The sequence below is a fragment of the Apodemus sylvaticus genome, chromosome 20, assembly GCF_947179515.1.
Source record: "Apodemus sylvaticus chromosome 20, mApoSyl1.1, whole genome shotgun sequence".
Lineage (NCBI taxonomy): Eukaryota > Metazoa > Chordata > Mammalia > Rodentia > Muridae > Apodemus > Apodemus sylvaticus.
In genome coordinates, this window is record NC_067491.1 from 16,885,839 (window position 1) to 16,957,748 (window position 71,910).

Below are 71,910 nucleotides of genomic sequence, written 5' to 3' on the forward strand. Positions count from 1 at the left end.
GCGATTTTTGGTTGATTTTATAGAGCCTTAAACACTGAGAGGCTAAATGGAAGACCTAGGACCTGGGTAGGTCACATCAGAGGCAAATGAGCAGAGCTGGCTATTGACAGTTGCAAGTATTAGCATCAGTGGTCTTTTCTCCTCCTTGAGACAAGAGAACTGAATCCCACTTGGAGGTAGTTATGTCACGCAGAAATTAAGCTGCCCCAAAGAGACAGGTTGGAAAGAGTCCCCAGGCTCAGAGCTCAGAATGCAGGGTTTTATTTTATCTCCCTGTTTGGATTATGACACTGTAACTATGATTTCAGCCTCCCTGTCTCTCTGTACTGATGTTTCTTTAACTTTGTATGGGGGAATGTAAACGAAGGTCTACTCATCCATATAGGGCACCAACAATAGACCAAAGTAACAATTCATTCACACTAAGCTCAGTGATCCAATGAGAATATTGAGCTTACATACAGAACATAAATAAGAGAAAGAACATTTACAGAATCATGAATAACCTAAAACATCTAGCTTCATCCCTGCAAAGACCCACCCCATTGTGAAGGACCACATCATAGAAGTTGTGGTATGCAATTTCCCCTTTCATCAAACATACATTATACTCAAGCATCACCCAAGATCACTAGCAGTTGGAAGAGAGCAGAAGGAAATGGTGGCTAGAATCCATTATGAGGTTCCCAGCCTCTCCCTATCTCGGTCTTCTAAGACATATTGACAATTCTATTACCGTTGCTTAGCTGTCCTGTACTGTTCCATTCTGCCCATTGTCTGTTCTGCCATTGCCTACCATGTGTACAGCAAGATGATGATCATTTTCTGCTTGGAGGAGAAATCCACACTACAGCAGCCTGGTATCTACATGTGTTAGAGTGCGCTCTACCAACTGAGCTACATCCCAGCTCCTCAGCTGTGCCTCGAGTCTCAGATACAGAGTGTCCACTTCATTCTCTCCAAAGAATGATTGTCCCATTCTTCCTCTGAGACTCAGAAAGGGTAGCAGCCTCTTCTTCCTCCTGGAAAAGAAGATGGTGGCATGTAAATGACTTCACAGACTGACTTCTAACTTGTCCTGCTGTCCACAGGCTGCCTCCAGATTCTCTTAGTGTTCTCCAGGTTATAGGACAAGATCCATACTGCTCTGTCTTGATTTCTCCTTCTGTGAGCACTTGGGGATATGTTTCTCCACATCCGGTATTCCTGTTCTTCCTTTATGGCTTACATCTCTTGTGATTTTTTTCATTGTTATTGCTTTTCCTGAGTATTTTTAGGTGACTTGGAAGGGTTAGACTGCTATGTCCAGTGTACTACTTCTAACAAAGTTCCAAGTACATTCAGTAGACTCAGAAGTTGTGGCAAAACTTTGACCTTTAAAGTTGGTTTCCAGTGTGGGGACACAGTCAAATACTGGACAGATTCGTAGTCAGCTCCCAACTTCCTGGCCTAAAGCCCACAATGCTCAACATAATTAATTCCTTTATCTTTGGAAACTAGATGAATTATTAATTATGAACACATTTGTGCATTTATTTTCCATTGTAATACAGCAGAATTGTCTGGGACCTATAAATATCCTTTTTTAAAAAAGGCAAAAGGCATATATTCTACAAAAGATGAGTGAGCGCTCTGCCCACAGTTGTGTGTGCTTGCTGTTTTATTAAGTCATTTACTCACTATTTCAAATAAAGCAGAAATTATAATTGAATAGTGTCACTGCCTACACCAGGAGAAATAACTTTTGAGATCAGATTCACTCCTGGTCTCTGAAGTAGTCCCAGTAAATGGTTGATAGCATCTTGGCTCTAGATGATAAGCAAATCTTTGCTTATCCCATCCCCAAAAGGTCAAGTTCATACTTGTTCAAATGTTTGTAATAAAAAAAGCAAAACAGTTTTGTCAACAGAATGAACAAAGCCGTACAGATAACAGTGATATGACCTTGCCCACTGGGTTAGGAAGGGCACAAGGCGGTTAGCCAGTGACCTTTATGTGGTTTCTGTCATTTTGAATCCCATAAACCCATCTCGGTATTTATTTTCAAAATTAATCTGGAAAAAAAGTGGCATTGGTCTTGATTATGATGTGCAAATAGACTTGGAGCCAAAACTGGCATTCTTTTATATTTTTGGTTGTGATCCTAGCCTTTAACCGCTGAGCCATCTGTCTAACTTCCAAATTGGTATTCTCTAGAGCCAAACAGGAGGCAACTCCCATTGTTGGAGAATAGAATTAATTATAAAATTGGCATTTTGTATGGCTCTGGAGGTTTCTTCCAAGGAAAATCCTGGGCATTCTTACTTGGGGGTGTCTGGGTGTCTCTTTAACAAAGAATGTGCCAAACTTCCCAAGTTGGTGTCTTCTGAAGGCAATGCTTAGCTGCTTATGTCTGTTTGGGTCACTTGAACTTTAAAAATTCTGAACAACCCTTGCTTCCTAACAACCCTTTTATGTTCTAACGTGGAAATGCATTTGGGGAGAGGGAGACAAGTCTCTGCATGGAAGACATTTGGAAAATTGTTCACATGAGCTTTATTTATACTTACAGATGCTGTTTTATGGGTCCAGGTCCACAATGGCGGTGATAGTACCTGGATTTCTTGACTTTCTGGTATGTCTTGAACCATCAAGGAGGCCTCCACTCTGATGTGGAAGGGCCCTCACTCTTATTCCCTCTCACTGCCCTGAGCGGTGAGCATGCTGAGAGTCTTCCTCAAGTCACACTGTTGAGAACACAAGGGATCCAAGGTCACCATTCTTTCCATCTCTGCATCAGGACCAGGCTCTTTCTCAGGGGAGATAACTATTCTCTTCTCTCTTCTTCTTCTTCTCCTCCTCCTCCTCCTCCTCCTCCTCCTCCTCCTCCTCCTCCTCCTCCTCTTTCTCCTCCTCCTCCTCTTCCTCCTCCTCCTCCTCCTCCTCTTCCTTCTCCTCCTCCTCTTCTTCCTCCTCCTCCTCCTCTTCTTCCTCTCTCTCTCTCTCTCTCTCTCTCTCTCTCTCTCTCTCTCTCATAACTTTCATGTAACTCATCTTCATCCAGCTACAAAGATGAATAAAATGAACCCCAACACAGTCCACAACACTGACTTGCACTATTATTACTCTTGGTGTGAGCCAGAAATCATACAGGGCTTTACCCCCACCTTTTCTTATACCAAACGACAACCAGTATACTCATCTTCTGTACTGTTTCTTTGTTTATGCTGGCAGATGACATAAATAATCAACGTAAAAAAAACTATTTGCTGGGCATGGGGGCACATGTCTTTAATACCGGCTCCCAGGAGGTGGAGAGTTCAAGGACACCCTGATCCACATAGCAATTTCCAGACCAGCCAGTTGCACAGTGACACCCTGTCTCAGAAACAAAAACAAAAACAAAACAACCAAAGTGCTGAGTCACAACAATTCAAAATTCATGATACAATCAAGAAAGTCTAGAAAAGGAAACTGACTAAGCAAAGTCATAGCATGCTAAATACTACGAGATTCTTGTCATGGGAGGGTCTGTGTAAGATAGTGTTAAGTGAAAAAGACAATGAAAAAAGCAAATGCACACAGAATGATTTGATTCTCAAAGACTGCTGATTTGTAGTCACAGTGTATTTCAAGCAGTGAAACGTAACTGATTTATTTCTCTTTATATTGCTGACATTCAAGATGAAACAGAGCGAGCTTCTTTCTCTGGAAGCAGGGCTAGCTCACGGTGCTTTGCGAGCCAAGTCTTTGAACGATATCATTTCATCGTTCTCTCTAGACCAGGATGTCTCAGTTCAAACGCTGGGGGGAAATGCTTTTAAAGTCTGTGGATCAATAAGAACTTCCTGCTTTGCATGAAGTTCTTATTCAAAAGATAGAGTCCCCAAACCCGGAAAGGATGAAGGGAGTTAAGAGATACTTAAATACTGGGGCCTGATTGCTCTGGGAGTTGCTGAGGTGGTTCCCAGGCAACATGAAGGCTCTCCTAACTCTCCTGACTCTAGGGCTCCTCCTGCTCACCATCACTGTCCAGGGCAAGGTCTATGAGCGATGTGCTATTGTCAGAAATCTAAAAAGACTTGGTCTAGCTGGCTTCCAAGGAATCAGCCTGGCAAACTGTGAGTGTCCTCCGCTTTATACCTTCTGAGAAATGCCACTCCAGAGCATGCACGGGGAGGAATGATCCATCAGGAGGGGGGACAAAGCATAAAGGCAATGGAAGAGACTCTCTTAGTAATCTCAGAAGCACCTTACCTTGATTACTATCACAAAAACTACTTACATTACAAAAACATTCTCCCAGGGCCCCTTAAAGCTCAGGCTTTGACCCACAAATGGTGACCCTCAACTGTAGTCCCAACTACTCAAGTGGCCAAGGCGGGAAGTTAATTGGAGCCCAGAAAACACAGAGAGCAAAAGAGAGGACAGCTCGATGGTTCAGCTGACAAACGCGCTGGTTACCAGACATTAGCCTGGTAACCTGAGTGTGAACTCCCAGGACCCAGGTAATGGTAGAGGGAGAGAGCTGACTCCAAAGCTGTCCTCTAGCCTCTATGTATCACACATACACACACACACACACACACACACACACACTTGAAAACCTAGCAAAAGACACTAAAGTATTAAGATATTTTATAAGCTAATATATCTCTATACTTACAAAGCAAGTTATTAATAAAAGTACAATCAGCTACCTAAAGGAAAAGCAGTGTGATTCATTTAATCTTACTACTTACTAATAAAATAACTTCTTTTCAGGGGTCTGTTTGATCAAATTCGAGAGTGGTTATGACACGCAGGCTATAAAATTCAACCGAGAAGACCAAAGCACCAGCTATGGGATATTTCAGATCAACAGCCGATACTGGTGTAATGATGGCAAAACCCCAGGATCAAAGAATTTTTGTCGGACATCCTGCAAAGGTAAGACAAGATGATACTATACAATTTTGCCAGACTCTTCTGGTGGGACTTACAAGAAAGACATTCAGTACCAATGGTGACATAACTTTGGGTTCATCACAGACCTAGGAGCATACCATCTTAACCTCTAAGTAGTAAGTATTGTCCCCCCCAAAAGATTCCCCTGGAAACACTCACATAGAGCCTCTACTTGTTTCCATGAAATCCTGGGTGCTGTCCTCAGTCAAGGAAAAACACTTGATATCATAAAAAGATGGCGTTTTAATATACAAATGTTTCTGGAATGATCTATGAATGTCTTTTAATGGCCTAATTGCTCCTATTATACCTTGGTTGATAACACATCAATAAAGAAATTCTCCTATTCCCTTAGGGTAGTTCAGGTATAAATTGACTCTATGTCCTTTATGTCAAATTCTCTTAAAACACAGAAAATTAGATGTTGCTATAATAAACATCCATGTGACTATGAATTTTAAATAATTCTTAGTATTTTGCCTAGTGCAGTTTTACAGTGAATTCAAAACATTATGATAATTTATTTCTAAGTTCTTTAGTTTGTATCTCAAAAAAAAAATCACTGTACTTAATAATGGCTGTCACTCCTGGAAAATTAGATTATGGGTTTATGGATTTAAGAAACTGACCTTTTTCATAAGAAAAAGCCCAGGAATGTTAACCCTGATGCATATTAGAAAGGAGGAACAAAGAATGTGAACTTGTTAGCTCCTGAAATACACTCCAGCACTGACATCGTTAAATATTTAAATGATAAAATCAAGCAAGCATTAAATGGTTAAAAGTTAAAATTACCAGAAAAGAATATTCATTTTTAAATCTTGTTAATTTCCTTTTAAAATGTGGCATTATATCATATTCTATGACTAAAGGATCAAGTTTCTAACAAAAGTAAGAAAATGTAGGGGCTAGAGAGATGGCTCAGCGGGTAAGAGCACTGACTGCTCTTCCAGAGGTCCTGAGTTCAATTCCCAGCACCCACATTACAGATGGCTCACAATCATCTGTAATGGGATCCGATGCCCTCTTCTGGTGTGTCTGAAGACAGTGTAGTCATATACATACAATAAATAAATAATTTTAAAAAAAGAAAAAAAGAAAATGTAGCAGCTACAATATAAGTTTCAAGTGGCTTACAAACACTACTGGCTTTTGGTGATATGCATTCTTCCAGAATGCATATCAATTATGTGTGTATAAATAAAATCATATTGTACACTTACAAATGCTTGATGTGTGCTTGACAAAATTCAATTCTATTATGTGTGTATGTGTGTGTATATATATATATATATACATATATATATACATGCACACACACATATATAATATGTATATATTTATAATCTGATTCTCACCACTAAAAATTATTGACACATCAGCAAATACAAATTCTGTATCATCATTTTTAACCCGTGAATAAAATTCCACTGTACATTTACTCTGTGGTCTACCAGCCTGGCTATTCAAGTTAAGCATTAATTAACATTACTTCCATTATTCCCTTTTATAAATTGCTGCGGACAGTGTCATGCATATATATTCAAGCACTTTTCATATTATTTCCTTTTTAAATTTAGACTTATTTGTTTTGGGTGTACAAATGTTTTCTCTGCACACAGGTGTATGCACTGCATGCATGTCTGGTGTCCAAGGAATCCAGAAGAGGGCTGCGGATGCCCTGAAACTATAGCTATGGATGGGCATGGGTCGTGAGTCACTATGTGGGCCTTGGAGTGAGTCCCCATCCTCTGCTAGGGCAACAAGTGCTCTTAACCATGCCCCGTCTCACTATTACCTCTCTAAGACAAACTTTCATTGCAGAAATTCCAAGTGGAAAGATCTAAGCATGTTTTACTTTAGGGCGCAGTACAAAGAGACTGCTTCCATATTGGTTAGAAATTCCAGAACTTCCAGCGGCTTTATTAAGTGACAGAGTATTTGTGTCCTGATAAAAAGGGACAGAGTAAAGAAAAGCGTGCCTCCAACAGTCACAGGTATATGAACTATGGTGTCTTGGTGTGCTTGCTCGGGGAGCAAAGCCAACTAAATCTAAATTGAAAAGGGCATTCTCTGTGCTGACTTTCATTCCCCATCCTCCTCCAGCTTTGCAGAATAACATCAGGAGGGCCGTAGCTTGTGCAAAGAGGATCGTGCGGGATCCACGGGGAATTACTACATGGTATGTTTTCATTGTAATGTTTTACAGTGGCGAAAATGGTGCCAGGTGAGGGTAGCACACGCCTTTAACCCAGCACTCCAGAGGCAGATGCAGGCATGTCTCTGCGAGTCTGAGGTCAAGCCTGCTCTAGTGAGTTCCAGAATAGCCATGGCTACACAGAGAAACCCTATTTGGGGGGTGTGGGGTTAGGTGGGATGGACTGCTTTAAACTCCCCTCTCACTGACACCTTTTCTAAGAGCAGACACTGGAAGGCCAGTGTCAATCTACAAACAAAAGAATGGCAGCTCATGGGGTCAATGAAACCAAGAACTTCTTCTATCATGTAAGAAACTCAGAATCTCACACTTCTGTTCCTGGAGTTATTTTAGGATGCTCTGAGAGTTCCCACATCCAAGGACTGAGGAGATAACTCAGATGGTAAACATGTTGGCTTCACGAGCATGAAAACCTGAGATTGCTTTCCAAATCTCATTATAAAACAGCCAGGCCTGGAGGTGTGTGCTTGCAGTCCCAGGGGAGGGGCTGGCCAGGCAGAGTGGCCAACTGGGTGAGCTCCAGGCCCAAGCAGGACACCCTGCCTCAAAAAACTGACATGCTCCTCTGTCCTCTGCGCACATGGTGGGCATGCACAACCACACACACACACACACACACACACATCCCCACTCTCTACTATGTCTTTGCCATATCTCAAAACAATTTGTCCGTCAGTAAATGTCATGCACGATGCAACACTATTCCCTCTGCCACCCTGTGCTCTGCTGAGGGTATCGGGAGCAGCAACCCCCTTGCGCACGCACCAAGCTTTCTGCATGTACCTGTAGCTCGTGTTTTAGTGTTTATATATTACTTTGGCTCTTGAGGGTTTTGAAGTGTGCATGTCACGAAGAAGCTCAATTTGAACCATTCCCTGTTTACTTTTCTTTACAGGGCAGCATGGAGGAAAAACTGTCAAAACAGAAACCTCGCTCAGTATGTTCAAGGCTGTGGCGTACAGTAACTGCTTCTTTGATCAGATCTTGAGGTTCTTTTTCAGAGCGTGGTAAACAGCTAAGTAAAAGGTCACCCTGCTGTAGCTCCCTTTCAAAGTGGAGGTGCCCAGGAGCAAGAGCTGGAACAAATGAGAGTCTTTATCCTGAAATGCTTCCTGCTAACTGGTTTCTCTGTGTAGCCCTGGCTGTCCTTGAACTCACTCTGTAGCCCAGGCTGGCCTCAAACTCAGAGATCTGCCGGCCTCTGCCTCCTGACTGCAGGCCCTAAAGACATGCACCACCACCATCCAGCTAACTAGTATGATTATCATTTCATGTTAAACCTAGAATTTTCAGCTTGTGAATGAAACTGAAGTAGGAGAGTATTTCTCTAACTCCTTGATTTTCAAATGCTTCTCTAACATTGCATTCTTCTTCGACAAAGGAACTCAGGCTTTGATTACACACACACACACACACAATCATCCCAGGCAAAAATCATAGCTGTGGTTGTATCTGGTCCCTTCATCTGTCCAAACTACTCCTAAAACCTTAAATATACCCACTCTGTTGGGCAAGGCAAAGATTGCAAAGGTGACTTCTAAATGGCTAAAATCAGGAGACTTACACTAGACATTTGTTTTCCTGTACTGACCTTTGGCTTCAGTATTTTCCCCGAAGTGCTTCATTTGTATGGTTTCACAAATAAATGCACTCTAAATAAATGTGACAGTCTGTTCTACCCTTGAGTGAATGTTCCTGTGCATCTTACTGATCATGAGGGGATTCAAGAAGGAGCAGTGAGCTGTTTGTCCTCAATTTTCTTAAACTTACATTCAGTCATTTTGTCCAAATCTGAGACAGACAAGTTTGTGTTGGTACTTAACAATGACAGTAAAATTATTCATATGTTAAAAGTACACATATTACCGTTAGTGGATTTACAATGCATGTACTGTCTGTCACCATTACACACCTCTAGTGTCCATGGAGAAATAATGACATATCATATGTGCATGTACGTGTGTGTGTGTGTGTGTGTGTGTGTGTGTGTGTGTGTGTGTGTATGATATTTTCAATTTCTTCTGGATCCTCACCAAATGTCAACAGCTAGATCCTGCTGTGGGAAAAGCCGATGGTGGGTGTGTGATAGTGCTTGTGCTCCTGTTGCTGTGATAAACAGCATAGCCAAAGCAAACTAGGGAGGAGAGGGCTTCTCGGATAACAGTTCATCACTGAGAAAAGTTGGGAGTGGGGAGGAACTAACACAGAAGCAGAGGGAGGCTCCACACAGGACTGGGTCCTCCTACACAAATTATCAATCAGGGAAATGTGCCCACTGACATGAAGAAGGCCAATCTGGTGACGGCAATTCTTCACTCGAAGGACTATCACGGTTAGCCATCACACACAGTAATGGATCTGGCAATAAAGATAGAGATGCAAGCTGGGCAGTGGTGGCATACATATGTCTTTAATTCCAGCACTTGGGTGGCAGAGGCAGAGCTCTGTGAATTCTGGGGCAGCCTGGACTATATAGAGTGAGTTCCAGGACACACAGAGAAACCCTTTTAGAAAAGCAAAACAGGGCTTGGTGAGATGGCTCAACGGTTAAGAGCACTGACTGCTCTTCCCAAGGTCCTGAGTTCAAATCCCAGCAACCACATGGTGGCTCACAACCATCCGTAATGAGATCTGACACCCTCTTCTGGTGTGTCTGAAGACAGCTACAGTGGACTTACATATAACAATAAATAAATCTTACAAAAGAAAAACAAAAACAAAACAAATATGCAACAGTTAATCAGCAAATAAATACACAAAAACAGAACATTGAAAAATTATAATTTGTTACTTGATTAGATTTGTACAAACATTTAATACACAAAAACTGTGCTAGATTCTTATAAACATTTGATATATAAAAACTGTCATTATTTCCTTTTCCTTTGTCTCTGAATATTCTAGCCAGCAAGAACTCACCTTTTAACTTTAGAGATGGCTCCTGATCTCTCTCTAATTCTCCCCAGCACCCAGTGCAATTAGCCACCCAAAGTATTTGTTAGCTTTCTAGTTCTCCCAGAGTCCATTCTACAGTGTTTATTAAATTTTTGTTACATTTATTTTCTGGGGAGGCACGCGTGGATCACAGTGTGTGTGTGTGTGTGTGTGTGTGTGTGTGTGTGTGTGTGTGTAGGTGAGAACAGCTTTTTAGAGTCTGTTCTCTCTGCCCACCATGTGAGCCTCAGGACCAAACTCAGGTCACCAGATTTGGCAGCAAATGCCTCTACCCACAGAGGCATGTGAGCAGCTCTGAAGCAGCTTCTAAGAAAGATTGTGATCCTGTTATCCCTAATTTAAATTTTGTGGGCCTGAAGAGATGGTTAAGAGCACTGGCTGCTCTTCCAAAGGTCCTGAGTTCAATTCCCAGCAACCACATGGCAGGAATGTCTTAGTCAGGGTTTCTATTCCTGCACAAACATCATGACCAAGAAGCAAGTTGGGGAGGAAAGGGTTTATTCAGCTTACATTTCCACATTGCTATTCATCCCCAAAAGAAGTCAGGACTGGAACTCAAGCAGGTCAGGAAGCAAGAGCTGATGCAGAGGCCATGGAGGGATGCTGCTTACTGGTTTGCTTCCCCTGGCTTGCTCAGCTTGCTTTCTTATAAAACCCAGGACTACCAGCCCAGGGATGGCACCACCCACAAGGGGCCCTCCCAACCTTGATCGCTAATTGAAAAATTGCCTTACAGCTGGATCTCATGAAGGCACTTCCTCAAGGGAGGCTACTTTCTCTGTGATAACTCCAGCCTGTGTCAAGTTGACACACAAAACCAGCCAGCACAGTGGCTCACAACCATCTGTAATGGGATCTGATGTCCTCTTCTGGTGTGTCTCATCATATATATACATACAATAAATAAAATCTTTAAAAAAAAAATTGTGGCTAGTTTCCCATTATCTCTAGGACTAAGTTCTAGATCCCAGCGGCACTGCGGTTAGCGGCCTGCACCTTCCAGTCTTGTTTCTTCCTGTTTGTCAGCAGATACCTCAGCTCTTGGTTGAATGTCTTGCCGCTGGCCTTCGCAGGCTGGAGAGCCTCCCATCCCACATGGTCTCAGATCTCTGTGGCTCCCACAGCTCTCTCATCATCGGGCCACAGGTGTAACCTCTCATGCAGGAATGTCACCTCTGTCCCTCTCACACTTTTGCTCCTGTTCTGTATGACTCGTGACAATAAAAGTCGCTCAGAGCCGAGACATGCTTTCCATAAAGGCTCTGAGTGGGACAGTCAGTGCCATCCCGGAGCAGTCTAGCAGGTAGTAGCTGCTAGATAAACACCCTGACAAGGGTTTCCAACCAGAACACGGGTCCATGACCCACAAGGAAGACAAGTGACTCGAAGAAGGCTGTTAAAAACTGTTATGGGGCTGGACAGATGACCAGTGGATAAGAGCACTTGCTGCTCACGAGAGGACTTGGGGGTCAGTTGCCGCCACCCACATGACGGCTCACAAGTGTCTGTGACTCCTGTTACCCGGGATCTCAGGCCATCTTTTGACATCTAAGGTACTGTGCATGAAAATGGTACCCATAATACATGCAGGCAGTACACACACACACACACTAAAAGTAAATACTTAAAAAAAGAGAGACTGAGCAGATATGTTTAGGGATATATGTGCATGTATGCATATACTAACAATTAAGCCATATAATAACAATTACTGGTGAAAAAAGAGGCCATAAATTTGAAAAAGAGCTAGGAGAGGCATATGACAGGGTTGGTTCAGACAAAGGAAAGAGAAGGGGGAAATTTGTAATGATGTTATGATCTCAAAAAATAAACGTATAATATTTTAAATGCCTAACAAAAAAAAATCTACCTAAGAGTGCCAGATGGAGTGTTGTGCCACTTTAATCCCAGCACCTGGGGAGCAAAGACAGACAGATCTCTGAGTTCAAGGCCAGCCTCATCTTCAGAGTAAGTTCCAGAACAACCAAGACAGAGAAACACTGTCTTAGAAAACAAAACAAAATCTAGTTAACAGAGTAAAACCCAGGATGCCCTTCACAAAAATATTTTACACTTAAATATAGCAGTAGACATGTCTCATCATTCTTATGCAGAGATGCTCCAACCTTTGAACCTAGTACTGGCAAGCACCCAGAGGCACCCTCCCTCTCCTTCCTGCCTCTGTTCATACCGTCTCCTCGCCTGTGATGTTCATGTTCCACCCTCACCCCTCCAGCCATCTCCTGGTTGGTTATTTTTAAAACCTGAGGTGGTCCCGACCCTCTCTCCTTACTATTCTCCCTTTCCCACTTATTCCACTACAGAGCATGGTCCATTGGGGGTGGGGGAACAGTAGCTGGGTTTATTTTCTTTTGAAAGCAAATGAATACAGGACTGTGGAAACTCTGGGGGGTTTCTTGTTAAGAAATTAGTGCTCTGATAATCAGAGAAGGCCCTATTGTCCAAGTCCAGCTTTGACATCCAGGGTAAACTGAGGCAGGGCATAGAGTCAGCGATTGAGGTTCCCTGGGGGTGCTGACAAAGAACTTCTTGGGGGCCACAAAAGGAAGGTTAAAAAAAAGAGGAAAAGATTCATTCTCACACACATACACATATACTCTGAATAGGTAGATGGATGGATGGATGGACAGATGGATGGATGGATGGATGGATGGATGGATGGATGGACAGATGGATGGATGGATGGAAGGAAGGATTGATGAATGGATGAAGCAAACTTCAACAAGCTTTAACGAATAAGTTCCAATGAGCAAGGTCCAACAACTTCACACATACATACACATAGACAGACAGACAGACAGACATGTATACATTCACACACTGCGTGGACGGCACAAAGCTCCAACCACTTCCGGCATATACACATACACATATCTTTGGTGGGTGGAGCAAACTCCAGCAAGCAGGCTCCGACAACTTTTTTTTCTCCCATGGTTTACATATCCCAGCAAAATCTTTCAAGCAATGTAGAATTTCAATGTGGTTACATTTTAGTTTTCTTCTAGTAAATGGTTATGGAAAAAACGGTGTGTTCCCCAGGACCTTTGCAAGAAAAACATTTTACATAGTAAGGTAAACAACAATAACCACAAAAACAAGGAATTATTCTCAAGAACACACACACACTTGTACCTAAGCAACTTGTTACAGATTAACAAAGCAGGAGCAAGCAAGGTAACTTTCTCAGCTGGTTTTTCTTACCGGCAGGCTACAACGTGTGCTTACCAAGGAAGAATCAGTTATTTTATTACTTAACCTCAAAAGTAATCTTACGAAAAGATTTTTTTTTTTTTTTTTTTTGGTTTTTTTCGAGTCAGGATTTCTCTGTGTAGCCCTGGCTGTCCTGGAACTCACTCTGTAGACCAGGCTGGCCTCAAACTCAGAAATCCACCTGCCTCTGCCTCCCAGAGTGCTGGGATTACAGGCGTGCGCCACCACCACCCAGCCGAAAATCTTAAAAGTATCACAAATCTAAACTTTAATATAAAAACAATCAGTCATTTCTATTTTAAATCCTCAGAATCTACTCATCAGCAAACTTTTATTAAACCATATCAGGAAGCTGAGAACCAAATGGATATAAGAAGTTAGTCATCACCTAAATTGATATTTTAGGCTCAGTAAGCGTTACATCAGCCAATGCTAGTTAGACTGCCTTTGTTCTTGTTCCCTGACCTTAAAAAGTCCCTAGTTCATCTCTTAAAAATGTGCCTTTCTGAACTTGGCATTGTTTCCTAAGATTTCCTACATCAGAGCCACTAACAAAAACATCTTAACCTTACCTCACTGACAATTTTATTGCTTCCAAATCCTTTTTAAGTGTGGTGGCCATTTCTAACAATCTACACCTCTCGGTTCTTTCCTGGGGTGGTGATTACATCATTAATCTGCTCTAGCAGCAATGCTTGAGAAAGATCAAGCACTATGATTGTGAATACCACTGATGCTGCCTAGTGAGGAGCTGGAAACCCAGTTAGAGTTTTTATACAATTCTTAGAGTAAGAGGGATGTGAAGGCACCAAGTGCACAAACTCCACAACAGCATGAAGCCATCAGGACTAGCAAAACATAGTCCTCAGGGCTATGCCTCTCTCCAGGCACACCCCTCATGGCTGTGCTAACTGGAGGCTAGAATTCAGGAAGTTCTAAAGCAGTTTGTTGTTCCTCCTGCATTGCTCTTGGCATACTATTGTAAGCTAAGTCTAAAGTGAAAAGCGAAATTCCCATGATGGCCTTTCCACTCCTGCCACCTCCTCCTGTCTTTATCTGCGCCAAGGTCGCAGTTCTGAAGGCACATTGTGCAGAGAGGATTGTCTGTGAAGTCACAGAACCATGGTATGCTTTTAGGTTTTCAAGGGGAAACGATTTTACATTTCTATTACATAGGCAGGCTTTCAAAGACCCAAGTGGTACTCTGAGAACTCAAAATGTTTGTGGCTAGTGAAAAAAAAGTGTTCACTTGGAGCCCTTGTTAAGATGTCAGCAAACCGTCTCCACGTCTCCACTGTACAGTGTTTTGTGGAGGAGACTTTTTTTGTTTTGTATTTTGTTGTTTTGGATTTGGTTTTTTTCAAGACAGGGTTTCTCTGTATAGCCCTGGATGTCCTGGAACTCACTCTGTAGACCAGGCTGGCCTTGAACTCAGAAATCCGCCTGCCTCTGCCTCCCAGAGTGCTGGGATTAAAGGTGTGCACCGCCACACCGCCCCCCCCTCCCCCCCCCCCCCCCCCCGGCTAGGAGGAGACTTTTGAAAATGATTGCTCTTCAAAAATTTGATCTATGCATTTATTCATTCATTCATTCATTCATTTATTTCAGTATGGTGGCCCATACCTTTTGTTTTATTCAATTACAAATTCTAACCATGACGATCGTTCGATGGTCACATCATCCAGGGTTTGTTCAGTGAGACCCTGGAAACCACCTTCCCTGGAACTTTTGATAGAAGCTCCATCCTCTAAGCACTTTCCCACTTCTGGCTCTCTGACTCATCTCATGCTTTAGATTGGGAACAGACATTTCTCCAACGAGTCCTGATTTCTTATAATGATATTTTATAAATAAGCCGGGGCGGGGCATCAAGGTGGTATAATGGGTAAAGGCATTTGCAATGACGTTTGATGTTTGACTTGGCTTCCCCTGAACCCACGTGGAAGGAAAGACTCTCAGAAGTTGTTCTTTGACCTCCACCATGGCATGCTCCCCACTTGTACTCCAAGATAAATGAAAAAAATACCCGGGCACTCAGATGTCATTACTTTCAGGCCTTATTGGTGGAGAAACCTAGAGGACACATTCATTTACACTACACTTATCCCTATATCTTTTGAATTGAAATTTTATTTATACCAATACCTCCATCACAGAGTCCATTCTAATTTTTTCCTTTTCCATCACTTAAGTCTCTTCTCTGACAATTACAGATGTGGTGCAATCGATGTCCCAACATTGCCGTGCTGTATAATAGGTGCCCTGCCCTCAGGTTCCTCTCTTCAGTGGGTAAGGGGCTGCTGTTTCCTCCATTACCTGGATCTGCCTTTAACATGTCACTTTTCTGAGGCACTATGCCAGTGATTCTCAACTCGAAGGCCCAGTGACCCTTTCACAGGGGTTGTATATCAGATATTCTGCATTTCAAATATGTTTATATCACTATACATAATAGTAATAAAATTACAATTATGATGTAGCAACAAAAATAATGTAATGGCTGGGGTCACCACAGCATGAGGAACCGTTAAGAGGCTGCAGCATTAGGAAGGCTGAAAAGCACTGCACTATACCAAACCACTGTCCTGAGAGGAAGGAGGGCTCGTTTTTGGTTGGTTCGTTGTGTTTCTCTCCTTTCTGAGAAAGGGTCTCCCTGTGCTGCTCAGGCTGGCTAAAACTTTCTTTTTATTGTTTTGCTTTTTGAGCCCACGCTGTAAACCAGTCTGGTCTTGAACTCTCAGCAAACCTGCTGCCTCAGCCTGTTGAGTCCTGAGGATACAGTGCTAGTCCACCATGCCCAGCTTGGCTTGTGACTTTCTATTTAGCTCAGGCTGGCCTTGAACACTGAGTGCTGGGGTTATGAGCATTCACCATAACCTGGAACATTTCTGTTGTTCATGTCCACATTCCAAATAGGACATGGTAGACTCTCATTCTAACACGTTTTTCTTACTCTTCAGTCTCCCATGATTCCAGTACAACAGCTTGAAGAAAACTAGGTCACGTCTGTGTGAATAAAGAGCAGAGACCAGCAGAGGAAATGCCATGTGACCTTTCCTGAGGAGGAAAACACGGAAAGACCAAAGCACCAACTGGACCGGAGTCCACCTTGGCAAACCAGAGAATCTAGTGTGGTTACTCACAAGTGTATGGGGTGAGGGTAACTCACGGAAACCCTCACGGAAGCAAGGTTGCCTCAATGAAAAGCCCAGGCCCTGGTAGGCGATAACTCAAAATTCCTCAACCCTGAGCTTGGTGCGTGACTCTCAGGAAGCTCAGCAGGACAGAGTCTCTCCCAGCCAACCCCTCAGGATGAGTGTGGGCTCTGTCCAGAAGAGAGAGACTGCCTCCTCTCTTCCCCCAACCATCCCTTACTGCTTCTTTAACCTTGGGGGTGGGGGGTGGGGGGAGCTGTGCATCCTGATAGCTTCAGAACTTCTTGAACCTGTGAGCTGTTTACTTCCCTGAGGCCCAGGAGCCTCCTGCCTCCTTCCTGGAGGGAATGTTTCCCTCAGAAGCTCTAAGCTAACTTATATCAGGTGATCAAGGAAGGGGAATGACATTTAGATAACAGTTAAGAAACACACAGGACATACCCAAGAACTGCCAAGACAACCCCAAAATACAGGTTGACTATAGAGACAGCCAAGATTATCAAAAACAGAGGCTGGCAAAAGTAAAGGCACTTCTTATCAAGCCTGATGACTTGAACCAGATTCCTAGGACCACGTTGTAGATGACTGCCACAAGGTATACTCTGAAGTCCAAACTCAGTGGTGTGCTTAACACTGTATGGGACCGTTGTATCACTCCTTCCAAGGCTGGGGAATATTTCAGGGCATAAAGAATGTAAGAGCCAGAGAGTGGGGGAAGACATGTAGCAAAAACGACACCTTCTGGCCATAGCGTGGTCATTGCACTCATGAACTTACTGCAGCTGAGGTTATCTGCATAAGACCTGCGATTGGCAAGTTAACATTTCATCATGGATGGTGGAAGGGGTCCATGCACCTCACTCTTCCCCGAGGGACTACTGACAACTCATGACTGTTTGGGAAAGAGGTACCGTTTTCTTTAGTAAGGTAGGATAAGTTACTCTTGCTTCAGTAAAGAAACCCACATCCATGGTAGGGCAGGAAACGCCAATTAAACCCAATAGGTCAGGAACTAAAGGGACATGAAAGTAGGAGGGGGGAGGGCTTGTAGGAAAGAAGGGTTCCAACTGCGGAAGGGGAATGAAAGACACGAATGATGAGTGGAAATGAGAACATGAACCCTCTTAAGTATGGTTTAGGAGAATGTTCTTACTGTAGATATGAAGGAGAAAACAGACCGAGGTATCTGGAAGAGTCAAACTGAACAAGGCCAACAGAACAGATGGAGCCACGAGGACTGGGGAGGGGAGGGCAGTCATTTCTCAAGTTCCCTCATATTGGCCTTGGGAATCGAACTCAGGTCACCCACCAGGATCGGCAGCAAATTCTTTACCAACCTCACCCCGTTATCTGGCCTGCCCAACCAGAAGCTTTAATTCCAGAGGCTATGATCTTGAAGTACATGGGATTATCTCAATCCTAAAGCTATAAACTTTCACCATTTTGGTGCTGGATGCGTCCCTGCCCTTAAGTACTAGAGCTCTTCCTAAAGTCGTTCCCTTCTCTCTTCATCCGTTAGATCGGCTCTCGCCCTACGGTAAGGCGGCAGTCTCGCGCGTGCGCGGTGCCTGCCTGAGACCGTTGCGCATGCGCTGCCGCCCTCCCCCACCCCCCCTCCCCCGCCCTTCCGCTCGGCTCTCCCTCCGCGGGGCTGAATGGCCGACCCCGACGCGGCGGGTGTGGAGGAGGTGGCTGTTCGGCTCCGCGAGCCCAGGTGACTCGCCCTCCTCCGGCCTGAACTCCTCGGCACGGGCTCGCGCGGGAGGAGCGGGCCTGTGAGGGGAGCAGCAACCCCGCCGGCCTGAGCTCTTTCCCTGGCAGCCGCGGCTCCTTCCCTGGGACAATATGTTCAAGAGAATGGCGGAATTTGGACCTGACTCCGGCGGGAGAGTGAAGGTAAGTGCGCAGCCGCGGCGCGCAGAGCGGAAGCTCGGCGCTCCTCCGGAATTCTCCGTCACCACCTCGGTCCCGCCAAGAACAAAGGTTCCGGGGTGGCTAAGGCACCGAAACTCCTGAATAGGCTCGCCCGCCTTGTCGTTCCCGAAACCCGGTGCTAAAGTCATCAAAGAGCGCTTAGCTTCTTTCGTGTTTAGTGAAGGCTGTCATAGAGTCCCAGCTTAATACTGGACGTTGTGACACTCAGTTCCCTCACATTTATATTAGCATTTGCATGTATTATGAATAGGGGTGGAGGTCTCGGGACAATTTGCAGGGGTAGGTTATCTGGTGTCACCATGTAGGTGTGTCTTTAGGGTTAGGCTCTGGCTGTCCACCCTGTGCTGCAGACGTCTTTCTCCGTCTTTGTGTGTGTGTGTGTGTGTGTGTCTCGTCTCTCCAGCACGACCCCTCCCACCTTCCTACATCTGCAGGTTACTTTTTTTTTAATTTTTTTTTTTAAGTACACTGTCGCTGTCTTCAGACACACCAGAAGAGGGCATCAGATCCCATTACAGATGTTTGTGAGCCACCATGTGGTTGCTGGGAATTGAACTCAGGACCTCTGGAAGAGTAGTCAGTGCTCTTAACCACTTTTTAAGGCACTGGTTCCTGATGCTCACCCTGTGTCCCTTTTAGCTCCTACTTGCAGATCTTATCACAGAAAGGATTTTTTTTTCCTTAAATCACTTTTACACCAATCTAAATTTTTAAAATCTTCTTCAGTGTCTTTTTAAAGATTTATTTATTATTCTATGTAAGTACATGTAGCTGTCTTCAGACACACTAGAAGAGGGCATCAGATCTTGTTACAGATGGTTGTGAGCCACCATGTGGTTGCTGGGATTTGAACTCAGGACCTTCAGAAGAGCAGTCAGTGCACTTAACCGCTGAGCCATCTCTCCAGCCCTCATCCATAGATGTCTTAACAGCAAATGTAAGATGAGAAATCCCCAAACATCTTAAAGCCTTGAAATGCAATGAGAGAAAGAAATGCCCAGGTAAAAGTCTATGTTAGTATAAGAGGCTTTGTAGAGCTGTGTGGTCGCCTAAGCTTTTAGGTAAGGTTTGGGGCTGGTAGGAAGTGATTACAGAGCAAAGGGTTAATGGGAAAACTCTTCTCTACTTGCATAAGTTAAATCTAGAAGTTTGTAGTTTTTAGTCTCGGATAACTTGAGAAAGTTAGGCCTGTAGTCCCCAGATGAGTTTTCTCCTTGGTAGTGGGGGTGGGGCAAGAACGAGATGGGCCCCCAAGAGACCCAACCCTGGTGGCATGTGTGTTCCCACAGTCCCCTCCTACGCGTCCATTCAGCTGTGAGCTGATCACTATAGTAATTCACTGATAAGGTTACTGCTTCCATAGTCCAGTCACCTCTCAGTGCCACCAGCTGAGGACCAGCAATAAGACTTTGGGGGGGGGGAGGCACTTCATACCCAAATTGTAGTGTGCATAATAAAGGTGACAGCAGAAAATGCTCGCCCTGAAATTCTTCCATAAACTGACCTTGGGTTCTGTGCTGTCTGCGCTTTGGCAAGCACTGCTACAGGCTGATGTAAAAGCCTTCGCCAGCAAGCAGAGCCACTCAGAATGGCGGCTTGAACTCAGTAGCCTAGCTTTTAGGGTGGTGAAGTCACTTTGTCTTTCTTTAATCACACACTCATGTGCTTTTACATGCAGCTTTAGATTAGGACATTTCAGGCCATCCTTCCAGCCATGGGACAGCTCAGCAGGTAAAAGGCACTCGCCACCAAGCCTGATGACCTCAGTTCAGGCCTCAGGACCCAGAGGTGGAAAGAAGAGAATCTGCTCCCTCAGATCACCCCTGACCTCCACATGTGCTGCACAGGGCACCCAGACTAGTCTTCTGCAAGAGCAGCAAATGCCTCACCTGCTGAACCATCTCTCCAGCCCCTCACGTGGGAGGCATTGTGCTGACATTAATGAGTGCAACATTGGTTTGAGGAGGGTCCTGTTCTAAGTGAACTGGATGGGCGTGGTTAGACTGCAGTGCCCTGAAGCGCGCCGCTGTTGTTCACGGTGTTTATTTGGCGGTGGGGAAAGATTTGCTGACTTTAAGCTTGCTTTTCTTTTAGGGGGTGACCATCGTCAAGCCAATAGTTTATGGTAATGTTGCCCGGTATTTTGGGAAGAAGAGAGAAGAAGACGGGCACACTCACCAGTGGACAGTGTATGTAAAGCCATACAGAAATGAGGTGGGCATTCACTTCTCCCGAGACGAGCTTTTGAAGTAGTTTTTTACTGGACAGTAAACTGTGAAATTCTGTGTAGTAACTTGTCCCGACCCGCAGGACAGTCAACAGGGTCCCGGAGCTACCTAGAAGAAAGGCGATGGGGCGACAAGACAAAAGAGGGACGGACAGCAAGTCTAATCCCGATCAAGCTATCAAATCAATATAAAGGGAAGCTTACAAGGTTTGGGAGGGGTAAAGGGGGAACAATCTCAGGGGGCTGACATCATTTCTAAGAAACAGTTTCTCATAATTTCTGGGTAAGGCTAGTTATTGCTGCCGGAATTTTGGCATGATAAAGGGGGGGTCATGAGGAGGTGAAGTGGAAAGGGGTTGCTATAGTAACCTATCCACAGATAAACTTCAAAAGGAGGGCATTTTGAGATTTACGTAGGAATAGTTCCTGGCATGGAGATCTAAGTGAGAATGACTCCTGGTATCGAGGTCTCCTGGCATTGAGAGCCAAGTGGGGATGGCTCCTGGTATGGAGAGTTCTTGGCATTGAGTTCTAAGTGAGGATGGCTCCTGGCAGTAACTCTCCCAAGTATGACATGGACCCATTATGGATTCCCATCACTAACGCTGTCTGAAACAAAGGAAGATTCGAAACTTCATGTAGTTAATGGAGTTTTTCAAAAATGTCTTCCGATTAAAATTAAAATAAGAGGCTAGAGGGATGACTCAGCAGTTAAGCAAGTGATGCTCTTGCAAAGGACCTGGGTAGGTCCCCAACACTCAGTCACGTGAGGCAGCTCGCTGGGATCCAGCCCCTCTGGCCTCCTTGGGCATCTGTATACACATGCCCACACTCATACATGTATGCCCACGTCTGCACAAACACGCACACTTATGAATGTGTCCTTACATATGGGGCGGTCTTTATAAAGGCGGGAGGAGGAGGCAGGTGGTGAGGTGGCTGAGCCCGAAGAGAACCGGGCAGTGAGAGCGAGAGCACCTGAGACGGACCAGCACCCAGAGGGAAGCTGGTGGGGCCGGGCCGGGCCTGTCATTCCGTTACCAGGGTGGAGACATGATGATCCCTGGGCTTCCCAGTCAGCTAGTCACACATGATTGCCCAGCTCCAAGTACAGTGAGAGACCCTGTCCCCAAAACTAAGGTGGAGAGCAGCAGAGGAGTGTACCACCGTGGACCCTGGCCAGGAGTGCACCCCTCCCTCACACATCACACACACAGAAATAGTTTCTAAAAATTTACTATAGATACAATTTTCTTAATATAGTTCTATAAAAATACCTCAAATCTTGCTATTGTTTTTGAAACAATATAATTTTGGAAGTCAAAATTAACTGAGAATATTATTTATTGGTGCATATAAAAGCAGAATTTGAGCTGGATGGTGGTGACACGTGCTTACAAGCCCAGCATTGTGGCAAGAAGACCGAAAGTTCCAGGCCAGCCTGGGCTTCATAGTAAGACCTGTTACAACAGCCATGTCTCCTCAAAACCCAGGATTTGCAAAAGAAATGATAGGAAAGAGCTTGGCACAGGCCGCTGGCTTCCTTCCTCTTCCCCTCAGCCACTTCCCAGGCATAGTTTGCAACTCTGGTTTTTTGTTGTTCCCAAAACCAACAAATCAAAAAACAAAAAAAAAAACAAAAACAAAAAAAACCCAACAACAAAAACTCCAAAACAGTTTAACGCGGGGGTTGTTTGTTTGTTGGTGTTTACCAACCAATCAAAAAAAAAAAAAACCCAACAACAAAAACTCCAAAACAGTTTAATTGGGGGGGGGGGGGGGGTGTTGTTTGTTTTGTTTGTTGGTATGTGACAAGGTCTCACTAGTGGTCCTGTCTGGGCTGGAATTCAGCTGTGTAGACCTGCTGACTTCAAACTAAGATCCTCCTGCTTCTGCCTCCCGAGCCACCACCCTGGCCTATTCTGTCTTGTTTGATTTTGGGGAGAAGAAACCAAGCTTGAGTCTTGAGCTATATCACTGCCCTTTTAAAACATTTTATTTTGAAACAGGGTCTGGCTAAGCTGCCCAGACTGCGTGCAAACCTAGTCATCCTTCCTCGGCCTCTTGGTTAGCTAAGATGCCCCATGGGCCAGAGAATGCCCGCAGGTTTTGTTTTTTAAGTATGTTCTGTAAACGTCGAAGGAAAGTGTATTGTATAAAATTGTGCACAGATGACAAGTCTGTTTCTGTTGGAGAACTGATTTCTCTCCATTTTAGGATATGTCAGCATATGTGAAGAAAATCCAATTTAAATTACATGAAAGCTATGGCAATCCTTTAAGAGGTGAGGTACAGTTCTTGATTCATCATATAATGATTATAAAGGGGTCAGGGAGCAGGAACTAAATCAGTAATTTGCAATTTTTTTCTTTTTCTTCCCTCTCTAGTCGTTACTAAGCCTCCATATGAAATCACTGAAACAGGATGGGGTGAATTTGAAATAATCATCAAAATATTTTTCATTGACCCTAACGAAAGACCTGTGAGTAACATTAGCCTTCCCAAGAAGAAAATGAGTCATTTAATAGAGTGCAAATGTCACCCTTACTGGGAGCTGGTGTTGTTATGGTCTTGCTGTAAGTTAAGACTTCCCTTGTTATTTAGGATCTGTCAGCTTTCCTAGATCTAAACACCCTTTCCCCTGACAGTCTAGTTCTATAGCCCAGGCTGCTGACGTAGAACTCAAAACCTCTCCTGCCTCCATCTCTTATGTGCAGGGATTGCAGGCATGCACCACCATACCAACCAGCAGATCTTTTTTTTTCCAATTAAATTTGTGAACTTCAGTCTTCACAGAAAACTGTTAAAATTCTCCTAGCTTTTCTTGAGTTGTTTTGGGGTACCTTTACCTTCTGGAGGTGCCTGAATAGAGCCTCACCTAAGTCTGTAAAATGTCCCCACTGAGGTGTGGACAGAGAGGTGACCCTGGAAAGGAAACCAAGGACAGAAAGTTTAGGTGGTTTACCACCTAAGTTGTAAATGAGCAAGATCTGGAATTTGATGGATTTACTAATTCCTCCACCTAATTCAGCTTACGCAGCGACAGTGTCAGGCCAGGCTGGTGGCGCCTGCTCGTAGTCTTAGCCCTTGAGAAGTGGAGGCAGGAAGGTCAGCAGTTCAAGGCCCACCGCCTGCTACTTAGTGAGTTTGAGGCCAGCCTCGAGGGCTCACAAATCCAGGAAGGAAAGACTGACTGACTCTTATGAGGAGTGTTCTGCTCCTGGTGATGGCGGAGCCCCTGGTTAGAGTGAGCCTGTGTGTTCTAGGTGACGCTGTATCACTTACTGAAGCTGTTCCAGTCTGACACCAATGCCATGCTGGGGAAGAAGACTGTGGTCTCAGAGTTCTACGATGAAATGGTAAAACCTCATAATGAGAGAGAGGGTCTTTAAAACGGTTAGAGGAGGACAGTAAGTTTTAAAAGCATTTACGTTGGAGACCTTTAGAGTTATTGAGCTTTTTTTCTCACTTTATTCCTTAAGATATTTCAAGACCCAACGGCAATGATGCAGCAACTCTTAACAACGTCTCGCCAGCTGACACTGGGAGCCTATAAGCACGAGACAGAATGTAAGCACTTTAACCTGTGCTGGAATGTGAGAGGCTTGTTTGATGGCGGCTGATTTTCTTTATAGGTTTAATCTCAGCTCCTCCTTAATCCTCATACACCTTTAAGAAATGCCTGGCTCCTGCCGGGGTGGTGGAGGTGGTGACACACGCCTTTAATCCCAGCACTCTGGGAGGCAGAGGCAGAGGCAGGCGGATTTCTGAGATCAAGGCCAGCCTGGTCTACAGAGTGAGTTCCAGGACAGCCAGGGCAACACAGAGAAACCCTGCCACAAGCTACACCACCAACCTCTAGAAAAAAAAAATATATATATATATATATCAATCACAGGGTATTCTGGACGGGGCTGGGGAGGTGGCCTAGTTGGTGAGGTCCGTGTATGCACAAGAACCTGAGTTTGGATCCCCAGCAGTCTGTAAAAGCAGGATCTGGTGGCACGTGCCTGCGCTCCTGGAGCTGGTGATGCAGAGACGGGAAGGTGAGTGGGGCCTGCTGGCAGCTGTTCCAGCCTGTCGCTGAGCTCCAGGTTCAGAGAGAGGCCCTGTCTCAAAGCAGTAAGGTGGAGAGGGATGGAGGAAAGCAAAGGGCGTAAGATGTCTGCATGCACATGCACATATGTGCACACACACATGTACCCCACACAGTCTTCTCAACAAATGATGCAAGGTCTGTGCCATTATGGTTCATGTCATAAGCAAGGCAGTGGGTGTACAGACATGAGCTAACAGGGCCGTGGCTCGTGTGGCTTGACCCCAGATTCAGTCAGTTTCCTCTTTCGAGAAAAGAAACCAGGGGCTTATTTTGGTGGTATGGTTTTATTATGTAAATTGCACATGTTCATCAGTTCTGAATATCTTTGATTGGTACACTGGCATATCTTGGGTTTGTATGCTCCTTATTCCAAAGTAATATGTATCTAGAGAAAACAAAATAATGTCTCAAAGCCTCACCTGTGAGTAACTGCAATCGAATTCTTGTAGAAAACAGTGTGGCACCTCTGTTGGAGTTTACACTTCCTCCGCCCTCGACCTGCCGTGTTCAGTATTCTGTCTCCCAGACTTTGCGCGTCTCAGGCAGGAAACAGTGGCCTTAGGAAGCGCTGTTTGTCCTCTGTGGTGTCCCTTCACATGAGCAGATAGGGTCGCTCAGCTCAACTGTTCTTCTTCAGTTGCAGAACTTGAAGTGAAAACCAGAGAAAAATTAGAAGCTGCCAAGAAAAAAACAAGCTTTGAGATCGCAGAGCTTAAGGAGAGATTAAAAGCAAGTCGTGAAACTATAAATTGTTTAAAAAATGAGATCAGGAAGCTGGAAGAAGACGATCAGACAAAAGACATATGAGCGGTGCTTGTGGGCCCAGCTGTGGGTGCAGCTGACGGACTTGCTGCGCTGAAGGTGTGGTTGCCGCCCAAGGGTGTGGTCACCAGCTGCGGGTGTGGTCACGGCCTTGGCTTAATCAGTGAGGACTCCGGGTGCCCGGCCGTCAAGCTGACTTCACAGGGGCGCATGTGCGCTCTAAGACTTGATGCTGTGTAGCAGTCCATGATGTTAAGCACAACTTTTTTAAAGTATTTGTTTTATTTTTAAATAGAACTCTATGTTTAGTTTATTTTCCTTCAAGCAGACTTAAAAATTCTGTTGTAGTCTGACGTGTACAGATGTTGTACTTCCCTCCTAATTAGAATTAGGGATTTAGGGCTGGAGAGATAGCTCAGTGGTTAAGAGCATCGACTATTCTTCCAGAGGTCCTGAGTTCAATTCCCAGCAACCACATGGTGGCTCACAACCAACTGTAATGGGGTCTGATGCCCTCTTCTGGGGTGTCTGAAGAGAACAATGGTGTACTCATATACATAAAATAAATAAATAAATAACCTTAAAAAAAAGAATTAGGGATTTAGTGATCTGCGTGAGTGCGTGTGTGTGTGTGTGTGTGTGTGTGTGTGTGTGTGTGTGTGTGTGTGTGTGTGTGTGTGTTAGCTCAGGCCCACATCTGCCCCTGTCTACCTCTTTTGTATATGATGTGTCTAGGAAGTATTTAATAAATGTAGCTTACTGCTCCTGTGTCTGCCTCTAGTGACTTCTCCAGTCACTCTACCACCTTGTGTTTTCAAATAAATATGTTATTCTTTGAGAATTGTATACAGTGTTTTGATCATATTCACCCCTCCCCCTCCCCTGGCTCCTCCCAGCTCTGCCTGACCTGCCTGCCTGATGCCAACCCACCTACCCTCTGGGAGTGGAGAAAACCGACACCCCCTACCCCAGAAGCCGTCCTCTTCCTGTAGCTCCTCCGGTCGGGGGGCTCATGGGAACACTGCCTCCTAACACCTAGATCATAATCCACAGTCCACAGAAATGGCCTGGCAGTGATGTGTATGAGACTTGAAGACCCAGACCCTTCCCTGCACATAAGGGTAGGGCCTGCCTCTTCACCCAAATCCTGGGATGACAGGCTTGCACCACAGTGCCCAGCTTGTCTGGGTTTTTTACTATTGAGAAAGGTTGTGTGAGAGCCAGCACATTCATAGCATAGCTCTTGTGGCTGCAGGAGACCGGTTTGGAGTCACTTGCTGCCTCCCGCCCTGTGAGGCAGGATCTGTTACCTCCCGCCCTGTGAGGCAGGATCTCTTGTTTCTGCTGCTGTACCTCACACTGAGGTCAGGAGGCCTGTGAGCTTCCTCCTTCCTTCTTTCTCTCGGAGTGCTGAGATCGTAGACACACCACCATGTAGAGCTTTGAGTGTTACTTCCAGGGCTCAGACCCAGATCAGGACTGCACAGCCTCTACCCACTGAGCCAGCTCCTGGGGCTGAGTCTTCTATCTGGCTTTTTATTGGCTTTAGTTACTTTTAGGGGTTTTTTGTAATCCTTACAAACATAAGAGATGTCCATAGCAACCTTACATAACACTGCTTACAGATTCCCAACTCCTAAGGAGGCCTCCTCCACCCACTGAAGGTTTTACCCTTGTTTCCCTGGCTGGCTGTGCCAGGTTATCTGTTCTCTGGCTTCAACAGAGCTTTATTGCACCTTCACGATTCCCTGGAGAACCATGGTTTTTTGATTTTTCATGCATGTATGTGGGGTGGGTGTGCTTGCGTCAGAGGACATCTTGGAGAAATTGGTTCTCTGGTTCTATCATGTGGGTCCTGGGATTGGTTGGACTCAGGATATTGGGCTTATCAGAGCTGGGCCGATTTATCTACCTATACATTTATTTCAGATTTGAGACTACGTGTCCTGGAACTCCGTATGTCGGGCTGACCTCAAACCCTCCTGCCTCTGCCACCTGAGTACAGGGAAGAAAGGTGTGCACCGCCAGGCCTGGCTGGATCGATTTCATCTTACTCAGCATGTCAGCAAGTGTTCTCAGCGCTGACCTCACTGGTATGCCATTTCCCTCAAGAACATCCTCCGAGTAGTCTTCAGGCTGTTTAGATTTAGAATTAAGGTATCACTGGGCGGTGGTGGCGCACGCCTTTAATCCCAGCACTTGGGAGGCAGAAAGGCAGGCCTGGTCTACAGAGACAGGACAGCCAGGACGACACAGAGAAAACCTGTCTCAACAAAACCAAAAAAGAGAGAAAGAGAGAGAGAGAGAGAGAGAGAGAGAGAGAGAGAGAGAGAGAAATTTGCTAGAATTAAGGTATCACTACTGGTGTCAAAGCGAAGAGGAAAAACTATGGGCAAATTAGGTTTTCACTTCCAGATATGTCCCTGGTTTTCTGGAGAGCAGAGAATTCAATAGTGGAGGGCAGGAGCTGGCGACCTACGATCGACTCCTGAGCCAAATCCATTCAGCTACCTGTTCCTTAAGTTCTCTGGGAATCCCTGAAAACAGAAATCACAGAGAGGATTACAGTGACAGCTTATGCCATGGACTGCCACAGATGTTTAACAAGTTTCTGTTTCCCACAGTGAATTTGAAAATACTACCTACCCTGTGGAAGTCTGTTGACAACTGAATGAAACAGCTTTAGATGGTAGGATTAAAGACAGGGAAATTCCAGCAAATTTCCAAATCCAGTCCCATGTGAAAGACTTTTAAGTGTGCCCCTTGTCACGAGTGCACGGCAGATGAGCACAGAAGACAGCCTGCAGTGCTCTCCCGGGAACACTAGTTTAAGTCCAAATCCAGGTAGCTCAAAATGTGATCGCACCGTGAGACAGTGTCTTTATGGTTTTTTTGTTTGTTTGTTTGTATTGTATTGTATTGTTTTTGGAGACATGGTTTCTCTGTGTAGCCCTGACTGTCCTTGAACTCGCTCTGTAGACCAGGCTGGCCTCGAACTCTGAAATCTGCCTGCCTCTGCCTCTGCTTCCTCAGTGCTGGGGTTAAAGGCATGTGCCACTGTTGCCAGACTTGAGACAGTGTCTTTAAAGAGGTAATTGAATTAACAAAAGGGTAGACCCTAATACAGTGTGGCTCATGGCTTTATAAAAAGGCTATTCAGACACAGAAGACATGGAAGGACACAGGGAGAGTGCCTCAGAGAAAGACCTCAGAAGAAGCTTAACACTGCCCACTGATCTCTGTCTAGCTTCCAGAAGTGTAAGAAAATAAGTATCTGCTGTTCAGACTCCCAGGATGTGTTACCTGGTTACAGCAGCCCAGGCCAAGGACGCGGGGGTGAGGCAGCATGCTTGCCCTTGACACGTCTGTCCGTGCTGGAGGTTCTAGCCAGGACAGTCAGACAGAAAGTGGGCTAAAGTCAACGAGGTTAGAAAAGGAAGAAGAAAGACGGTCCCATGTGCAGACAGCATGGCGTACCGGCTGGTTTTGTGTGTCAACGACACAAGCTAGAGTCATCAGAGAAGAAGGAGCCTCGGTTGAAGAAATGCCCTCATGAGATCCAGCCATAAAGCATTTCCTCAATTAGTGATCAGTGGGGGCAGACCCAGTTCTTGTGTGTGGTGCCATCCCTGGGCTGGTGGTCCTGGGATAAGAAAGCAGGCTGAGGGAACCATGTTTAGCAAGCCAGTGAGCAGCCCCCCACCCCCCATCAGCTCCTTTCTCCAGGTTCCAGCCCTGCTTGAGCTCCAGTCCGGACTTCTTCCAGTGATGGACCATGATCCCAAAGTGTAAGCAGAATTAACCCTTTCCTCCCCAACTCACCTTTTGGTCGTAGTGTTTTGGTTACAAGCAATAGAAACTCTGACTAAGACAGTGCTTTACCTAGAAAACTCTAAGGAGCCAGGCAATCACGGTGCATACCTTTAATAACTGTACTCAGGAGGCAGCAGCAGGCAGATCTCCTTGAGGCCAGCCTGGTCTACACAGCAAGTTCCAGGATAGCCAGAGCTACACAGTAAAACCCTGTCTAGAAAAACAAAACCAAGAAAGTTACAACTCAAGAATAGATGGCTCCATTGGAAACTGGGGCATGGTGGTTCAGAGAACCCTGCAGGACAGGAAGGAAGTGTTAGTCTGACACCTCTAAAATTTCTCTGGTAGGGACTGAAGAGACAGCTCGATAGTTAAGAGCACTTGTTGCTGTTGCAAAGGTTTAGTTCCCAGCACCCACAAGGTGGTTCACAACTGTAACTCCAGTTTCAGGGGATCCAGCACTCTCCACAGGCACCAGGCGTGCACTCAGGACACATACATACATCAATGCAAAGCACTCCGAACTTTTTTTTTAAGACTAAGAAGACTCCTTGCAGCACTGGTGTGAGTCCAGATTCCAAGCTGTGGCAGAGTTGAGTGCCCACAGGACAATCTTTTAGAGAGTGTCCTCCACGCTGAGGAAATACTGGCTGAGAGGAGTGAAGCCAACACTGTAACCAGAGGAGGTGTCATGGTTCCAGAAAAAGCTGAAAGGAAACTAAAACAACAGTAATAAGTAACCGTGAGCCCAGTTCCTAAGGAAAGGCTGCAGCGAGCTAACCTTAGTGAGAAAGTCAGACGCAAAGTTCTTCTCACGGGGCAGTGGTGGCGCATGCCTTTAATCCCAGCACTTGGGAGGCAGAGGCAGGCAGAATTCTGAGTTCGAGGCCAGCCTGGTCTACAGAGTGAATTCCAGGACAGCCAGAGCTACACAGGGAAACCCTGTCTCAAAAAAACTAAATAAATAACAAAGTTCTTCTCACCAAAGCTGTAGACAACAGGATTATTTTTGACTTGGAGATGGTGACATTCTTGGAAAGTGTGTGGACTAAATCACTGTAGAAACAGTGTCACGTGAAGCTGCCTCTCCCAACATTCCAAAGTATTTCATCGTGTAACCAACATCCGTGCCTTCCTTTTATAATAAACTCATAACACCTAACCTAATAACATCTGTTGTCTCAGAAGTTTGTGTCTGCTGTTATAAACATTTCCAAGAAGAATAAGGATAAACAAGAAAACCTTCTCTGGCGAAGCAACTCATCTTGTGGCTATCCTGCTTTAAGACCAGCATGCCTAACATTAGTGTTAATGGCTTTGCAAATTCCAATCTTGCCTCAAGTGCGATTAGACACCACTATTGCCACAAGATGTTGAAGAGACCTGTGCTAAGGCTGTCTTCCCATCTGTCCCGGTGCTTTCTCCTGCTTTGGATCCTGGGATAGACTTTAGGATATGACGCAAATGTCTGTCATTTTGTGGAGGTTTAGTGACTGTAACAAAGCTACTTGAAAGGTGATTATTTTTATATGGAGGGGTTTGTCCCTGCTTGTAGATGTGGGCATCACTGTGTGTGCAGATGCCTTTGGAGGACAGATGACAGCATTGGGTCACTGGGGCTGGAGTTACAGATGGTTGCGAGCTACCATGTGGGTGCTAGAAATAATACCTAGGTCGTCTGAAAAAGTAACCAGTGCTCCTAACCACTAAGCCAGCTCTCCAGTCCAAAACTAAGCTAAATTTTAAATATTATTTATTTAATATATGTGAGTACACTGTTGCTGTCTTCAGACATACCAGAAGAGGGCATCAGATATGGCTGTGAGCCACCGTGTAGTTGCTGGGAATTGAACTCAAGACCTCTAGAAGAGTATTCAGTGCTCTTAACTGCTGAACCATCTTTCCAGCCCCTAAATTTTATATCTCTAAAAGAAACCCAATGTCCCAGGATGTCCCTGCCTATACCCCCTTTTTGTTTTGTTTTTCAAAACAGGCTTTCACGGTATAACCCTAGCTGTCCAACAACTCACTCAGTAGACCAGGCTGGCTTCAAACCCAGAGATCCACCTGTCTTGGCTGGGATTAAAGGTGTGTGCCGCCACAATCCGGCTGTGCCCCATCTTTTGAGGGGAGGATGCAGGAACTTTTCTGAAGAGACCCAGAGAGTAAATATCTCAGTTTTTGTCAGTTTACCAACTGCTATTGACATCAGCTATTGGGTGAAAGTATTCGCTCATACCTAGTGAATGAGCATAACTGTCCAATAAAACCGGCTTTATTGACACTGAACCTTGAATATTATATGGTTTTTCAAGTCAAAATATTTTCTTTCATTTGTTTTTATTCAATTACTGAAAAACTATATTATAAATGAAACTATATAATAAATAATGTATATAATATATATATTGTATATGTTTAATATTTGTATTCACCATTCACTAACCACAGGCCAGAAAATATTAGGCAGCCCGCCAGGCTCAGCCCTAATAGCTTGTTTTTCTAGGGTAGAACACCATCCAAGACATGTTGGCCACAAGAGGGCGGTCTGCGATTTCCTATGGAATTTAGAGTTTGCTGATGAGCCCTTGGAAGAGTCCTGAGCAGATCAGATTAGTCCAAGCTACCCTAAAAAAAAAAAAAGGATTGCTCGAGCCTGCGAGATGGCTTTGTGGATGGATGAGTCAAACTGACTCACTGAGTTCAATCCCTAGAGACTGAATTGTCAGAGAGAACCAATTCCCGCATGTGGTCATATGGCCTACGCGAGAGACAGACAGACAGACAGACAGACACACACACACACACACACACAGCTTGCTAAGACATTGCAGAAAACCTTGTCTTCTTCCTTCCCATCTCATCAGTGGGAGTGTTCAGAGCATGTTTGACCCCTTAGCATCATTGGGAGGTTTGGTTTGTCTGTTTGCTTTCCAGATGGGGGTCACAGTATGGAGTCCAGTTTGACCTTGAACTCAAGATAACTATCCTTACTAAAGTTAATTGCAGGTGTGAGCCGCAGGCCTAGCTGGTCAGCTAGCTGGCTCCCTCCCTCCCTCCCTCTCTCCCTCCCTCCCTCCCGCCCTTCCTCCGGTCCTGATGATGCCTTTCAGCATCCCTTCCTATATTTAGTCTATTAGTATTAATTTATTAGCTATTTACAGGGGTTGTTTTGCTTGAGACCATCTCTCATGTAATCCAGATTGGCCTAGAACTTGATACATAGCAGAGAATGTTCTTGGACTCCTTACCCTCTTGTCTTTGCCTCCCGAGAGCTGGGATTACAGGCTTGTACACATAGGATGCGTAATTTACAAGAATGCTCTGCGTGTCTACCCTGAACCAGCTTTTAAGGAATTCTTGCCTATCCACGGTCTTAAAGCAATATTTTATGCTAATCATTAAAAGCCTACCTGCCTGTCCTGAGCCCTGGACTGTATTAAATTACTTCTAGATAATATCCAGTGTTCAATTGGAACATTCCTGAAATGTAAGTCACCACCTATTTTAGTCTTCATCATGGACTCCTGGCCTGGCACACAGCACCAGTTGTCTCTGGTAGACCAGATGTCTCCAGCAAAGGCTTCTCTGGTAGGAATCACAAACCTCCCCACAGAAAGAGTCCCAAGGCCATGCCTACATCATGTGACCATTCTCTTCTGTTTGGATTCAGGGCGTTTGTGACCCAAGCCCAGTCATCCTCATCTTCTGGGGTTCTCTTCAGTCATTGCAGTTGCCTGTGTGAGGGCCAGCCTGGCTGTGTGGAGAGCGTTGGCACAGCAATTCAAAGTGTGGGCTCTGATCCGGACTTCAAAGCCTGAGCCATACCTCCCTTGCTGGCTTTGTGACCCCAGGCAAGTTATTTAGCTTCTCTGGGCCTTACTTTGTTCAAGCTTAACGTGGGCATGATTATCATGGCCTCGTAAAAGGTCAAATGACAGAACGCATGACAAGGACTGGGCAATGAACTCACAGCGCAAGACATTAGCAGCACGCTGTTTCTCAGGCAGCTTTATTAGAGTATAATTTATATATTGTTTTGGGGCTGATTTGTGTCCCCTCCAAAGTGTGTATGTTGAACCCTAGCCCCCCCAGATTACCTCAGAATGTAATTATATATGAAGATTAAGTCTTTAAATATGTAATTAAACTAAGTCATTACAGTGGGATCTAACTCAATACAATGAGTGTTCTTATTTATTTGTTTACTTACTTACTTAGTTCATTTCTTTGTTTTTCAGACAGGGTCTCACTGTGTAGCCCTGGCTGGCCTGGAGCTGGGTTTGTAGACCAGGCTGGCCTCGAACTCACAGAGACCAGCTTATCTCTGCCTCCCAAGACTAGGATTAAAAGTGAGCCACCACACAGCTGGCTAGTACACTTCAAAAAGCTGGGCATCGCAGTCTACTTGTAATTCTAGCACTTGGAAGGCGGGTGCAGGAGGATATCTGAGAGTTTAGGATCAGCCTGGGCTATGCATTAAGGTCCTATCTCAAAAAAACTCAAAAGCAAAAAGATGTGTTGGGGGGGAGGAGGAGGGAGGGAGGAAAATGGGGAGGAGGGAGCAGATTTGGAAACAGACACACACAGAGGCGGAGGAAGATGGGCCACAGACGTGGTTGCACAGTCCAAAGAGACCTCACAACCTTCCGAGGGAACGGGCCTCTCTGGCACTTTGATCTCAGACTCTCTGCCTCCAGGGCTTCATAAGAATAAATCACTGTTATTTAGCCACCCAGTGTGTGATGTCTCACCAGCCCCTGCAGACCGGCACATGCCCCATAAATATCTCCCACTCAAGGTACGACTCGGGGATTCTGTAGTAAATTTAGAATTATATACAACCATTACCACAGGCTAATTTTAGACTCCCTTCATTCCCTCTGAAAGAAACCTTGTGCCTGTTTGCAGTCACTGCCCATCCACCTCAGCTCCAGGCAAGCGCTGCTCTCCCTCCCATCTATACATTTGCTGAACATTTCTTGTAACTATCTCATGTGGTTAGAAAACTTGATACTTCAGAATCAGCTCCTTAAAATGTAAAAATAATGAGCTGCGTTTTAAGCCTTGTGGCATCTGTGCAATTACACACTCCTATTACGGTTTATCTGCAATGTGTGTAAGAGAAAACTTACAGGGGTGACAGAAGAGCTGCACTGGGAATGAATACTCAAGTCCGAGGACCTGCAAGATAGCTCAGTGAGTAAAGGCCATTGGTTACCAGGCTCACAACCAGACTCCCATCACTGGGATCCACATAGTAAAAGGAGAAAATGGACTGCTGCAACCTGGACTCACACACACACACACACACACACACACACAAATAAATAAATAAATAAATAAATAAATAAATAAATAAATAAATAAATATAGTACATTTATAAAGATTAAACCAAAAATAATGGTCAAAATGACCATTGTGATCATTACGTAAGAAATAACCACTCATGGTGGCGCCCACCTCTGATCTCAGCACTCACTATGGAGATAGAGGTAGGTAGAGATCTCTGTAAGTTCAAGGTCAGCCTAGTCTTCACAGCGGGTTCCAGGTTAGCCAAGGCTATACAGCAAGACCATGTAGATAGCTAGATAATAGATAGATAGATAGATAAATAGATAGATAGATAGATGATAGATAGGTAGATAGGTAGGTAGATAGATAGATAATAGATAGATGATAGATAGGTAGATAGGTAGGTAGATAGATAGATAATAGATAGATGATAGATAGGTAGACAGATAGATAGATAGATAGAAGATAAATAGATATATGATAGATAGATAGATAGATAGATAGATAGATAGATAGATAGATAGATAAGAGAGAGAGAGATGATAAGAAAATAAATAACCACTTTAGCTAAGTATGGTTGCACTACATGACTACACTTGCACAGAACTGAGGTGAATGAGGTAATAGAGTCAAAAGTTCAAGGTCACCTTCAGTCACACATGGAGTTCAAATCCTGCCTGGGGTACATGGGACCCTATTTCAAAAATAAAACATTATTAATATCCACGATGAGCCCTGAAGTGACCAGCTATTCCTCGAGCTATGTGTGTGTGTGTGTCCACTATATGGGGCCACAGACTAGAAAGCCCAGGGTCCACATGGCCAAAAACAGTGTTGAGTGCACACAGAGAAGAGGCATTGGACAGAGCGTCTGTGAGGATTGGCTGTTACCAGTTTCACAGACACTAGAGTCACACTGAAGAAACAACCACCAGGTGAAGCGTTGGTTCCATTAGACTGGACTGTGGACATGTCTGTGGGGTGTTTCCCTGACATGGATGGAGAAGGGCCCAACCCACAGTGGGCAATGCCATCCTTGGGTAAGTGGGTCTGAGCTGTGTAGAAAGGTATCTAGGCATCAGCTAGGGAGCAAGTCAATAAACAGCGCTCCTCTGTGGTCTCTGCTTCGAATCCCACCTCAGGCTTTAACAGTTCACGCCTTTGCCTCTTGATGATGGATTATGGGTAAGATGCCCAATACAGCTTTTCCTCCCCAAGTTGCTTTTGGTCATGGTGTTTATCACATGACAGAAAAAGAAACCAGGTAAGCTTCTTTTGTAGAAAAGGAATTAAGAAAAACAACAACAGCTGGGCAGTGGTGGTACACACCTTTAATCCCAGTACTTGGGAGGCAGATTTCTGAATTCGAGTCCAGCCTGGTCTACAGAGTGAGTTCCAGGACAGCCAGGGCTATTCAGAAAAACCCTTCCTGGGGGGGGGGGGGAGGAACCAAACCCCCCAAAAAATAAAAAGAAAAAACCTACAAAACAACAACAACGACAACAATAACAAAAACCATGAGCTCTCACGTAGCCCAGCTACGTAGCTGAGGGCAGTCTTAAACTTCTCTCTTGTCTCTACCTCCCCATTGCTGGAAAATAGGTGTGTGCCACGGATCCTCTCCTCTGCAGTATTCTGACTGAGCCCAAGGCTTCATCGACGTTAGTTAAGTTTGTTTCTCACTGAGCTTCATCCCTTGTTTGAAAGAAAGGGCCATTTAAGTGCAGTCTCTCCACAGCACCATACCCAACCACAGCTGTGGAGATCTTCGCTTTTCTCATCTAGCAAGATTGACATCGCCTAGTAAACTTCAAGTCATATAGACTAGCGAGAACTGAGGTATAAATAGACAAAGGTGTTAAAATCAGATGGATTGGTGGTCAGCTGATGTGGGTCCCTAATCGACAGCTTCAGGGATGGGTTTGTGATGCTTTGCTCCGCCCCACCCCGCCCCCAAGACAGGGTTTCTCTGTGTAGCCTTAGCTATCCTGGAACTCCCTCTGTAGACCAGGCTGGACTTGAACTCAGAAATCTGCCTGCCTCTGCTTCCCAAGTGCTGGGATTAAAGGTGTGTGCCACCACTACCAGGCGTTGCTTTGCTTTTATGTTTTTCTTCTTCAAGGAAACTTTTCTCACTAGTAGTTTCATGGGATATCAATACAGTGGCAAAGAAGAATGTCTTCGGCAAAGGATCTCAGTGAGGGGGGTGGAGGTAGAAACGCTGAGAGTCTGCAACGTACCTGTTACTTTTCAAATTGGTGTGATCAAAAACAAGAAGCAACTTAAGGCAGTAAGGGCTAATTTTGGATCACGGTTTGAAGGCGCAGGTTGTCACAGTGAGAAAAAAACAAGGCAGCAGAAGCAGCTGGTGGCTGCAGCGGCAGGAGCTCAAGGGTGCTTGTTCGCATCTCTCCTGACCAAGACAGGAAGTGGGGCGTGGCTTTAACCTTCAAGACCTGGCAACCAGAGGCGCACTTCCTCTAGGTGGGTCCTACCTACCTCTCAAAGGTTCCAGATTCTCCCAGAACAGTCCCGCTAGCTAGGGACCAAGTGTTCCAAAACTCTAGCCTGTGGAGATGTTTTACAGGCAAATTATACACCAAAATTCTTGTAGGTACAGAAAATAGAATATACACCAAAAACAAAATGAGTAGTTCTAAAGCCATACTCTGAGGTACGAGCCAAGCTGGATTTCACATCTGGGAGTGGCACTTGGACACAGGACTCGGACTCAAGAAGCCGAAGGCAGGGAAAATGGGAACTTGTTTCCTGAGTTGATTTGTGAAGCTTCTATTTGGTAATGATATTCCCCTTTATAAGCCGGGTGAGGTGGCCCATGCCCTTAATCCCAGCCCTAGGGAGGCAGAGGCAGGTGGATCTCTGAGTTCAACGCCAGCCTGGTCTACAGAGTGTGTTTCAGGTCAGCCTGGTCTACAGAGTGCAGTTCAGGACAGTCGGGAATACACAGAAAAATCTTGTCTCAAAAATACAAAATAAAACTCTCTTCTTTAAAACTTAATGTATCAGGCTGGAGAGATGACTCAGCAGTTAAGAGCACTGACTGCTCTTCCGAAGGTCCTGAGTTCAAATCCCAGCAACCACATGGTGTCTCACAGCCATCCGTAATGAGATCTGACACCCTCTTCTGGAGTGTCTGAAGATAGTTACAGTGTACTTACATATAATAAATAAACAAATCTTAAAAAAAAAAACCTTAATATATATATGAGTATTGGCTATACATGTTGTGTGCACCACGGTGCTTATGGAATCCCCAAAAAATTAGAGTCACAGATGCTTGTGAGGGAACTGAAGTTGAGGCCTCTGAAAGAGCAGCTAGCGCTGTTAACTGCTGAGCCCTCTCTTCGTCCTCTCCCCATTTTATTTATTTATTTAGACCCAGGATCTCACTGGATAGACCTGACCAGCTGTCTAAACCAGGCTAACTCAGAATTCACAAAGATCTGCCTGCCTCTGCTTCCCGAGAGCTAGACTAATATTCCTAACTCAAGTGCTCACAAATCCTATGTATTCGGTAGTTGCATAAGCAGATGTGAAATGGATGCTGACAGAATATGGCCAAAAAGCTCTATGGCAAGGGAGGGGCTGGCCAGGAAGGGAGCACAGCTAGAGTGTCAGCCTCCAATGCCCTGAGCATCGCAGTTTGAAGATGGCATCTTCCACCCTGGAGAATCTGTCTGGAGAGTAAGACTCGAGATACAGTTTCAGAAGGTCATTTCACATCTGCTTTCTATTTGTCATGTTTTGTCAGCACTTCTGTGAGAACAGGGCCATTACACCAGCCCAGGAAACCAGAGGCAGCCAGAGCCTGCAAATCTGGCACCTCCCAGGTCCTTCATCCGTGTCCCCTGCCACCCATCCCCAGAACTGAAGATGCTGACACACCCTCAACCTCAACTCTCAGTTTCTGCCAAGGCCAGTATAACTTGCTTCAAAGAACAAGCGTGAAGCATTCCAGCTTGTCAATCAACTGCCCTCCCTCGCCGCAGACCAAATCGACGACACACAATTTAGAGGCTTCAGTCCTCTGATGTGTTAATCATCTGACAAGCAAGAAAAAGAAAATTCCCCTAATTTTTTTTAATTCTATTTACGGTCTCTTCTAGCTGGGGACCTGGAGTCTGTCCAAGAGACATACAGACAGACATCCAGGCTTCAGGAAAATCCCTGAGCTAAGCAACCTCATTGCCTAGTCCTGCTTATCAGAAAAGATTTCCCAATCGTGCTTATCTCGAAGCCTTTATCAGGAGCAAGGAGAGCTTGCCTGTAGATGTGGTTCAAAGGGCACTGAGCAAGCCTGCTGGGTCCCACGCTCACTCTAGTCCTATCTCCAAGCCCAGGCTGGTTAGGACGGGGCTGATTTGAAATGACAAGGCTTCCGCGGCAGCTTAGGTTCCTCGCGGGCCAGTAACAAGCAGCTTCCAGTGCTTACTATTGATAGGAAGAAAGTATTCAGTGAAGCATCAAGAGTTCAAAGTCATCCTTAGCTGTCTGCCTATTTTGCTTCTCAAAATAAAATAAGGCAAAAGAAAGGCAGCAGCTGGTGTTTGGCTAGAGACAGACAGTGCCCAGTCTGGGTAAGGCTGAAGCACCAACATTATGGACAATTCTGTTGGTTGGTTGGTTGGTTGGTTGTCTTCTGAGACAGGGTTTCTCTATATATCCCTGGCTGTCTTGGAACTCTGTAGACCAGGCTGGCCTGGGACTCACAGAGATTCATCTGCCTGCCTCTGTCCCTCTGTCCCTCTGTCCCTCTGCCCCTCTGCCCCTCTGCACCCCCGCCGCAGCCCCTGCTGCCGCCTCCGCCTCCCGAGTGCTGGGATTAAAGGTGAGTACCACCACCACCTGGCTGTGGATAAATATTTTGAGGCATCCAAGCAGAAGAAAACCGATGACCAGGCCTGGGAATGTAGCTTGTGGCTGAGTGTTCACCTAGCCTGCACAGAGCTCCAGGTTTGATGTCGGGTACTATACAAAATGGGGTACACTGTTGCAGGCCTGTAATCCTAGCCCTGGCAAAGTAGGGGCAGGAGGATCGGAAGTTTAAGGCCATTCGCTCAGTAGAAAGTTTGAGGCAGCCAGCTCTTTACAAGGCCCTGACTGGAAAAAAAAATGTGTGAGCAGTTGTCATCTATAACCTGCCTTATCAGGAGGCAAGCGGTCTGCAATGACAAATTCGTTGCTTGTGGAGCAAAATCACTGTGTTCTCTGCTGTCTTTAGAACTAGTCTGGAAATGGAGAAAACACTTTGTTGGTTGTTGTTGTGTGCAACATTTTTAGGATTGCTCACCGGCCCTGCTAGAAAACTTAGCAACCACTCCTTCTTGTGAAAACATTCCCCAGGAAAGGACAGTGTGATTGGCTTAATGTTCTCTCTCTCTCTCTCTCTCTCTCTCTCTCTCTCTCTCTCTCTCTAATTTATTTATTTTATGTATGTGAGTACACTGTCACTCTTCAGACACACCAGAAGAGAGCATCAGATCCCATTACAGATGGTTGTGAGCCACCATGTGGTTGCTGGGAATTGAACTCAGGACCCTGGAAGAGCAGTCAGTGCTCTTAACTGCTGAGCCATCTTTCCAGTCCCCCTTTCTTTCTTTCCTTCTCTGAGTTCGAGGCCAGCCTGGTCTACAGAGTGAGTTCCAGGACAGCTAGGGCTACACAGAGAAACCCTATCTCAAAAAACAAACAACAAAACAACAACAACAAAACCAAACAAAAAAAGTAAGAGAGAGAGAGAGAGAACACTGCAAATGTTTGAAACCAGATGAGCCCCAAACCCAATCACTATTGGTAAGGCCTTGTTTCAGGATACAGAGAGCATTCAGCTAAGATAGAAATCCACGTGCACAAGTGAAATAAGTTTTATTTAAAGTTTCTGACGTTCTTGTCTCTCTTCAAGAGACAAGCAAAGCTGTGTTTTAGATCATTCTGGTGGAGGCAGATTCTGGGGATTGTCTTGTATCGGTGAAACCCTTCTTGAGGTGCATGTAGCTTTGGCAGTTAGTAACAGACTTCTGCTCAGTGAACAGAAGTCTCAAAATCTAAGTCCCACTTGGACTGCAGACTGCACACTTGCAAGATGCATGAGGCATTTCTCAAGTTTTCAGAGGTACATTACTGTCAGTTGCTCGTTCTCGGTCACTTTGCTTGGCTTCATTCCTTTTCTTGAGGTGCTTGGGACTGAAGTACAAGCCTCACACACACAAGGCGAGCCATTGTGCAGCTGAGTCCCACCCCCAGCCCTGTATCCTCTTTTGTGATGTCAGTAATAAGTACACTAAGTACACGTTCCTCTAAAACACTCACCTGCCAATGAAGGCTGTACGTGTCACAATGAGCCAGCACCAAGAATGGACACCTCAGGTTCTTTCCTCTTACATTTCCCTTGGGAAACTCCATCCCTGTAACTAGACCTGGCTCTTATCTGCTTTATATCAAAAGAAGCCTGTGTCATCCAAATGCATTTGGGATGATCCTTCAATTAAGTTTTTTTGGTTTTTTTTTTTTTTTTTTTTTTCCGAGACAGGGTTTCTCTGTGAAGTCCTGGCTATCCTGGAATTCACTCTGTAGACCAGGCTGACCTCGAACTCAGAAATCCACCTGCCTCTGCCTCCCAAGTGCTGGGATTACAGGTGTGCCCCACCATGCCCGACTTGGGATGATCCTTCAATGCTTACCATCCCTATAACTGCCAATGAGTTGTTTTGAAACTTGGGTGCGATTATACAGACTAGTAATTCCAGTATACAGGAGCCTGAAGTAGAAGAGTAGAGGGATTGAAGAGAGTTCAAGCCCAGCCTGATACACACACACACACACACACACACACACACACACACGAAGAGAGAGACAGAGAGAGAGATCCAGCTTAGCCTGGATTGTAGAGGAGAACCCAGTCTCGATAGGATAACTCAAAATAAAACAACAAAGAGTAAATAAAATCGTTGCCCTCCAGTCATCTATTGCCCACCTCTTGAATCGTTCTCCCTTTACTGTCCAGTTCAAACATCGCAGCCCCAGGATTTCTGTCTCCCACTGTAGGGCAATATGCGTGAATGAAGCCTCTCTATGCTTTCTATGTATGTCCCGGCCTGGCAAGATGGCTCAGTGGGTAAGGGCGTCTGGGGTCAAGTCTGACAACTCAAGCTTGTCCTCATTCCTGGAATCCATGTGATAGAAGGAGAGAACTGACTCCAGAAAGTTGATGCCTGTCTTCCACACATACATGTGCTTACACAAACCACACACACATACAACATACACATACCACACACACACACATATACATACCACATACACATGCCACACATACACCACACACACACATATACAACATACACATACCACACACACACACCACACACCACACATACATACCACACACACATGCCACACATACACCACACACACACATACACATACACACACACAACATACACATACCACACATACACACCACACATACATACCACACACACGTGCCACACATACACACTCACACACACACATACTGTAACAAAACCATCTATTGCTCTCATACATGCCACATCGTTGTAAGCACTCGAATCGTGATCTGAACTGTGATTACATCCCTACCTTCCAGTTGGACTCGCTGTCACGAGCACCATAGGTTTGTGAGTTATGAGGCATACATGCTAGGGAGGTTCATTTTGTTGACTTGATTGTCTTAGAACGCCTACAGGATTAGAGGAGCGCACCTCTGGGTGTGCCGGGGATGGCATCTCAGAGACAACTAAATCCCGACCTCCTGATTAATTCCTTGACAGGGTTGTATTTTTGTCTAAAAAGCACTGAAATCTTTCTTTCCAAGTGAAATTTCCCCACTTTTGTTTTGAGCAAGGATGTCATTGTGTATCCTAGGCTGGTTTCAGTCCAGTCTGAGCAGGACTGAAGAAGCAAGATCCTCTTCCCTCTGCCTGTCAAGTGCTGGGATTACAGCTGTGCGCCAACAAGCCCACTAACAATCATCAACTCAGTTCTAGGGACACCGACCCAAGAAACATCCGATGGACTGTGCTGCTGGTTGAGCTACCGGTCAGCAATTCTTCCCCCTGTGGTTTGGTTTGTGGCACCGTCGACAGGCTGGGAACATTTCCAGATGTAAGACAGTAAAGGGGTAGCCAGCCAGATGTGTGTGTTAGGGTTGGGAAGAGAGCAGAGTGTCCCCAAAGGCAACTGAAGATTCTGCAGAGAGTGCACCAAGGAAGGCACAGACTCTGAGGAAAGAGAGAGATCTTAGCCTTCTGGGTGGGAAGGAGGAGCGGTTTGGAGATGAAGGACCTTGACATTAGTGTGTAAGTGAACTCTAAGAAATAGTAGTTGAGGGCCGAGGAGATGGCTCAGTGGTCAAGAGCACTGACTGTTCTTCCAGAGGTCCTGAGTTCAAATCCCAGCAACCACATGGTGGCTCACAACCATCTGTAACGGGATCCGATGCCTTCTTCTGGTGTGTCTTAGACACACTACAGTGTACTTACATATAATAAAAAAATAAATCTCGAAAGAAAGAAAGAATGGAAGGAAGAAAGAAAGAATGGAAGGAAGAAAGAATGGAAGAAAGAAAGAAAGAAAGAAAGAAAGAAAGAAAGAAAGAAAGAAAGAAAGAAAGAAAGAAAGAAAGAAAGAAAGAAAGAAAGAAAGAAAGAGAGAAAGAAAGAGAGAGAGAAAGAAAGAAAGAAAGAAAGAGAGAAAGAAAGAGAGAGAGAAAGAAAGAAAGAAAGAAAGAAAGAAAGAAAGAAAGAAAGAAAGAAAGAAAGAAAGAAAGAAAGAAAGAAAGAAAGAAAGAAAAGAAAGAAAGAGGAATAGTAGTTGAGCCCCCAACCCAAAGACAGAGCAGTAAGTTGTATGGAAAAAACTGAGGCCACACATGCACATTCGTTTCATCCACTGGGTTAGCATTTAGTCTAGGCTCCGCCCCACAGTTACCTAGCAACAACCACATATGCTCCGCCCCCCAGTTACCTGGCAACAGCGAGGTGTGCCTAACTCATTATAAAAGGGGCTGCTTGCTCCCCTCCTCTCTCTCTTGCTCTGTTACCTTCCTCTCTTTGCCCCCTTCCCCCTCTCTCTCCCTGTGCTCATGGCCGGCCTCTACTCTCTCTCTCTCTCCCTCTCTCTTTCTCACTCTCTCTCCCTCTCTCTCTCCCCTACCCTCTCAACTCCCCTCCCCCATGCCCGGAATAAGCTAAAAACAAACAAAAACTCCGGGAGCTTCTAGCCTTAGCTTACCCAGGGACCACGCTGCCTTTCTTCAGGTACGTCACTGGAAACAGAGTGAAGGCTGCAGTTGCCAGAGACAGCTGTGACATGGTGTCTTGCACATCTATACACACCAGCAGTGTGTGCTGCAAGACTGCATGAGTCGGTGTCAACACAGCAGTTAGGAATTTTTCTCATGGAATCCAACAGGACTAGAGATACTGCAGAGTTCCAAGTGCTGCCCCCTGACCTCCTCCAAGCCCCTGTAAGGAGCAGAGACTCTACAGACCTGCAAGCACTGCCCCATGACCTCCGCCAAGCCCATGTCAGGACAACACTGTGGGGCTGAAGACAGGCTATCCTCTAGGAGTAAGAAACACTGGAAATTATACTTCAAGATGGTTTAAATTCTTATTTATGTATATGGACTGCTGGTGTGTATATATGTGTGTGTGTGTGTCTGTGTGTGTGTATGTCCATGTGTCTGTGTGTGTCCATGTGTGTGTGTATGTAAGTGTGTATGTGTGTGTTTATGTGTGTGTATGTGTGTGTGTGTGTGTCTGCTGGTATCCTGTGTGCATCACTGGCTTGTAGGTACCTTTGGATGTTAGAATACGGTATCAGATCCCTGGAACTGGAACTATGAAGAGCTGTGAACCAGGAGTTGAGCCTGTGTCCTCTACAAGAGCAGCAAGTACTCTTAACCACTAAGCCATCTCTCTAGCCCCAGAAATTATACTGGAGAGGGGGGGAGGGAGGGAGAGAGGAAGGGAGGGAGAGAGAGAGGGGGAGGAAAGAGAGAGAGGGAGAGGGGGGGGGGAGAGAGAGAGGAGAGAAGAAGAGGAGGAGGAAGAAGAGGAGGAGGAAGAAGAGAAAGGAAGGAAGGAAGGAAGGAAGGAAGGAAGGAAGGAAGGAAGGAAAGTCAGGTTGGTCACTTGACTTGGGAGAGCAGATTTCTGAGTTTGAGGCGAGCCTGGTCTATACAGTGAGTTCCGGGACAGCCAGAGCCAGGACTAAACAGAGAAACCCTGTCTTGAAAAAATAAAACAAAACAAAACAAAAAAAAAAACAAAAAAAAAAAAAAAAAAGGAAAGTCAGGTGGAGGTGTGGCTCAGTGGTAGTGTGTACTTAGCATATACAGACCTGGGTTTGAGTTCCAGCATATTTTTATATTGAGTTCCAATATAAAAATAAAAAGTTGAAGTGTCCTGCTAAATGACGAGAGAGACGAAGACGAGGCCTTGGGACAGGTTGGGACCAAGAGGGTTTCCTGGAGCTCAGATTCAGTGAAGAAGAATTCAGGCAAAGGCCTAGCTGGAGTTGAGAGCTCGTGGCTAGCAGGATTTTCCCATTTAGTCAGCGTTTTAAAATTCCTATTACTCAGGAAAAATTTTTTATCATTGTTTTGAGACAGGGTCTCCCATGTATCACAAACTGGCCTTGAACTAACAGTCCTCTTGCTTCAGGCCCCAAAGTGCAGGGATTATAGGTGCGCCTTGCCACACCCAACTAGGTCAGCGTTTTTTTAAGTGGCTTCTGCATTCCGGACACCAAACTAAGCCTCAGGGATTTTCAGTTAGATGGAAAAAGATGAAGAAATAAGCAATTGCCACAGGGCTGTAGATGTCATAAAAGAGTTATTAACAGGACACTATTGAGAAATCAAAGAGGCATTCTGGAAGGTTTTTCTGAAGAGGAGGCATTAAAATATATGTTTAAAAGATGAGACATAGATGTTATGAAGCTACTGGGGAAAAGCCCAGGATGCGCGCACGTACACACACACACACACACACACACGCATATGGGTATCTATATATATGATTTATATTGCACATTATAAATCATATATGATGCATACATACACACATGTGTATATGTATATCTATATATGTATATCTATATATACATGTGTGTATACATATACACATATATGTATATCTATATATTGCATATTATAAATCATATATGATATATACATGCAAATACACAAACACACATGTGTATGTGTGTATCTATATATGATTTATATATTGCATATTATAATCATATCACACACACACACACACAGAGATGGACAGACATAAGGACGAGGAAGATTCATCCTGAGAATTCCAGCTTGTTCCCTAAGTCTGAAACAGAGTGCTCCCCACTGAGCAAGAGAGAATGAACTTGAGAAGTTAACATGAGGGAAAATAAATGACCCAGAAATTGGTCTTGACCTATGGAACAAGGAGAAGCCACGGAAGACGTTCACGCACGGCAGTAACGCCATCGGTTTGTCAGTAGGCATACATTGCCGGGAGCAGGAACGTTAAGAGAGAAGCCGGCTCTGCTGTGCAGTAGTTGTCTTAGCAGCAGCTAGCTCTTGATGGATGGAAGCGAAGTCTGTGGCTCTTAGATCTCTTTATCCACTGATCAATGCAGGTTGCAGAATCACCTCAAGCCAGTATGGGCAGTGGGTGCCTTCAAGGCACTTCTGGTAAGTGCTTTTATCTTGACAGAAAAATACTGACGAAGAATGTTTTCTTGCCCCTTCCTTTCCTCTTTTCTACCTACTGCTCTGTGAAGATGCGATGCCTGGGGATGCAGCAACCCTTTTGGGGTTTCTATGCAATAAACCTAAGGACAGAAGCCAGAAAAGTAAAGTTTAGTTTAGTTTCCAAAAACATCTTTGGAATGGCTGGCCTTCAACTTCCCAAGTTGCTGTGGATACATTTTTTTTTAAAGATTTATTTATTTAATGTATGTGAGTACACTGTCACTGTCTTCAGACACACCAGAAGAGGGCATCCGATCCCATTACAGATGGTTGTGAGCCACCATGTGGTTGCTGGGAATTGAACTCAGGACCTCTGGAAGAGCAGTCGGTGCTCTTAACCACTGAGCCATCTCTCCAGCCACCCCCCACCCCTCATCCCCGTGGATACTTTTCCTGCTTTAAGTCATAGCGAGTTGGACTTTTGTTGCTGTTGATGACACTGCAACACCTTTGCTGTGGCCATCAGAGTAGAAAGTGTAGAAATAACCAATGCTATTCTTCAAACAGAAGCCCTCCTCGTGTGTAGTCGTTTCCGTGTGCACAGGAGATGTCTAGCAATGCTATAGGATATTGATCACATGAGCCCTGAGATTGTATTTCCTGGAAAACCCCGTTTGTAGTTGTGGTGTGTAGCTCCCCATTAGCACACACCTTTAATCCAAGAGCTTTCTGCTTGAATATTATAAACAGGGTTAAATAAAGTCAACCACTGTTCAAGAGGTGGAGCAAGCAACCACGAGACCGGGAGTAAACATAGATTGAGGGCAGAAAGCCATAGAGAGTAAGGAGAGAGGATAGAGAGACCCACAGGAAGCAGAAGGGAGGGACTTGGAGCTGGAAGAAGTTGTGAGAGAGGGGACATTGCTGGTGGAAGAAGGCCGTCTGGGGTGCAGTCTCTGCCCCTCTGAATTAACAGGTTTTCATCCCAACATCTGGCTCCCGAGTCTTCATTGGTAAAATCGAACAATTGAGAATTTGTTATAAACAACATGGGGGTGCACCCTCCTAGTCGGTCTTACCTCTCAGGTCTAGACTTTATGTCGTATGTAATTTTACGCAGGCACTGCACTCATCTGGGCTCTTTCCTTTGTAGCTTTGAACTCTTCTAGCAAGAACTCAGGCTCCGGATACTATATTAAATTATTATTGATCACGAGGCCAGAAGTCATACTTTTTTTTTTTATCTCAGTGTTCATGGCAGACAGAATGGAAAGCAACCCACTCCAACAGAAGTTGCAACAGGAGAAAATTAAAAGTGTAGAGAAATGTTGGATTTTTTTTTCTTCTTGTTCTCCGGGCAGGGGTGTGCTTCCCCGGGCTGCTTCGCTGGCTCCTGAGCTAAAGGGTTGCTCCGCTGCTCAGGCTGCAGACTTGAGTGATGAGGCCTCCATCCCACCCACACAGCTGGAGTTCCAGCGGAACCAGTTCTCCAGACAGCCCAAGCTGGCGGGCAGGCGGGGTCCCAGGCTCTTCTACCTTCAGGACTCAGAAGCTACAGTGCGCCTTAGGCCAACTTCCTTGGTGTCTGCCTGGAAGGGCTCTTAGCTGATAATGTCTGCCAAGGTCTGAGGGTTATCATCCTGTAGGGTCTTCCTTCATTGGGTAGACGAGAGGCACGCAAGAACCAGCACCAGCACGTTCCTCTTGCTCTTTGGGAGAGCCTCTCTTGCACAGACTGCTGTGGTTTAAGGAAGCACTTCACTGCGAGTTCTCACGAAACTAGGGATCCTGACTCGTGGCTGGGTCTTGGCTTGGTTTCCATCTCTGGTCGATGTCTTTATTATCCGATCTTTCTGACCTAGAATTGTAACTTTTCCCTCTTAGTAAAACAAACATTAGCATAGACTCCTGCCTCAGCCGTTTTAAAGAGTAAGGCAAAGAGTCTCTAATGTTCAGGATCAACGGGTGTGTCTGTGACTGTGTGTGTCCCAGAGTGTGCACTCATGCCTTGGCAAGTGTGCAGAGGTCGGAGGACAGCTTTGTGGAGTCAAGTCTTCCCCTCCACCTTAATGCGGGCTCTAGGGATTGAACGCAGATTTTTTAAAAAGACTTATTTATTTATTTTATGTATGTGAGTACACTATTGCTCTCTTCAGACACACCAGAAGAGGGCGTCAGATCCCATTAGAGATGGTTGTGAGCCGCCATGTGGTTGTTGGGAATTGAACTCAGGACCTCTGGAAGAGCCATCGGTGCTCCTAACTGCTGCGCCATCTCTCCAGCCCTGAACGGAGATGTTTAGGCTTTACACACAGCAAGGCCATTGAGCAGTCTCACAGACTGCCTGAATAAAGCATTTAAATTATACATCTGCAGTGCTTTTTCGGCGTCACCTCTTCTTGAAGCTGGGAGCTGGGCATGGCTCCAGTCCTGCCCTTGGGAGCTGAGGCAGAGGGGGTAAGTTTGAGCCAAGGCTGAGTGAGTTGCTGTCTCCAACCAACCAACCAACCAAATAAGTATTTTTAAAAACTTCCTTTTCACATTATAGGCGGGGGGGGGGGGGGAAGGGGGAAGGGCAGTTGCCAAAACGGTACAGAACCTTTCAAATGTTATCAGTCATGTGAAGTCATTGTAAATGAAAGGCTGAATGTTAGCGGTGGCGTGTGCTTGTGGAGGCTGGGAAGGGAGGCTGGATTGCCAGAGCTCAGGCAGTGCTTGGAGAGCAGCCTGGACAACACAGTGAGACCCATTCTAAAAAGAACAGCTGTCCATTTAAAGAACTCTCCTAAACAGAATCTTAAAGAAAGTGAAATGACGTCTCGAGGGCGGCCAGTTAACAAGGAGGACCATCAAACATTTAATTGTCTTTGGCCATCAACATTGAGTTGTCAGTTTGGGCTGGATCGTAGCTGCTCTGAGTACGGATTTCTCAACGCACCAAGCCTGTGTTGACACGTTCTCTTGAAGGCGGGTTGGAAGATTAATTGACACGTAATTATTTTTTTCTTGATGCTCGGTTATCTTGCTGTCATCTAATATCAATAAACGCTACAGCAAACGATGAGTGTCTGGGTTATTTTCTCCTGACAGACATGAAATATTAGATTACTTTTAAGCATTATTCTGCTTATCACGAAAACATCTGTTTGATGAACTTGAATTTGTTTTGTATTGAATACACTGAGAAATTATAGAGCATTAATAGAAAAATCCTGAGGGGAAGACAAGCCTTGAATCCTAGTGGCAGCATAATTATCTTGAATTCATGAGTATCTCTAAGAGGCTAGGATCATTAACAATACATTAAAAACAATATCCAATCAAGATGTTAGCTATACAATTTTATCTGAAGTAAGAAACAGACTACAGATTTTGGCTTATTGCTAAGCTGGCTAGAAGAACAGTATCACACACACTAACATGTGAGATGCTTTAAGACATAGGGGCTCTCATGACCCCTAGGGGTTGAATGTCCCTTTTCACAGGGGTTGCTTAAGATCATCAGGAAACACAGAGATTTACATTATGACTCGTGACAGTAGCAAAATTACAGTTATGAAGCAGCAATGAAAATGATTTTATGGTTGGGTCACCACAGCATGAGGAACTGTGTTAAAGGGTCACAGCTTAGGAAGGTTGAGAGCCACTGGTCTAAGAGGCCTGAAGTCTGCACTGCGAGAGACACGACACACAGTGAGAGAGACCCACTTTAAAAAAAAATGGAATATAATCCACCCAGTGAAAACAATGGCTTTGGTCATTTGAATTTTTAACTTTTCAGTCATACTCTTTAGAAAGAAAAGAAACAAAACAAAACAACTAAACAATCGTCCTTCAAAACACCTCTACACCCAAGACTAAGAAATTCCAGCTCTATAATGAAATATACTCATGTTAAACGAAGCCTGGTCTCACCATCCTAGTGATAGATGAAAGGATTGGGGGGGGGGGGGGCACAGTCACTCATCAAGGATATTTTAAATGCTAAGATGGCGACCTGGAGTTTAAGAGAACATGTGCTCTTCGGAGCCCCTACATTGGGTTCCCAGCACCCATGTCAGGCAGATCCCAAGCACCTGTAACTCCAGCTCCTCCAGGGAATCCGGTGCCATCTTCGGGACTGGGGAGGACCCTGCAGTCCTGTGAGGACCCTGTGGTCCTGTGCACACACCCACACGCAGATATACACTTATACCCATAGTTTGAAATAAAACAATTTTTAAAAAGTTCTAATGGTGATCTGGGCAATGGTGGCACACGCCTTTAGTCCCAGCACTCAGGAGACAGAGGCAGGAGGCTCTCTTGTGAGTTCCAGGCCAGCCTGCTCCACAGAACAAGCTTCAGGACAGCCAGAGCTACACAGAGAAACCCTGTCTCAATAAACAAACAAACAAACAAACAAATAATAAAAATCTATGGTGGATATTAAAAGGGAAACTACTAGCTGGGCTGTTAACAGAGGCTTGTGATACTTGTAACATGCTGGGCTGAAGGAGGAAGATCGTCCTTCAAGGCTGGCTTTAGCCATTGAATGAGTTCAAGGCCATCCTGAGCAATATGGAGACTCTGTCTCTAAATAAATAAATAAATAAATAAATAAATAAATAAATAAATAAATCTGGGGATGTAGTTCAGTGGTTTAACCCACAACAGCATAGTCAATCCACAGACTTTGGCCTAAAGACCACCTCAGTTCCTGAAACCATGGCTCCAGAACCAAATGGGAAAAATCACCAATGAATGACTAGAAGTTGCCTATCTTCTCACTCCGATGGCTTCCAAAAGTCAATAATTCCAGTTCCAAGGGATCTGATGTCTTATGGTTTCCACAGTTGCTTGCACATACACCCATGTGTATACATTCACACAAAAAACGTATGCTCACACACACATGCACACATATATAAAGTAATTAATAATAAGTAAAAATCAATAAATAAATCTTTACAGCAAAAAAACAGAACAGGAAACTTAAGAAGACAGTGGCCTGTGACTCAGATGTTACCCGGAGAACAAGAGGGATAAAAAAGCCTTTGGATTTATGTAGAGATGGGCTTCTTCCAAAGCACAGGTTTTCCCACCCCAATGCCAAGCTAATTCTTAGACTAACTGGGTCTGGAATTTCAAACAGTGGAATACGGAAGGGAAGGACGGAATAATGACATTCAGACTTTGAACGTCATTAGGTAGTGTTCTGCTGTGATCCCTCGTTGTCTTTTTGCCTGGAGACACGCCTCCCCGTGGAGTCCAGCAGGAGTGTGAAGTGCTGATACCCTCGTTTCAAACTCCAAAACTGACGTCTTTATTAAAAGATAAAGAGAAGAGGGGATATGGTCTATGGAGATGTGGTGTGGGGGAAGGGTGTGCCTCAGCGGGCGCGTGCCAAGGCATCCCTTCTCCCTGAGGGACCAGCCACACGACAACGATGAGGATGACGACAACAATGAAGACTACGACGTCGGTATAGAATAGAACAGGGTTTATTCAGGGCATGGGGAAGGGAGTTAAGAGGGTAGTAGAGGCAGAGAAAGGCAGAGAGTGGAGGGAATGGGGAGAGAGTGGGGGAGGGAAGCAGAGAAAGAGCGAGAGAGTTTGAGAGTGTGTGTGGGAGAGAGGGAGGAGAGAGAGAGAGAGAGAGAGAGAGAGAGAGAGAGAGAGAGAGAGAGAGAGAGAGAGAGAAGAGACCAAGGGAGGAACAAAAGAGTGAGGATAGGGGAGGGGCAATCAGTCCCCCGTCCCCCCCCTTATAGTGGGTCAGGCCTACCTGGTTGTTGCCTGGTAACTGTGGGGCGGAGCTTAGGCAAAAAGCTAACGAAAGCTGTGAGAGAATAAACTTGTGTTGTACTAAACCACGCAGGGTGCAGCCGTCCTAGGAAACGAATGCAGGTATTACATAGAGCGTATGGCTCAAATTACTCTACCAGGCTTTGCTGTCACGGAAAGGTGACTCTCCACCCGTGGAGAAATCCCTGAAGTCTGGCGGCACCTGCTAGGTGCAGAGAACCCCTCCTGAAGACAAGCTTCCAGCCTTCCAGCCGTGTATTTTGCCATAGCAAACCAATTCTACTAGGATAGCAACAGTCGGGTGGAGCTCAAGTGCCCGAGGGCGTGAATAGAAGGACACCCCAGAGAGGTTAACGTCAAACTGACTAAGGAACTCTCTCTCTCACACACACGTGTGTGTGTGTGTGTGTGTGTGTGTGTCTGTGTGTCTCTGTCTGTCTCTCTGTCTCTCTGTCTCTCTCTCTCTCATGTATATGTAGCTGTACACTGTAGCTGTCTTCAGACACACCAGAAGAGGGCGCCAGATCCCATTACAGATGGTTGGGAGCCATCGTGTGGTTTCAGGGAATTGAACTCAGGACCTCTGGAAGAGCAGCCAGTGCTCTTACCCACTGAGCCATCTCTCCAGCCCAGAACTGTTTCTCACAGCCACTCCTCAGAGTGGAAAGGCCAAGCCCTGAATGTCAGCTAATTCTTTCAAGAGCTTTCTTCCAGGCATGCAGGTAGCCATGTTCCCTTTCTGTTCTCATGGGACAGGAGTGAGGGTATTGCTGTCTCTTCCTCTAATTTTATTAGATTAGGACTCTAGCTAGCATCATTACCTTATTTGTTTTTTATCCCTCCCCCAAGGTCCCCTTTCCACCTAAAATTATTTGGGGAAATATTTTCAACATTGAATGAGAGGTGATCCAGGCAGGACATGATTCAGTCTATTAAAAAAAAATTGTATTTATCTAATGCAGACTAGATCAAGGGTACTCATGTATGAATACAATATCTACGATGTGGCCAGAAACTAAATATATTCTGGGAGGCTACACACAGGGCCCAATGCATGTTTTCTCCTTACTACTTCAAATCTTCTCATCAGTTAGCAAGTGCACTCTCGATGCAGGGGGTATACTGTAAAAGGAAAAAAAAAAACAGTCTCAGAGGATGTCTGTCACCTCACAAGGACATAAAGTGCTTTCATTTGCATAAATAACGAATGTATAAGTACTTTTTTTTCTTTCTTTTTTGGTTTTTCAAGACAGGGTTTCTCTGTAGCCCTGGCTGTCCTGGAACTCACTCTGTAGACCAGGCTGGCCTCGAACTCAGAAATCCACCTGCCTCTGCCTCCCAAGTGCTGGGACTAAAGGCGCGTGCCACCACAGTACTTCTTATGCGCCTGGTATTTGTGCCAAATGATTCATATGCGCATACCGTCTGGTATGAACCGGTCTGAACATAGCCCCAGGACCCAGACTGCTCAGCCTTGCTTAGTGGGTTGGAAACTGAAGCAGGGAGGTGAAGTCACTGGCTGGGGTCAGACATCTAGTATGGGCTAAGTTGGTACCCGACCCTCACAATGTGGCTCCAGAACACCCACCCTTAACCTCTCCACTCTGCAGCCCAAGAAGCAATAGCACGAAGTTTAGGCAGTTGCTAGGATTGTGGTTGGGCAAAGCGGTGATGCAAGGATGTAAGCCAGCAACGTTTAAAACACCGCGATAGAGATATAGGGTCAGAAAAGCATTATGGGAGATGTATTCTTTTGGACGGACTATCTTCAAGCTCTTAGACTACATAGGCTTTAATGGCCACAGAGCAACTGGCTACGTCACAACACACTTCGCATTGGAATGCGGCCTTATCTGTCCAGGATGCCACGGACCAAGCTGCAAACTCTTTCTGGTCCCACTCTGCCCTCCTGAGCAGATCTGGTCGCCCTGAAACTTTGTCTCCAGGGCCGAAAAGGAAGAAGAGGGTATTCCTTGCCCTCGCTCCTGCTAACCAAGCCCCCCTGTGTGCCCCAACAAGAGGTTCTTCTTTGTGGGATGAATAGATGTGTAGAGAGGCTGGAGGCCCGGACTTATGGGCTCAAGGATCTGTAAGATTTATTGGAGCTCCTGGTTAGAGCACCGCTGTTTCCGTGAACTGGACCAAAATGCTTTCACATTGAGCTTTCAATAACTAAATAAATAGCCTCAGGTGTCCATCGACCTAAGGGGACCTGCTTGTAGTTCGAATAACTGCCAAACCGCTAAACCGCTGACTGGAACCTTGACAGATGCATCCTTAGCTCTCAGTCCAAAGTAAGAATATACACCAAGAAAGGAGACTAAAATCTTTCTTTCTTTCTTTCTTTCTTTCTCTTTCTTTCTTTCTTTCTTTCTTTCTTTCTTTCTTTCTTTCTTTCTTTCTTTCTTTCTTTCTTTCTTTCTTTCTTTCTATCTTTCTTTCTCTTTCTTTCTTTCTCTTTCTTTCTCTTTCTTTCTCTTTCTTTCTTTCTTTCTTTCTTTCTTTCTTTCTTTCTTTCTTTCTTTCTTTCTTTTTCTTTCTTTTTCTTTCAATGTGTTTTGCTTGTTATTTCCTTTTGAGCCAAGGGCTGTCATTACAGTCGTGCACCATACCATGCCAGGTTAAAACAAATGCTTTTCAAAAGAGAAATACAGATTCTGACCCCCTTGGCCTTTCATTGGTTCAATGACTTGCTACTGAGCACCTTTCTGGGAGAAGAGAACCTATCAGAGAGGCAAGGAAAGATTCTTGCCCCATGACCGTTAGACATGAGCAAGGGGATGCTGTGCTGTGTGCTAGGAGGTGATAGGTGTAATGGAAAAAAAAAAAAGCAAACACAGGTCAAAAGGAGGGTTTAAGGGGCTAATTCCAACCTTAACATAATCACCAGCACAGGGTCATGGAGAAGATGCTGTTTGCGGGAGAATTTAAAGGATAGCAAAAGGATTAAGCACGTGATTATCTGGAGAAAGATAAACTAGACAAAGAAACCCTGCAAGGGAGGGGAATGCCTGGCATGTTTGAAGAAGGAGACTTAGAGTAAAGATAGGTAGGGACAGAAGGACGCCGCGATGGGGGTTTGTACCTTTAAAGAGGTTTCTCTTTGTACGTGACAGGACTTTACTCCCAGTAAAGGGGGGGGGGGAGGGAGGAGGGGGACCGCAACCAGGAAGTCTCCAGCTGCACAAGGGTGACCCTTTGTTGCAAGCTGACTTCTTGGGAGCAGGTGAAATAGGAAAACCCGGAGGCAAGGATTGCAGTCGCTACAGAAGGAACAAGCTGGGCAAGTTTCAGGTTGAGGCGAGGCCGGGTGGGAACAAGCATCCCAGATACAGATGCCGGAGTTATCAGCATATAGACGGCATTAAAAGCAAGGGAGCGTGTGTAGACAGAGAAGGGACTGGCAACAGGTCCCTCGAGCACCGAGCACCGCTACCAATGGAAAAGGAGACTTAAGAAGTAATGAGCAAGGGGATAGGAGGAAAAGGCAAATGCTAAATTCTGGGACATCCAAGCGAAGAAAATGGGTTAAGAAAAAGGCACCTGGCAACTGTATCAAATATCACCGCGAAGCGAAACAGGATGAAGGCTGAGAGTTGACCATTGGATTTAGGCTCCACGAGCGTTTTGTAAGGATGATGGAGGCAAAGGCCCTGTAGAACGGATTGACAAGTGGATGAATACCATGCACGATCTGTGATCTGTAAATTCTATCACCATCACCATGGAGTTGACCTAAAAGCTCAACGAAAAGGCAAGAGCTATAATCACACAACCAAACTCTGGAAATAACACATAAATCCTGCAATAAAAAAAAAAAATCTGAGTCTAAAATTATGTTGTGTTCATTTTGTGGGCTTCTGTAGACTAAGCAAGCATCAGCAGACTACTGTTTCAGGGTCACCCGGGGCGTAAGGACAGTTTTCATAAGGTTTTGCAGGACACCCTGGATCATTTACTTACCCATTGTCTATAGCTGCTTTTGTGAACAGAGCTGTGGTTGCCATAGACTTTATGGCTCCCAGAGCTTAAAGTATTCACTATCTGATTTTTACACACAGTTTGCCAATTCCTGAACTAGGATGATCAGAATGAGTCAGCCCTTGCTATTTGTAACAAAACTGATCAATTCCCTAAGTATAACGTTGAGAGCATGACCGGGGTAGACTGGAGCCTTTACTGGATGCACCCGGTTGTATAAATCTCAAAAACAGAAATATCCTGACGGTGCCAGAATGGGGTTTCCCCCGAAACTAATGACAAAGCAGGCTCAGGAAGTGACCTTCTGGGTCACTGATAAGAGCCTGTTTCTTGAGCTGGGGGCCAGTTACCAGGAATGCTCACTTTGTGAAAATTAACCCACATACTTAGGACTTTGGACATGTTCCTAAATGTCTAAATAAAAAGTACTAAAAATTAAGCATGCTGAGGGGAAAAAACGGATTCAATTTCCTCCATGAAGTCTTGTGGCAGGGAGACAGTCATGAAAGAGCAGACAATGAAGACAAGGGAAACAAAGAGCTTTGTATTTTTTTTTAGATTTATTTATTTATTATATCCAAGTACACTGTTGCTGTCTTTAGACACTCCAGAAGAGGGCGTCAGACCTTATCATGGATAGTTGTGAGCCACCATGTAGTTGTTGGGATTTGAACTCCAGACCTCTGGAAGAGCAGTCGGTGCTCTTAACCACTGAGCCATCTCTCCAGCCCCGAGTTTTGTTTTATTTTTTAAGCTGGGAAAATTACTTTTCTCCTCTGGCAGCACGCATCGCTCCTTCCAGCACCGTGAAAACTAGCCAACAGAGACGAATCTTCCAGGTCAGTGTCAGCCTGACTTCCTTATGCTCCGTGACACAAGTGTGCACTGTTGTCAGCAACAGGGTCTTCCCGTCAAACTCTGGAGGAGAGTCTCTAGGAGCACTGGCCCAGTCCTGTAAAGTTTGGTGCCAAGAGGATCTCACTGGCCACCAGCTCTGGAAGACGTAGCCCATTCTTGGCCTTGGGTGTTTTATTTGCCAGCCTGTGCTGTTTAGCAGGGTGCCTTTTTATGTGTGCATAGTACATATTTTAGGAAGTGTCTACAGTGATAGGTTTTTATATGGTTCTTTCAAAAGCTCTTCCATGCTAGTTATCTCTCCCTGTGTTTCTTCCTTCCCATTCTCCACCGCATTTAAACCTTCCTGTCCCGTTATCGCCCTCAATCTTACCAGGCTGTGAACAGTGAGTATTAAGATAGTAAACAGCCTGGCAAGACACGCCCACTGGAGCAAGAATAATGACATGAATCTCATGGGAATAACCAACCAACCATTATCTGATCCATTCTCTGATTGGACTTAAGACCTGCTGCTCAAAATGAAACCCGTATCTGCCATCAGATAGGTCCTAGGTCCTAGGGAAGAGCCTATTACTGTTATTTTGCTATAAGGATATATTAAACCAACTCCTGATAACATATACATAGACTGGTGCATTTCTCAAGCCCTCATCAGAGAATCCTTCTTCTGTAGTGGATGATGAGTAAGTACCACAGAGACCTACAACAAGTCAAGGAGCATAAAATCAAAGACTGAGGACATTTGGGTTCTAAATGGACATCTATAACACATTTCCTTCTCCTCGGGGCTACAGACAAGGGGATGGAAAGATTGGAAGAGCCAGGAATCTAGGATGTCAACAAGGAAACAGCGTTTTCCACTCGAAACAGGAGAGTCACACACATGAACTCAGAGCAGTTATCAGCTGTGCAAGCTCAAGCCAGACGGACTGGAAGTAGGTAAGACACCTCACCTCTAGCTGAGGAGCTATTGCAGTTGACAGCTGATGGGAGAGAGACAGTCTGTTTGTAAGAATGTTGGCCCCGTAGGTTGATCAAGCTCTAGTAAATGGTTATTGTGGTTTGAATATGTTTGACCCACAGGGAGTGATACTATTAGGAGGTGTGTCCTTGTTGGAATGGGTGTGGCTTGTTGGAGGAAGTATGTTACTGTAGGGATGGGCTTTGAGTCTTCTCCTAATTGCTTTCGGAACAAGATGTAGAACTCTGAGCCCCTCCAGCATCATGCCTGTCTGGATGATGCCATGCTTCCCGACATGATGATGATGGTCTGAACCTCAGAACCAGCAAAGCAGCTTCAATGAAATGTTTTCCTTTATAAGAGTTACCTTGGTCATGGTGTCTCTTTACAGCAATGGAAACCCTAACTAAGACAGCCACCCAAGAGTATATGGGTAGCACAAATTGGACTCCATGGGTTAAAAACATTGACACAAAGTTTCATAGGTGAGAAGGGGTAGATTTGTATGGTGGTGCAATTATGCTTGACATAAGGAGTGGCACTATTGGGAAGTGTAACCTTGTTGGAGTAGGTGTGGTCTTGTTGGAGGAAGTGTGGTCTTGAAGGAGGAAGTGTGTCACTGTGGGGATGGGCTTTTAGACCTTCCTCCTAGCAACGTGGGAAAGTCGTCTCCTGTTTGCCTTCTGAACAAGCTCCTCCAGTGCCAGGTCTGCCTGCATGCTACCATGCTTCATGCCATGATGATAATGGACTGAACCTCAGAACCAGTAAGCCAACCTCATCAAAGTCCCAATTAAATGTCCTTTATAAGAGTTGCCTCGGTTGTGGTGTCTGTTCACAGCAGTAAATCCTATCTAAGACAACCAGTAAGGAGTTGGCAGAGTGAACATGATCGAAAAACACTGTAGGAGATTTTCAAAAGATCGGTTTAAAAAAGAACATTAGGTAAATTAGTAGGATGTGTTAGTATGTTGATAGAGGGTTGGGAAGATGACCCAGCGGCAAAAAATGTTTGGCTTGCAAACACTAGGACTTGAGTTTGGTACCTAGAGTCCATGAAAACAAAAATGTCAGACGCAGTGGCTACTACTTGTAATGCCAGCACTAGGGAGACAGACACAAGAAGAACCCTGAGGTTTGCCGTCCTACCAGCCAAGCATAAATGGGAAAGTTCAGACCAACGGAACCCTGTGTCAAAGCAAGTTGATGTTTCAGAGGATGGCATCCAAAGTTGTCCTCTAGCAAAACATACACAGACACACATACATGCACACTCACAGGCACACATATATACACGCACACCCATATACCCACAGACATATCAACACACATGCATACACACATGTACTCACATATGCACACACACATACACATACACACATATACACATACATACACACATACATATACACAGACACACACATGCATATACACACATACACAAACACATGCATACACATACCCTATGCACACATGTACACATACATATCCATACACACATACACACCCATGCATATACATACATACATATACACAGACACACACATGAATGCACACATTTATATAGACATACACACATATATATTACACACACATACCTAATATACAACACACACGCATACATATACAGACACACATGCATACACACACACACACATATTTTAATTAAAAAAGAACTGCGGGAGAGAGGAGTTGAAGCTGTAGAGAGGAGAGGCTTGGAGAATGGACTGACATCCTTGAGTAGAGGAAGAGAGGTGACATCTGCAATGCAGTGGGTCACATTTGACATTGGCACAGAACGATCCTTTATGCCAGTGGTTCTCAACCTTCCTGACACCGTGGCCCTTTAATACAGTTCCTCGTGCTGTGCTGACTATTTCATTGCTATTTCCTAACTGTCATTTTGCTACTGTTGTGAGTTGTAGCGTAAGTACTTGATATGCTGGGTATCTATACAGAACGCTTTGGAGCTCAAGCTTGTACTCAGTGCTCCTGATGAAGGCAACAATGTTCTGGTTTTCTAATAGGATGCTACGGAGCAGCTGAGAGCAGCTAGGGTGGCCAGCTACGTTTCCCATGACCGTGCCAGGACTGCGCCCAAGGTTCCTGCATTTGTTAGCTTGGATACACCTAATAAAATGGCTTAAGTCACAGGAACTTATGGCCACACGGTTCGGGGAACTAGGGCTGAGATGAAGGTACAGTTCCTCCTGGGAGTTTTGAGGGAGTCTGTTCTTGCCTTTCCTGGAGATGCTCTCTGCTTTTGTGGTCACGTGATGTTTTCCACGGATATATGACTGCTGCTGTCTTACTTAGTTAAGGTTTTGCTGCTGTGAACAGACACCATGACCAAGGCAACTCTTATGAGGACAACATTTAATTGGGGCTGGCTTACAGGTTCAGAGGTTCAGTCCATTATCATCAAGGCAGGAGCATGGCAGCATCCAGGCAGGCATGGTGCAGGAGGAACTGAGAGTTCCACATCTTCATCTGAAGGCTGCTAGCAGAATACTGGCTTCCATGCAACTAGGATGAGGGTCTTATAGCCCACACCCACAGTGACACACCTACTCCAACAAGGCCTCATCTTCTAAAAGTGCCACTCCCTGGGCTGAGCATATACAAACTATCACTTTTGCTGTGTTCGATTTTCTCCTTTTTCTAGACACCAGCCATAGTGAATCAAGGACCACCATACACCATCATGTGACTTTAGAGGTGACCCAGTTCAATCCATAGCCGTCTATTAATGTTGCACCAATGTCTGCCTTGACAGTAACAGCTTGGGGAACTACAGAGCTGTTAGGATTTAAGGATAAGCAGCACTGTGCACACCCATAGCCCATCCTCCTGTCTGTGAACCTCAGTGTTGTATTTGCTTCAACCTTTGTGAACTGTTCCAGAAAGCAGAACCTTGAAGAAGTGTGGAGCGGTGAAAACTAAGGGATTTGGGGGTGAGGGGGTCCCCCTAAGGTAGCCTCTCAGCCAAGGATTACACATACCAAACTCATATTTGCCTTTTATAGCATCAAAATAGCTCCACCATGAGATTTAGAGTTTATAGGCATAGGGCCTAGGAATCTTCATTTGAGAGAGCTTTCAGTTGATTCTAATGTCATAATTAACTTTTAAAAAATATTTATTCTTAGGCATGTGAGTGTTTTGCTTGCATGTATGTATATGTACCACATGTTTGTAGTGTCTGAGGAAGTCAGAGTCTCTGGAACTGGAGTGACGGACAGTTATGAGCCCGTCCCGTGTGGATGTAGGAACGCAAACCTACCTGTTCTACAGGAACAAGTGTCCCTAACCACTGATCTGACACTTCACTGGCCCTGTCTGATGGCCTGTGTTTGTAGCCATCTCCCTGAGAGGATGATGGCTTGTGGTGTGGGGAAAGCAAAGCATCAGGACATTGGCTTTGTAATCTCTGCGATGTCCATTCACTTTGGAAACTATTACATGTGGTGTCAGAAAAACCAGTACAAATTATTGACAAGGTATGGTGACACACAACTTAATCCCAGTATTTGGGAACTGGAGGCAAGTGGATCTCTGTGAGTTCAAGGCCAACGTGGTCTACATAGTGAATTCTAGGACAGCCAGGGCTACGTGAAGAGACCCTGTGTCTAACTAACTAACTAACTAACTAACTAAACGTATTTACAGACTTTTACTACCATTACATTTTGTATCTTTGCTGTAGGAGCTGCATAAGAAACAGCTTGCTGGCCTAGAGAGATGGCTCAGTGGGTAAGAGCACCGACTACCCTTCTGAAGGTCACGAGTTCAAATCCCAGCACCCACACGGTGGCTCACAACCATCCGTAAAGAGATCTGACACCCTCTTCTGGTGTCTGAAGACGGCTACAGTGTACTTACATATAACAAGAAAATAAATCTTAAAAAAAAAGAAAGAAAAAATGCAGCTTACTATATGATTTATAACCTAGCGATGTGATTAAATGGTTAACTAATATTTAGTCATATGGGAGATGGGTGCTTGAAGGTGACCACCATTAGCCGAGTTACATGTGGGCCCAGAAAGGTGGTATAAGGGTGTTCTTGTGGAAGATCTGGAACTTCAAAAAGTTGCCTGGGTGATGTAAAACTTCGGGAGTGCAAGGCATGCTGGGTAGTGCTGCTGGATAGTTCGTGAGCACACGCTAACCAGAGGCTACGAGTAGACACTGTAACGAGAGGAAGACAACATTGGCTTGGAGCAAGACTAGGTCTTGCCAGCCCGAGAGTGGGCAGAGCCCTAGACCCATGGGGTCAGAGCTGCAAAGGGAAAGGGTTAAGATTATCTCCTCACTCTCTAGGCCAAATGGAGTCCATAACTGGCAGAGCCAGGGCGTTCTGAGCATTTAAAAAGACAGAGAAGCAAAAACAGGACTTAAGTATAATAAGAGGATTACAATGGATCAAATGAAAACAGAGAGGAGAAATGTGAGATGCTGTCCCTTAAGCCAGTGTCTAGACTAGATAATGTCTCCTTTCTCCCTTGCAGCTCGCACACACTGCCTCACTTCGGTTGTAGCCATTCTTCCCCACTTCTGAGGCAAGCCCGTGGTCCTGAAGCAGCAATGCACTCACAGGGCAATGAATAGGTCTTTTCTGAACGGCCATTTGTGGTGGGCACCTCTTCTTGTGGCGCAGCAATATGGCAGGCAGGGGTGAAACGAGAGGCCCAAAAGAGCGTTTGATGAATGTAATGAAACTAGTCAGGGCCACTCAGGCAGGATCTTCATAGTCAGACTGCCCGACAACACTATGACTACTCCAGCCCCAATTGCATAGTTCCTCATGGTGCTGTTAGCATCTTGACCTCCAGTCTGCAGCAATATCATCACAGGTATGATTTGACCATCACGGGGCAGATATTTTGGACACAAAGCCTGATTGTGCCCTTTCTTCTTTATGCCCTTCACCATGCATCTATGAACTAATCAATCCTTCCTTATACAATATGTTCCACGTTAACAACTAAAGAGGAAAAATGGCTACCAGGGTGTGTATGGCAGTTTAACTCACAATATTAAAAAAAAATCAGAAACAGGGATGGAGTTAAGAGCCCTGGCTGCTCTTCCAAAGGACCCAGGTTCAATCTCCAGCACAAACATAATGGCTCACATCTGTCTATAACTCTAGTTCTGGAGGACCTGACACATTTTCTGGCCTCCTGGGCTTCTACATACATGTGATGCACAGATATAATTGCAAGCTAAACACCCACATATACAAAATAATTCAAATAATTTCTTTTGGGCTGGAGAGATGGCCCTGACTGTTCTTCCAGAGGTCCTGAGTTCAATTCCCAGCACCCAGCTCAATTCCCAGCTCACAACCATTTGTAATGGGATCTGACATCCTCTTCTGGGGTGCATGAAGATAGTGCACTCATATACGTAAAATAAATAAATAATTCTGAGCCGGGCAGTGGTGGCACATGCCTTTAATCCCAGCACTTGGGAGGCAGAGGCAGGCAGATTTCTGAGTTTGAGGCCAGCCTGGTCTACAGAGTGAGTTCCGGGACAGCCAGGGCTACACAGAGAAACCCTGTCTTGAAAAACCAAAAATAAATAAATAAATAAATAAATAAATCCTTAGAAAATGATTTTCTTTTAAATTTGGAAACAAACCAACCCCCTACAATAAATTGCAGAGCTAAGCAAATTCTGCTTCATCTACCTGCTGGAATATACTGTACCCACATGAACTAGTAAGAATCTGTTTTATTCTGAGACACAAGTGTGCGTGTGAAGATGTGTGGATGAAGACTTAATAAACAGACTCGTTGAACGACGTATTTTCAGCTGGGACAAATCAGGGCTGTACACGGTGACAAAATAGCAACAAAAAAAGCGGACAAGTGTTTGATACTGCCTGTAAATAGGGAAAATATGTCATTTCTTCTGGTATTTGGGGGTGATTAAAAAATTAGTATAGATAAAAGCCATCAGATTTCAGTGCAGCCTCGTGGACTAAGGGCAGGGTGACAGTTTAATTTGGGATGTCAGCGATTAGATCCCATTTGACTGCGACCAGGGGTGGGACGCCAGAGCCCGCAGGGGCTGAAGTTAGCGTGCTCATGTGACCACACACACCCTTGGCCGCTGCGGTTCATAAAGGTAAGAAACCAGGGCTGAACAAGAAGAACCCTTTTAACTGAGGGAAAACTGGTCAGACTTGATCAGGTATAATAGCAGTGTGATGTCAAATCGGCCATGTGTGGGGTTTCAAAGAGGCTTCGAGACCCAGATATAGGTCTCTTCTCTTTATTGGCGCTGCGTGTGGTCAAAGGCTTTTGATGTTTGATTGTCCGCGTGTTGTACCGGGAGTGCATTTAGGGTTTCATGCGCAAGGCAAGCATCTTCTGGCTGGGTTGCATCTCCAGCTTTCTTATTGACTGATTTTGAGACAGGATCCTACTAACTCTTCTGGGTTGACACGATTCAACGTAGCCCACAAAGGCCTTGAACCTGAGTCCCTCCTGCCTCCCCTCCTGAAGATCAGAATGACAGCTATTAGATGCACAGGTCACTGCAGTGTCTGTACTTTGGCAACTATTTATGTTTATTTAATCTCTTTTAAAAAAAATCTCGCTGGGCAGTGGTGGCGCACACCTTTAGTCCCAGCACTTGGGAGGCAGAGGCAGGCAGATTTCTGAGTTCGAGGCCAGCCTGGTCTACAGAGTGAGTTCCAGGTCAGCCAGGGCTACACAGAGAAACCCTGTCGCAAATAACAAAACAAAACAAACAAACAAACAAACAAACAAGTCTCTTCTCCCCCAACAGACCTAAATCTAAGGATATTTGCCTTCTGTTCCTGTCTGTGAACAATATTACCTCGAATGGACTTCTTACACCTCCTGTAGGTTTTCAACCTTTGTAAGTCTACAACCTCAATCATGGCTTATCCTGGGTTGACCAGGCTCTAAGGAAAAAAAAAAAAAAAAAAAACGGTTCACATTTCCCAACTCATACATAATCAGAGGGTCATTTTACTCCTCTGCAGAGAGAACCTTCACAGCCAGTGGGATGTTATTTATATTGGCTTGTTTGTGAGTTCTCTTCCCACCAAGGAAACCAAGCATAAATTAGAAGGTTGTCTCTGTGTAAGAGTCATAAATTGCTGGTATAGGTCTTGATTTTTATTTATAAATTCATCTCTCCAGAACTCCTGGATTCTCCCTCCACATTGACTCCTGTAAAGATCCGACTCACGCATTCCCTAGTCCATGAAGTTTCTCCTACCCATGAGCTTTCGTCTCTGTGCCTGCCAGGCTCCCATAGCTTTGTGTTCCAATAACTGCTCATGTATCTATCAATTTTTACCACGATTTCAGAAACTGAGACAGAGACTTTTATCTGCTGTTGTTTCCTCAAGGCCTAGCATGTAATGCGCTCCGTAGACAGTTTCTCCACTCATTTTAAAATCAGACTTTGCCCGAGTGTGGTAAAATATGACTTTAATGCCAACACTCGGGAGGCAAAGGATAGGCGATGTTTGTGAGTTCAAGACCAAGAAGGGACACATAGTGAGGCCCTGCTCCAAAAAGAACCAAGAAATAGTAACAAAATAAAACTGGGCTTAAACAGATGTACAGAAATACTGACAATAATTGAGGTTGGAATGAGAGAAACCCTTCCCACTCTAAGCGTTCCTTTTTCTCTTAAACTTTTTTTATTTTATTTTTAATTGTGTGTGTGTGTGTGTGTGTGTGTGTGTGTGTGTGTGTGCTGTGTGCTGTGTGTTCATGAGCGTAGATGCCTGTGGGAGCCAGAGGTGAGTGCTGGATCCCTTGGAGCTGGGGTTATAGGGAGTTGTGAGCCAGCCACACAGCCGCTGGAGACAGAACTCAGGTCCTGGAAGTCAAGTGCTCTTACCCACTGAGCTCCTGTTGTAAAATCTCACCTCTGTTTGCTGGCATCACCCCCTCTGTGTACACCTTAAGCTGCCTCTTCGTTTTGGTGAGAAGTTTGCCCTCCTTTTGCAGTGTATTGACTCTGATGTCCCTGTTTCACTCTTCACTCATCTTCTTGCTCTCCGTGCCCGTCCAGGTGCTTTCCACCCTTACTGCTCCATGCATATAAATCTGGCAACGTGGATTTTGTTAGAAACATAGAACCTCAGAACCCCCAGGACCACCGAATCCAAATCCGCCATCTAAGGAAAAGCCAGAGCGCTCTGTATCACCGTGCAGTTGGAGAAGCTCTGCCTTAAATCTCTGGCAATGACTACTGTCCTAGCTCATGGCCTCCCTACACCCCGATCTCCCATCATGCTTTGGACATCAGCCTCCTCTGTATTAGTCATCTGTGACTTTGCATAAAGTCACCATAAAGCCAGATGGTGGTGGTGCACGCTTTTAATCCCATCGCTCAGGAAGCAGAGGCAGGTAGATCTCTGAGTTTGAGGCCAGCCTGGTCTTCAGTGTGAGTTCCAGGATGACCAGGGCTACAAAGAGAAACACTGTCTTGAAAAACTAACCAACCAATAAACAAACAAACAAACAAATAAACAAACAAACAAATAAATAAAGTGAGTTACCATAATTTCCAGGGCTTGAGAGAAGTACACTGAGTGTTCTCCTGCAGGATTTATTTCAGTTCCCAGCACACATGGTGGCTAACAATTGTCTGTACCTCCAGTTTTAGGGAATCAGGTGTCCTCTTCTGGCCTTTGCAGGCACCAGGCATGCACGTGGTACACAGACATACATACAGATAAAATATTCATACTTCTAAGATGAAAACAAATAAATTTAAAAATAATTAACTGTAACTAAGTTGCTCAAAACTAACTTTCCCTTGTCTTACAATTTTTGTGGATCAGAAATCTGAGTGACATTTACCTGGGCCCTCAGCGTCTCTCACAGTCACCCAACTCTGTGAGAGGATCTACTTCTCCGACCAGCCATGGGATGTTGGTAGAATCAGGTCCTCGGGGCTATTGGAGGGGCTAATTCCCCCCTCAGTGTGGTTGGCCCCAGGCCTCCCTCACTGGTGAGTCTCCCCGTTGTCCAGTTCAAGGGATGGCAGGTGGCTTCAATAAGCAAGCAAGAAAACAGAGGAGAAAGGAGGCAGTTCACCTCAGAAACAAGAGCCTTTTACAACCTAATGTTAGAAGTAGCAGCCATCTTATCTGTTGGATCGTATTCCTCAGATTATGCTTGGCTTAATAGTGCATACCTTTAATCACAGCACCCCTGTGGTTCAGCATCTTTGTAAGCCCAAGGCCAGCCTGGTCTAACAGCAAGTCCTAAGCAGCCTACCAAGGCCCTGTTTCAATATTAACAATAATGAAACAACAACAACAAACAAGTCACTTAGTCCAGCCTACCTTGACCAAGATAGCAATATACCAGGGTATGGCCAAAGGAGGTGGGGATAATCTGGGGATCAGTCATATTCATTGGGGAGATTCAATAACCTGGCCGACTGGTTTCTACTTATACTCCCAATGTGAGCATTCGCTCCTTTCAGCCTTTGTTAATGCTATTGGACTCATTCATAGCTCAACGCAAGGCAGCAGCAGACCCAGCTCCTTGTGAGGCTGAGGAAGAAGGGATCACTTGAAGCCCCGAGTTTAAGACCAGCCTGGCAATATAGTGAGCCTCATTTTAAAGCAACAACAAAGAGGCTGGATGAAGTGGTGCCCACCTTTAATCCCAGCACTTGGGAGGCAGAGGCAGGTAGATCCCTGTGAGTTCGAGGCCAGCCTGGTCTACAAAGCAAGTTCCAGGACAGGTAGTGTTGTGACACAGAGAAACCCTGTCTCAAAAAACAAAAAACAAAACGGAAAAACTCAAAAACCCAAAAACAAAAACAAAGCCAAGCAAGCAAGCAAACAACAACAGCAACAACAAAACAAGCAAAAAACCAAAACAGTTCTATGAAAGGCTTTGTGTGGTTGGCTGGTGGACTACTTACATTTGGCTACTTACAAATGGCTACCCCATCTGACTTGCGCAACTGCCACTTTCTTTTTCCACTTTAGGAAAAATCTAGTATCCTGTGGCTTTCTGCTATTTGTAGGCTGAAGAACCATGCCTGAAGGAAAAACATACAACCGTACCAAGCAGGATCACTATAAACACGTGATAACTTCACCGAGGGGGACACATCCATATAGAATTCACCTCCCAGCAGAAGGGCATCCCTTAGCTCCATCACGTCCATTTTAGAATGCTCTCATCTTCTGGTCAGCCTTCCTGGGTCTGAGTCCTCTTCACTGGTCTTCAAGGCCTGTCCTGGCCCGTATCCTTCACCATGGCTCATCCACCCCTCCTTTGCTCCCCTGGTGCCTCCCACCCTTGTTTTCAAACGAGAAAGCACAGACAATGGTGACTCAGTTAACCCCCTCGAGCTGTGGTTCCTTCCATCACACTCCCCCTCCCATCACTACTTGTTCTTATGATTTTCAAATATGTTGAAAAGTAAAAAGCCATGACCAAACAACAACATCCGGCCACCCGGATGTACAGCTAACCATCTTTGCTTTGTTTCTGGTCCTAAAACATGTCAAGTAAAATTATAATCGACTTCATGGCCAGGTGTGGTGGCACGCATCTCTAATTCCAGAACTTTGGCAGGCAGAGGCAGGCCGATCTCTGTGAGCCAGCCGGGTCCACCCTGCGGTTTCTAGCACAACCAAGGCTACATGGTGAGACCCTGCTTCAAAAAACAGTATAAATATCGTTCATTTTAACCAACGAATGTCTCAGAATGGAGACGTATTCAGAAACATCACTATCACAACAAAATCAAGAAGGATGCCTTTGTTGAAGAATAAATCTTTGCAATGGGAATATGTATTCAGGTAAACTGGGGGTCAACGCAGAGATGAGACAAAGGGAGGTTTTTGTTTTCCTTTCTATGTGTTATGGGATAAATGACAATTATTTCCCCAAGTCTATCTTAAAGTAAAATAAATAATAAAAAAATCAACGATCACATTTTCCCAACGTTGTTTGCGGAAGGTCAGTCTGCCCCCTTCAGCAATCTCTTCTAATTATCATCATTCTTCAAAAGGTCTAAAATATCCCTGAGCTTTTACTTTAATTTTTTATTGTATTTTTATTTATTTATTTTTGTTTTCAAGGTAAGGTTTCTTTGTGTAGCCCTGGAATTCACTCTGTAGGCTAGGCTGACCTCAAACTCTCAAAGATCTGCCTGCCTCTTCCTCCCGAGTGCTGGGATTAAAGATGTGAGCCACCACCTTCTGGCCTGAAGTGTTTTTATTTCTACCTTTATGCATAATTGGTAGCTTCTATAGAACTCAAGATCAGAAATACATCTTTAAAATCTTTGGTTTAGCAGGGCGGTGGTGGTGCACGCCTTTAATCCCAGCACTTGGGAGGCAGATTTCTGAGTTCAAGGCCAACCTGGTCTACAGAGTGAGTTCCAGGACAGCCAGGGCTATACAGAGAAACCCTGTCTCAAAAAACAAAAACAACAACAAAAAAAAAATCGTTGGTTTACAGTTATTTATTTAGTCCATTGCCATTTAAGACATGGGCTTTCATCGTCTTAGAGCTCAACTGTCAGGTTACGAGGGCAGGTGAGTGAATTCCAGGGAATTCTCCTGCCTCTGCCTCCCCCTACCATGTATGGTAAGCATGTGCCCCCCACCTCATTTAGGTCCTAGAGACTGAGCTGGGGCCCCGATGCTGCCAGGCAAACATTTTTATTGACTGGGCTATTTCTCTCCACAGTATTTCTACCTTAAATTTTTTATTTTTTAAGAAAAATATGTGGGGGGGGGGGGTTGGGGGGTGTGCACCTGGGTGCAGATCCCCATGGAAGCTAGAAGAGAGGTCAGATGCCCTGGAGCGGGAGTCGCAGGTAGTTGTAAGCCACCAGACTCCGGTAATGGCAACCCAAGTCAGGCCTTTAAAGGAGTAACGTGCACTCGGTCAGTGATTGTACCACATGCCTTTAATCCTAGCCGTAAGGCTCTGGATATTTTTGGCAACAGAAAGAAAATGGATTCAAGCTGGGCAGTGGTGGTGCATGCCTGTAATCCCAGCACTTGGGAGGCAGAGGCAGCTGGATTTCTGAGTTCCAGGCCACCAGCCTGGTCTACAGAGTGAGTTCCAGGATAGCCAGAGCTATACGGAGAAGCCCTATCTTGAAAAAACAAGCAAGCAAAGAAAGAAAGAAAGAAAGAAAGAAAGAAAGAAAGAAAGAAAGAAAGAAAGAAAGAAAGAAAGAAAGAAAGAAAGAAAGAGAAGGAAGAAAGAAAGAAAGAAAAAGGAAGGAAAGAAGGAAGGAAAGGAAGGAAGGAAGGAAAAGAAAAAGGAAGGAAGGAAGGAAAGAAAGAAAGAAAGAAAGAAGGAAAGAAAGAAGGAAAGAAAGAAAGAAAGAAAGAAAGAAAGAAAGAAAGAAAGAAAGAAAGAAGAAAGAAAGAAAGAAAGAAAGAAAGAGAAAAGGAAGGAAGGAAGAAGGAAAGAAAGAAAGAAGAAAGGAAGGAAGGAAGGAAGGAAGGAAAAGGAAGGAAGGAAGAAAAGGAAAAAGGAAGGAAGGAAAGAAAAAGAAGGAAAGAAAGAAAGAAAGAAAGAAAGAAAGAAAGAAAGAAAGAAAGAAAGAAAGAGAGAAAGAAAGAAAGAAAAGTAGATTCAAGTAATTGTGTGTTAGCAAAGTCATTGGAAGAGATTTAAAAAGAAGGCAGAGAAGGTTGGATCTCTGAGTTCAAGATTAGCCTGGCTTACATAGTAAGTTCCAAGCCGGCCAGGGCTACACAGTATCTCGTTTAAAAAATAAAAACGGTCGTCCATGCTCTTTACCATTGAGCCATCTCTCTAGCAGCACCAACGTCATTCTTCAAATGCCTGTTTGCTGTTGGTATGTCTTCTGTAAAAATGGACCGGTCCCATGGTGGAGCAGAACTCTTACCCAGTAAACACGAGGCCAGGGTTTGATTCCTAGGGCCACAGTCAATCAACAGAGATTAAAAGTTCATCCGTGCCTTGTATTGTGCGGCTCTATTGGGAGGGACTTTCCCCATCTCTCCTCAAACGCTGTTCTCCGAGGACACCAGTGGACCCAAAGACAGAGACGCTCCTCTCCTCCACGCAGTAGGTCTGCCTGCCGGTGTCCAGGGCCACTAGTATTAAAGGCTAGAGAGCTCATCGATCAATACTCAGACTTTCTGACTCTTCAACAGTCTCAGGGTCCAGGGTTTCCCTGACGGGCGCTCTGCAGATAGCCAGCACTCTCCGCAGCCCACCCCCACGCAGTGATGGATGGATAACATCCAGCTTCACTAAAGGGAACAGAAAATGATCCAGATATTGTAGACAGCAGAAAGAATCTAGTTCCAAGTAATTACGAGTTACCAAATTCACTGAGAGGGCTTAAAAGGAAGGCGAGGCTAGATCTTGAGGAGACTGAGTTAATGTTCACACTGAATTACCCGGATCCTGAAGTTCATCAGGCTACCCACTCTACACTACAGCGGTGCTCCGGCATCCTCAAAACCCGGACCCGGACCGGGAACCATGGCAGAAACTCCCAAGCAACAGTGAGAGGATGATGAACCCCGTGTAACTTCTCCTACCCAAGGGCATTGAATCGTGGACTCCGAATTTATATTCCAAAGCCTAGACGCAAAGCAGTCTGACAAATGTACTGGTTTTGTTTGTTCATTAGTTTTGATTTTGTAGTTGCTGATTACCAGGATGTTACGATAAGTGTCCATCAAGGTAATCTCCAAATTCTCCACAGATGGGGCAAGGCTAGTGAGAAGATCCGGGGTTCTAACCACTGCCCCCGTATAATGGAGACTTCTAGAATTTCAAGAACTTCAAGGCAGGAATCAGAACGCCTTTGGAGGTTTCATTGCATTCTCTATTGCTCAGAAACAAGTCTCTCAATCCAGTCCGTGAGTACCAGGAAGGAGAATCATCGGGGATCGGCTAGAGAGTGCCTACCACACTCAGAAACGTCAGAGCTTTCCTCTGTATGAAAAACATTGCTTT

At 45.0% G+C, this 71,910-nt stretch overlaps 2 protein-coding genes across 2 annotated transcripts; both read left to right on the forward strand.

Annotated features, from left to right (window-relative positions):
* The first annotated feature begins 3,955 nt into the window (after nucleotides 1–3,955).
* Nucleotides 3,956–8,109, forward strand: LOC127671323 (lysozyme C-like). The gene is made up of 4 exons (XM_052166032.1): nucleotides 3,956–4,100; nucleotides 4,744–4,908; nucleotides 7,033–7,108; nucleotides 8,040–8,109. Exons 1-4 carry the CDS (start codon nucleotides 3,956–3,958, stop codon nucleotides 8,107–8,109), a joined length of 456 nt encoding a protein of 151 aa, XP_052021992.1.
* A 10,010-nt stretch (nucleotides 8,110–18,119) lies between these two features.
* Nucleotides 18,120–26,354, forward strand: Yeats4 (YEATS domain containing 4). Its single transcript, XM_052165393.1, has 7 exons — nucleotides 18,120–18,381; nucleotides 20,515–20,634; nucleotides 22,865–22,931; nucleotides 23,035–23,129; nucleotides 23,914–24,006; nucleotides 24,130–24,217; nucleotides 25,384–26,354. Exons 1-7 carry the CDS (start codon nucleotides 18,331–18,333, stop codon nucleotides 25,551–25,553), a joined length of 684 nt encoding a protein of 227 aa, XP_052021353.1. The 5' UTR covers nucleotides 18,120–18,330; the 3' UTR covers nucleotides 25,554–26,354.
* Nucleotides 26,355–71,910: the final 45,556 nt, after the last annotated feature.

Coding starts and splice junctions, on each gene's coding strand:
- LOC127671323 (XM_052166032.1), top strand. CDS start 3,956: ATGAAGGCTCTCCTAACTCTCCTGACTCTAGGGCTCCTCCTGCTCACC. Junction 4,101..4,743: donor AGGAATCAGCCTGGCAAACT/GTGAGTGTCCTC, acceptor ACTTCTTTTCAG/GGGTCTGTTTGATCAAATTC. Junction 7,109..8,039: donor CCACGGGGAATTACTACATG/GTATGTTTTCAT, acceptor TTTTCTTTACAG/GGCAGCATGGAGGAAAAACT.
- Yeats4 (XM_052165393.1), top strand. CDS start 18,331: ATGTTCAAGAGAATGGCGGAATTTGGACCTGACTCCGGCGGGAGAGTG. Junction 20,635..22,864: donor TAAAGCCATACAGAAATGAG/GTGGGCATTCAC, acceptor TCTCCATTTTAG/GATATGTCAGCATATGTGAA. Junction 24,007..24,129: donor CAGAGTTCTACGATGAAATG/GTAAAACCTCAT, acceptor TTATTCCTTAAG/ATATTTCAAGACCCAACGGC.